At 34.6% G+C, this 72,089-nt stretch overlaps 4 protein-coding genes, 1 long non-coding RNA gene and 3 pseudogenes across 5 annotated transcripts; 4 read left to right on the top strand and 4 right to left on the bottom strand.

The window, feature by feature from the left end:
• Positions 1–997: 997 nt before the first annotated feature.
• LOC115232098 (protein Flattop-like) lies at positions 998–1,472 on the top strand. The gene is made up of 2 exons (XM_029801963.2): positions 998–1,072; positions 1,114–1,472. The coding sequence occupies exons 1-2, from the start codon at positions 998–1,000 to the stop codon at positions 1,381–1,383; spliced, it is 345 nt and encodes a 114-aa protein (XP_029657823.1). The 3' UTR covers positions 1,384–1,472.
• A 2,032-nt stretch (positions 1,473–3,504) lies between these two features.
• On the bottom strand, positions 3,505–4,637 carry LOC115232097 (annotated as a pseudogene).
• A 2,867-nt stretch (positions 4,638–7,504) lies between these two features.
• LOC115232096 lies at positions 7,505–8,697 on the top strand (annotated as a pseudogene).
• A 10,442-nt stretch (positions 8,698–19,139) lies between these two features.
• On the top strand, positions 19,140–20,018 carry LOC115232095 (vacuolar protein sorting-associated protein 53 B-like). Its single transcript, XM_029801962.1, has one exon. It carries the CDS (start codon positions 19,140–19,142, stop codon positions 20,016–20,018), a length of 879 nt encoding a protein of 292 aa, XP_029657822.1.
• Positions 20,019–42,662: 22,644 nt separating this feature from the next.
• LOC115232094 (threonine--tRNA ligase 1, cytoplasmic-like) lies at positions 42,663–43,206 on the bottom strand. The gene is given in 2 exon segments (XM_029801961.1): positions 42,663–43,007; positions 43,045–43,206. Coding segments are annotated over 2 exon segments (507 nt in total).
• A 3,579-nt stretch (positions 43,207–46,785) lies between these two features.
• LOC115232112 lies at positions 46,786–47,365 on the bottom strand. Its single transcript, XR_003883580.2, has 3 exons — positions 47,319–47,365; positions 46,998–47,253; positions 46,786–46,967 (listed from the first exon to the last, which is right to left on the bottom strand). It is a non-coding gene; the product is annotated as an uncharacterized LOC115232112 (long non-coding RNA).
• An 807-nt stretch (positions 47,366–48,172) lies between these two features.
• LOC115232093 (GTP:AMP phosphotransferase AK3, mitochondrial-like) lies at positions 48,173–51,120 on the bottom strand. The gene is made up of 4 exons (XM_029801960.1): positions 51,063–51,120; positions 49,906–50,017; positions 48,783–48,934; positions 48,173–48,750 (listed from the first exon to the last, which is right to left on the bottom strand). The coding sequence occupies exons 1-4, from the start codon at positions 51,118–51,120 to the stop codon at positions 48,173–48,175; spliced, it is 900 nt and encodes a 299-aa protein (XP_029657820.1).
• Positions 51,121–69,794: 18,674 nt separating this feature from the next.
• On the top strand, positions 69,795–71,039 carry LOC115232092 (annotated as a pseudogene).
• Positions 71,040–72,089: the final 1,050 nt, after the last annotated feature.

The following is a 72,089-nucleotide window of genomic DNA, read 5'->3' as shown; positions in this document are numbered from 1 at the left end:
ATTTTGTCATCATTATTTCAAGACTTATTATTTTAGGGATCCAAATAGGGCAGTATTTTTTTTGTTTTTTTTTCAACAGAAACAAGAAAGTTAATAAATTAATTGATGGGCAGTATTTTGTATTATTTTTTTACAAAATCAGAGTTTATCGGTTTTGTTCAAAAATTAATAAATACAAGAACAATAAACATTTTATTGGCCAAAGATATATAATCAAATTGGCGAATTTGATGGGAGTTTTTTTACATTCAGACCAATTATGTTTATTCTTTATATTTTATTTTTCTAGCGATAAAAATTTAATTACAATTATTAAAGCAGCGCCAAAATCTCAATGCGCACCCATGATCCTCGGGAGGCAAACTGGCTAATGCAACGGTTCTCGATTGCCATCATCCGGGGAAACAGTTTGGCAATCCGCCAGGCTACATATCTACCATAAACATAACCCATCTGATTAATTAACTTCTATTTAGAAAAAAAATTATTAAAGAGTATTTCATTTAGATAAAAATGTTAAATTTTCGAATTTCTTGCTTAGTTATAGATTTTGAATCTCAACTCTGTTCTTAATGCTTAAATAATTAACTAATTCGGATTTTTAAGACATTAAAAACTGAATTTTGCAAACATGGCTCTTTTTTTCGTAAATGAATTTTGTTTCTGTTGTATTTTTGATATAAATTAGACTTATTCATTTTAAGACAAATTCGAGTCAATAAAATGTGATTTATTTAAGGAATAATTGACCAATACTCTCCCTAAAGTTCAGTTCGACAGCAAAATACTTTCGTAGACTAGAATTATAATAGAAATTAAACAAGTCCGTAAACCCGTTTTAAAAACCCCGTAATTTTTAAAATAAATTTTTCTAGCAACTGAAATATGCAATTGAATTAATAAATTCATTCACAATCATTTCTCGACTTGATTTGACAATAAAAAAGAAAATATATTGTCAATATATTTATTACTACAATATCCATAGAAACGTTGGATGTCGATTATTTTTAATGCTTCGCAATATGAAGATGCATACCGACCAAAGAGACTTGGAAATTGGGAAATTCCTGTTAATTCAAGAAAAGTCGTTTTCCAAATATGTTTTTTTAGAATCTAAAAACGTTCGACGGATTTACTGAAATCATAGCTGATAATCGAGGACATCTCAAAGACAATAAAAGAGATTCCAAATTTTCGTGGAGTACGTATATTGGCACGTGGGATCTTCCTAAAAGCATTCCTGGAAATCATGTAAGTACAAGAACAAGCAGAAGTGCTAAAGCAGTCGAAAAATTGGAAAGTGGCTTGCATACAGCTAATGAAACTATTGTCCAATGTCTTCAGAGAAGACAGAAAAATCAGGTTGTTTCAAATATATAAAAATAGAAAAATGAGGACAAAGTTGTAGTCGTAAAAACAGAGGAAAGCGTTAAACCGGATGTGTTGACAATCGAAAAAAACGAGGAAACAACTTGACATACTAATGAGATTATCTTATTTACTAATAAATTGATTTATTCTTTAAAACAACAAAAATTGGAAATTATATACGTAATTGAATTATGATTTATTAAAATTGAGAATATACGCTGTCCGATTTTTCTATTCTATCCGCTGAAGCTCCGTGACCTTTTTTTTGTGAATTGATAAAAATAGATTAGATAGAAATAATACAAATATTTTGCCAAACAGTTATAAAATTAGCCTTTTTATTTTTAATATGATCCTGATGATCCATCAATTTTATGCTCGAATGCCAGTTATGACAAAATGAGTTAACCTAAACATATTCGATGTCTTCAATTTGAATTTTTAAATGATTATTGTAAAACGTATTTAAATCTCCGCAAAAGAAAATAATGAATTTTGTTGGTTTATAATCGTTATAATTTTCGTCTTTTTTTTGTTTTTATAAATACAAAATAGGAAATATCTGTTTCTTAATTTCCAATTCTGGCCTAATTTTATAAGGACTATTATTATTAAAAATGTGTGCTGTCCTTAACCCCCCTCTGAATAATCAAGTTACACCTCCCTCCTGTCAGACGTTAGGCAACAGACGGTCAATTTTTTCTTTACCAAATATTAATTATTCCAACAGTTTTGTGAGTAGAATAGTGCATTGTAGACTGAGCTGCAGTTGTTGGTCCACTTTGGTCAGTCCATACATTTGGATAGTCTCCTTTCCAACCAGAAGTAGTTGGTTCTTTCATAGTTTGACCATACTTAACCTCGATCCTAGAAAAGTAAAATTTTGAGACTTTCCATCGATTTTGCAGCCGTGGTGAGTTTCCTGGAGGGCATATCTGGCAAGGAATGCGTAGACCCAAAAGGACCACAGATCTATAAGCAGGCTGAGCTATTTCAACTTGGTTGATAAAATCAAAAAATAACGAAAAATATGTAACAAGATTATTTCTACAAATCTAATTTATGTGTTCAATTCATATTCTCAGCTTAGATTTGATGAGGTATGTCAACAAGAATGAAAATCAAACCCCAGCTTAGGATCATTGCCTTGTGAGGTGGAGAAAACAGCGAAAATCTATCGTAGACTAAAATTTAAAACAAACAAAAAGATTACTAGATGATTAGACATTGGTTTTGTTCTGCCAGTTTGCCTCTTTGCAGTTTTAAGCGTACCCTAATGATTGTACTTAAAGTAAAAAAGCTTCTCTTCTGCTTTTCAATTAAATTATTGAAGCAATTCACCGAATTTTTCACTGACTCAATCAATAGTGTGTCAACACTCCTTCTGAAAGCTAACTTCAATGTATATGGTGTACCAACATTTAATAGTATGACTATCCAAATAGTATGATCTTTGCCCGTCTCTGAACTGATTTAGACTACTAATGAAATCGACATCCACGTGGGTATTCTTCGACTGTCGAGACAAGTTGTTCAAATGTAGTAGAAGAAAAACAACTTTAGACGAACTTAAACAAATAATTTTTAGTAAGATTATTGAACTTTTCCGCATAAAAATTGAACACTTCAAATATTATAACCATTTTCAAGAAATTTTTGGTCAAATTATTTAATAGTATGACTCATACTAGTTATCTGTTAATTATTTAAACTTTTTCGGTTTCATGAGTTATTCTACAGTCAACAGCGATGCTCAGAACAAGATAACCCTACTCCGATTGCTTACTTTTAATAAATTATGAAATGTAAAACGAACTGAGTGTAGTAAATTGTTAAACACAAACATATATCAATGCCAATTTTCTTATTTATCAATTTCAAATAAATGACAGGTTTTATTAGGGTTGAATATTTTTTAAGTCGTAGATAACTTATTCTTTGAATTCTCAGAAAAACCAAAAATTAAATTCGAACATTTTAAGTACAAATACAAAAATAATTAGATATTGGAAGCCCAATCAGGAATAGGAGAGATATACTCATTCCCCAAAAACTACACAAAATTAAGCACAACATTCAAAACAGTGTATTTCCAGGCATGCAAATATATCGAAGGGGACAATTCGTTCATCAATGGACTAGAACATTCCGTACAAACTGACAGAAGACCCCCAGAACCAAAAGTTGCCAGCGATTTTTGCATTCTTTTAAAGTTCTCGACCACCTAGACTGTAAATCACCCTCTACAACAATTTCCTTGTCAAAAACACCAGAAACCCCCAAATTCTCTCCAAAAACAGCAACATTCCCATAAATCCAGTCATTAACAATTGGAAACCCCAAAAATTGTAAATGAACTCGTATTTGGTGGGACCTCCCAGTTTTGGGTGTGCCTAAATGTTCTACAATGACATAATCACATTTCACGATCGAATGCTCTTTGTGGTACCACAAAAACTCAAAAACAGTGCAAGCCGCTTTGCCCAAAGTCCTGTCCACACAGCAAAGTCCAGTGGCAGGACTAAAACAGAAAATATTCTCAGCACACTTAATTAAACCGCTATGAAAAATAAACGGAAAAATAAACTCTGGAAACTTTCCGCGAACCATGCACAAATATTCCTTGCGGATTTGTCTTTTTTGAAATATTTTATTTAATTTTTTGGTCGTTTGTGGATTTTTAGCCAAAACAACAAGCCCAGAAGTAACTCGATCAATCCTGTGGATATCATTGGGAAATTATAAATATTTTTTGTACTTTTTAAGCCCAAAAATCCATTTTCTACTTCCAAAATATGCATAAGTGAATTTGAATGATACAACCCGCATGGATGTATAGGGATTGATCCCGGCTTATTACAGACCACAAAATCTTTATTTTCTTCCACAATCTCAACTTTTTGAGCAACTGTTGGGGGTTCGTGTCTTTGATATTTCCAAAAAATAAAAACCGATGGATTTTGTTTGTTATATAGTCTCCTTTTTTGATTATATAATCTGGATTTACTATTTGGCCATTCACACGTAAAAGTCCTAAAGAAATCATTTTTTCCTGTTCTTTTCAAGCAAATTAAAAATACAATTTGTGAATGAGTGTATTGAAACTCTGTTTTGTAGAGCTCGGTTATATTTTGAGCTATCCACCTGAACTTGGCAATTGTTTTGTGGGTGTAATAGTATGGCCGGACCTTCCTCAGTCCTTTATTTAATTTTATCGGACATACCTTCTTCGTAGTATAGTTCTCCCTCTTCAGTAGTATCATTTTCTTCCTATAAAAAATGATGACAATAAAGAATACCACATGCATTTAAAATGAAAGCAATTATAATATAATTTAATATTTAAATGATTTTAATTAGTAAAATTTTCAAATTAGACATAAATTATAATTATATTCGTTATGGTGTCATCAGTTGGATCGGATGAATATTCACATGATATAGATGTAACAAAAAAAATGCTCAAAAAAGCTTGGAGGTTTTAAAAACATATAAATTAAAAACATAGAAAACACAAAAACAAAATAAAAGCAAACGAGACCCCTCAACAGAAACAAGCCCGTCGTTTAGCAAAAAAAGAATTTAAAGAACGGAAACACCACCTAATCAACAACGTAGGACTATCTATTCTAATTTACAAGTCTAACATTCCCAATAAACTAGGACACCATTTTATATGGCACAAAAAACTCGAAAAAGAAGGAAAACTGCACTTATCTCGCAAACAACTCGAAAAAGAACAATCCGAGAAAATGGCACTAATGGCTGTACTACAAATCCTTCTAGAACATTCTAGAAAGAACTAGAAGAACTAAAAATGGCCCGTGCACTCCGAAACCGACAATACACAGAGCGGACAACCACCTGGGTAAGAATGGTCCATAATAATAAGAAATAGGAGATGATTCAAAGAGAAAAGGATTCCGCCTACCACGCAGAGTGGGAGAACAGTGACGAACAAGTATTTATAGTCATAGCCATGTCCAGTTCCAACTCCAACAGGCAACTCTCAGAATGAAAATAAGACTGGAGAATGGTCGGGCAATGCCCATTGACTTGTTGTGGAATTACATTGTGTGTGCCAGTGGAGTCAAGTCAGCAGTCAAACTGGAACATCCATATAACTATATTTCTGTAGAGAGGTTTATTGAGGGCTAGAATCTCCCTATTGAGAGTCTGGATGATCTGTTATATGACATTGGGGTGGTTAAGACACTCGAAAAGGGCAGTAATGCTGATTTCTGGGAAGATATGATCGTATTAATAAAAGATAGACAAACTGACAATCAGAAACGACTGACTGATGGTTGTAGTGAGAGGGTAACCCTTAGAGGAGAGTCGGTATAGAATGGAGGGGGCAGTGGGAGAGGACATAATACAGAGAGTGAGGACAGTAATCGACGGAAAGGGGGCAGATGAGCTTAGAAATATTGACAGACTTGTAAATGACAAGTTGAAGGGAGGAGAGGGTGTCGATATTGGTTTTTGGGAGATTTTGTCCAAGAGACTGAAGGTTGCCATTGCCGCGGCATCGTTGGACGAGAAGCACAAGGAAATGACAGAGAATGACCCCGAATATGATATTGAGGATAAAGTCGTCGAGTCAGAGGAGAGTGAGGCAGAGTCTGATCATTTGGCCACTGCAAGACAGGAGTATGAAAATGGGTCGTATTCCCCAATTCTGATTGGATTCGACCAAGAGAACCCTCTGAACATGGTGGACGAGGACGAGGATGCCATTAAACTGTCAGGAGCCCGTCTTCAAGTTCAGAAAATAGCACAAATGACGGTTTTGAAATGAGAGGCATTTCCTAGCTGGACAGAGAGCAGGAATTCGATTTGATAGCCCGAGAGGGAATGAACAGCGAGGAATGTGTGTTGGATACTCAGGTGGACTTGGGGAAGCAGGATGTGGTGTGGATGGACAAATACAGACCGAGGAAACCACGTTTTTTCAACAGAATGCTGATGGGGTTTGAATGGAATCGGTACAACCAGACACACTACGACCCTGAGAACCCCCCGCCCAAGACAGTTCAGGGATATAAATTTAATGTATTTGTGTTGTTTTAGTGTGTAGATATACTATCCTGATTTGATTGACAAGAACAGGACTCCCTCATTCTCATTGGTGGGTTGTTTGGTGTAGTTTAGAAAACGTGTGATGACGGTGACTTTTATATTCTCAGGTTTTCCGGGGGGCCTCCCTATGAGGTGGCGTGTGGGCTTATTTGTAGGACATTGCCTTTAAGATTGTGGATAAGGACTGGGAATTGTCGTGGAAATATGGATATCGTTGTCAGTTTCAGAATGATATATTTCAGCTCTGGTTTAATCTGCGAAAGGACCGATATCGTAGATAATTTTTGTCCATTTAATAATTGTTTTTAATTTCTGTTGAGGGAATAGGACTCGGTCGTGATTAGTAGTGTCCTCTAAAATTTAGATTTAATTACTGATTCTCTTTATTATTTTTATAAAGTCATACAAAAAGTGTTTTTGGGAATTTGAAAATTAAAAAATCATGTTTTTTGTTTGTTTTTTGAATTTTTTTAAAATCTTTTTTGGCGGATGAGAGACATTATTTTATCATGCAAACTAAATCCGGGTAGATTTTCCAAGCATTCTGCCAGAATAATTCAGCAAACTTTCGTTCTATTCTAAAGCCTATGAGTCTTGATGGTGCGAAACACTCGATCTTTTTTTAACACTTTTTTATTGACCAAAGGACCAGGGTAAGCCAGTTAATTATAATCCCCCGTGATCCCCCGATTCATGCGAGGGAGATCCTTCTGAAAGGCTCGATCCTGCCCACAATGAACGGACTGAGACGACGATGTCCCAGGGTCAGAGTTCTAGAAGTTCTTTTTGGGTAGGCATTAAGTGCCTCCTGAGCGCTGAGAAGTCAATAATTTTTCTCTTTTCCATTAACTTTCTTTTTGACATTAATTTTCTTTAAATCAAAAAATAGAATTAATTTCCTCGTAGGCTTTCAATTTGGCTTATAAAATTTTGTGAGACAGTATTTGTTGTAATGGATATTATAAAAATGTAAGGTTAGAATGTTTGAATTAATCAGTTTTATTCAGGCGATCTTGGTTTGAGAATTTTATTCCATTTTTCGACAATTATGGATTCACTTAAAACACTGGAACAAATCAGGCGAAAGTCATTTGTACAGAGTATATCCGCAAGCTGACATTGTTATCATGTCTAACCTCAATCCTTGTCAAATCATTGTGCAATTTTAATGAAATATACCCATTTCTACGGAATTCGACTGAGGACTCCAATTCTCCATTGCTTATGGTCACATCTCCTGCTTCCTGAGGCTCATTGATGCACTGGGATTAAATTGTTGCTTACTTGGGAAATTAACTCTTCGTGCTCTTTGTGGTAGAATGGAAGATATAAATTGGCGAATAAACATATATGGCCTGTTAAGGTGATAAATTTCTCATCTTCGGTATTGAGATATGTTGGCCCGATGAGTTCTAAATTTACAGGAAAAATACGCTGCGATTCCATTTTCTCGTTTTTAAAGATATTTCAGAACGATATAATAACTTGCAGAAAATAACATGTTTTATTGATTAATTAACAAATTTGTAATTTTCGATCATGAATCAAAATTTTATTAAAAAATTCAAAAACATGTTGCCAAAGTCGAATTCAGAGACCTAAAAAAATACCGTCGACTATCTCACCATTTCTCAGCAGTAGAAGGCCTCTACACAGGCCAGCACATTTACTGCGGAGTGAAGGGTTGACTAGTTGGGCTGACCCCACTTAGCCTCTCTGTCAATCGGGAATGTCCTCCCAGTAAGATCCATGTCTGAGGGGACTATTATTAGTTCATTGGAGGAAAAGTGTGGAGATCGAGGAAAATTGTCTCGTGCATCGGGAGGGTACAGCACAGTCATTTCCCACAACGTCGAGGCCCGGACTACTCGAATAAAATTACCGTCAGGCATAAAAAGACATTTCCGTCAACAAACCGAGCTGTGGTGGGAGTTGTGACCGGCGGGGGACGTTTGGAAAAGCCTTTGTTGAAGGCAGGGAGGGCTTGCTGGAAGTACAAGAAAAAACGCAAGTGTTGGCCCCGTGTGAGAGGAGTGGCTATGAATGTGAGAAAATGGTGGTTATTTGTAGCCTACGGAACATCCGTTTGGTGGTGGGAATCATCAGCATATTGGGAAGGCCTCCACGACTAGTCGTAATGCTCCTCCTGGACGGAAAGTTGGACTTATTGCTGCGAGGAGGACTGGACGTCTCCGAGGTGCCAGCAAGTCAAAATTGCTTGCGGCAGTCAAGTCTAAATAATTATGTGTTTTCGTTTTTCAGTTGTTATTTTATTAAAATTCATTTTTTAAATATAAATTCAGGTGATAAGATTTTATAATAATTTAAATAAATTGCCATGTTTAAATCATTTGGTTCGTTGTGTGTCTAATGGATATCCACAATGTTCTGAAACAACTAGAAGTAAATTTTATTTATAATAAAAATATTAGAATTTTATTACAAATTGTTCAATAGAACAACTATCCTCACAATTCGTGCTCTCATCATACATTCCCCACCAATCGTATTTTCAAATCACTAATTTTAAGAGTAAAGGACACAAAAGTAGTACTGGACACAGCATTTATAAACATTCTCGGAACTCTCATGGTAAAAAAACAATAAACTACTCAGAATAGTCAGAGAATTCCGTCCAAGACTCAAAACTGACCGAAATTCTGGACAAAAGTCTAGTTGTGGCAGAACGAGGTCTCAGCTCGACGGCTCTGCCTTTAAAACTCTCCGGAGATGTCCTCGAATGCCACACAATCGACCGATGTGAAGTTATTTTCACATTTCTTGAGAAAAATATCCAAATTTGGAAATCGGTGAGTCATTTTTATTCCAAATATATTAGCCAATGTTTTTAAGCACACAAAAATCCCTCCAGCCTATTTGTAACGGTATTTCCGTGTTTTTACCACCAGATTTTCTCCGTCGACTTTCACGTGTTTGCCATGCTGAACTTTGTGCTCGAATTCAAATTTTTTTGGCCAGACTTTTGCCACTTTGTGACAGATCTGGTTGTTCTCTGTCCTTAACCTGTCAGGAGTGAATTTGATGGGTCATTTCTACAACATTCCACAGACTTCTATCTCTACAGTGGTCAATGATGTCAATCTTCTACAGGTTTGTTAGTTTTGGGGTGAAAAATGGTAGAATGATGGATTGTATGATGAGGTGGGGTCAATGGAGGATGGGGAAATGTTGGATTATGCCAAAATGTGTTTTCTTCCTTGTTTTTTTACTCTAAAGGGGACTCCAATTTATAAATTCTCAGTTTTGTCAGAATTTTTGGACGCTTCAAAAATATTTTTCCTCATCCTGTCTGATTAATGATTTGAATGTGGAAGAATGGAATAGATTCCGCAGAGTTGGGACTATTGGATCACCGTAGATTGCCGACGATGTTTTGGACGCCTTCGAGGCCGTGAAGGACACCAACGAATTATTTGAGGAGTCAGTCCACTACACCCTCACGTCGGAAGTGGTCAAATACCTCACTTCCGAAAACGTAAAAGTCCTTTTCTATGTCAGCTAATGTCCCTACAAATATCGGATGTGATTTTCCGAAGACATATTTTAGTCCAATTTATAATATTCTTCCAATATTTGCGTCTGTGTCGCAAGAAGAGTCCTGGAACGTATTTTTATGTTTATTTTTGAAGGAAGAATTTTGCCCCACAGCCACATTCTGAGTGGATTGAAAGTTCTTGTGATCGATGTTACTCCTTGATCAGACAAACTGGTCAGGACGGCCAGGATTTTGCGAATGCTGTGAATGTATGATTTGTTTGTTAGTTTATAAGGTCATAATGTCACATGAAAGGTCGTGGAATACGTGGAAGAATAACAAATGTCCTGATTTTACTGTAAATGAGGATCCCCCGGAGTCAAAAAGGTTTGATTGTGAGTTGAATGTGGCAGAAAATGTGATTGGATGTCGCAAGTTGAGAGTTTTGGAAGTGTTTTGGAGAAATTGGAGAAAAATGGTGAGAATATTGAGTCGGGAAATACTCTCCGTTTTCCGTTGGATATGTTCACTTCCGTAAAACTGGAAAAGTGTGATTTGAGTAGTAAAGTCAAAGAAAGGTAATAGTCGACGCCAAAAAGTACTGCCAAGACAACATTGAGTTGATTCGAGCTGAATTGGAGAGTCTGAACGACGGGTAGGCCGGAATATCAGTTCTGGCAGGAATCCGACGGAGACTCCCACATTGTGGTGTCTGTTCAGATTGATGGCGGACCAGCAGACGCATGCATGTGAGACAATGCCCAAAGCAAAGTCCAACGTCGACATTCTTAGAAATTTTTTTTCATTAGCGGGAAGCCAGCGAGGATCTCCTGAGGAGGTATTGTCACGTATTTTATGATAGAATGTGTTTAAGACGGAGATATTGCCGATAGTGAGGAACATGAAGGAGATGAGCACCAACGATGAGCCTTCGGCAGTGAAGGCTGTGGAACTCCCAGTGATCAGTGAGGAGTGTGAGGTGCCTCAGCAGAGTTGGTGGAGTAGTGGAATGTGTAGAACAGTCGATGGAGTACGACGCCTATATTCGGAGTTCGACGGTGGAGAAGGCGGCAGTCATGTTGGCACCCAAGGCAGCCAAACTGATCGAAATACTCAAATTCGTGGAGGATGTGGCCAAATATTTGTCGGATATGTTAAAGAAGGGGGGCATGTCTAAAGTGAAGGTGACTGAGTTAGTTCTCTACAAGTGGATTGTATGGTCTGTTTATTACTCCAAGGAGACCAACGAGGGGGATGCCTGTGTAGGGAAAATTCGGGATATTCTTATTGCTAATAATTTCGTGGAGGAAGCAAACAAGTTATTCCCAACCAAGTGATTTAAATTATTTGTTCTTGTTATTTTCTAGTGGTATAAGAGTATTGTAAATAAATAGGCAGTTCAATCTTATCATGTAAATATATTTGCCTTTGTCCATGTGACTGTCTACATATGTGTTTCAATATTTTTGCACATTCCATAATGGGAATAATGAATCAGTTAGATTTAATTATTTGACTTAGTTATCAAAATCAGTCTTCTTTAGCCTTCCTTTTCCACGTGATGTATAATTCAAATTTGTAGAACTGTGCTTGTTTATTGTAATACAGCTCTGTAGTTACATTTGCAACCGTGCGTGGTGCATAATAACTGAATAGTTGTTGTTTTTCAAAAAAGGCCTTTCGGAGTACAACTTTCGACTATACTTTCAATCCATCGAGCCCATAATAACTGAATAGTTGTTGTTTTTCAATTGTAGTATGTTACTTTTTTTTTTTCTTAGTCAGTTGACGGATCAGCCAATCTTTATTGTGACCAAAATGTGATGAGGGATCACAGCACATGTATATACATCATAAATCATTAAAAAATATCCCTTGCGATAGTACGCTCTAATTCTTTCTCGATCGCGTCGGCTTCCCGCACTTGAAGCTTTTAATTAATTAACTTGTAATTATTGGTTGGTTTTCATTAAAAAATTAGTTTAATAGATAGAAAAATTTTTCATCAAGAGCTGGAATATCAAGTGCCAATTAGTCTTTGAACAGTTGGTTATTTATTTTTTGATAAAATAATTGGATTCATTTTCATATCGATCATTAAATTATACTAATTTCGAATCACTAGTATATTTAAACGATTCTTGACATCATTTGCGATCAATATTTTGCACATGCGAAAGGAACATTCAGAAGACATAAATACTTATTGAATATAATGAAGGAAAATCAATCCGAAAAGTTTCAGAAAATGTTTTCTCATAAATGTTTATATTCCGAAAAGTACAGTATGGAACATTTTTAATAAATGGAAATTATTAAAAAATACCAAAAATACGCCAAGATTAAAACAACTGAAAAAAAATCATCTCGATTAATTTCCATAGATAGACGAAAAGTACTTAATAATCAGAAATTGTCTCGTTAACAACTCTCTACTTACTTGGGCAAAGTAGGATCGTTTGTATGCTTACAGACTGGTACAAATGCTTTAAGAATAAAAGAGTTCCATAAATGTCGTCCACGTAAAGTTCTGCTGCTTACTAGAAAACACGTCCACGGTTAAAATATGCTAAAAAAATTTACCTCAAAATGACAACTTTTCAAATACAGTTTACTCTCTATTGCTCGCCATTTCTCTATAAGTCGCCACATTTTTGGGAAAAATGCCTTTTTACTAAGGAAATTCCATTGTTCGCTAAATTCTCTTATTCGCCACATTTTAGTATTAAAAAAATTACAATTTATTATTTAAAAAATAACTTTTCATATATTTTACGATCTTAAATTAAACAAACAGAAGATTCTTGGAATTAATCCAATTTACGGAAAAAGTTCTCGTTTTTCGAAACTCAGAAATTTGTCAATTAATTCTGAGATCATTACCTGGATAGATTACATGGAATCTGTTGGAGTTTGTCTCAATGATGAGATAATTTATCTAAAGCAGCTAAATTTAATGCGTTAAACGGTCTCGCCAAATTTAAATCCAGTAAAGAATAACTCGAAAAGTTCAAAAAAGGCACAATATAAAACTAAGAATTTTTCCTTGTGAATTAGGAAATACTGAAATAAGTTCAAAGACAAAATCGAAGACTAAAAAAATTATCTCTTCGAAAATAAATGAATATGGTTCCGAAAATGTTTATAATGCCGACGAAACAGGCGTATTTTACCGGACCAATCCATCAAAAAGTGTCTGCAAGAAACACCGACCAAGACAAAAATTACTTAAAGATAGGTATAACATTTCTTAGCCAATTTTCAGATTTTCATTAATGCCTTGCGCAAATATGACTGGATCTGATAAAATAACCCATTGATGATCGGAAAGTTTAAGAGAACAAAGTGTTTCAAAAACTTGAACGTTGATGAGTATTTAAAATACCACAAATTCTTCAAAGATTTGGATGAACGTGGAAATATTTAGTGATTGTATAATTGGAATAAAACTTTCAAACGAAAACAAAGAAAGATACTTTTGGTAGTAGACCATTGTCCTTTTCATAAAATAAAATTTGAATTAGGTATGATAGGAGTTTTATATTTGCCAAAAAACACAACTACTGTGATTCAACCGATGGATCAAGGAATCATTAGAATCTAATGATTAGATCATTCCACTCGCATTTCAACAAATTTAAATTTAAACATATAATCGAAAAAATAAATAACGGTAAGCAAATATTGAATGGTATAAAAAAATAACGCTGAAAGATAGAGTCTTATTTCCTTATTTTGCCTGAAAAAATGTGTCGGTGGATACAATATCAAAATGTTTTTAGCACGTCAAATGGGAAAAAAGCATTGAAGAGCCTATTAAAGGAGAGCATAAAATAAAAAATTTCGAACAAATTATAGATAAATTAATGATCTCAGATCCCATAAAAGAAGAGGAGTTTATAGACTTTACGCACTCTGAAAATGACGAACTTCATGAATTTCTACAAAACAATAACGATGAAAATGACAATTTAGACAGTTCAATTATTGAAGATTGTGAAAGAAACAAATGTATTACACATCTAGACGCGATAAAAAGTGTTTCGGACCTTAAAAAATATTTTTCACATGATGATCATTTAAATGTGAATATGCTTGAAAGTTTAATGAAAATGCAATAAATTTTGGTTTTTTAATAAATCTTTTAGACATTTATTTATAAGTTTAGAATCATTCAAATAGGTAGTTAAAAATTATAGACAATTTTTTTGATAGAAGATCAGATATTGATTATTTTTTACTATCCAATTTTGGCTTGGTCTCAAAAATGGCGAGCAATAGAGGGAAAACTGTAATATTATTTGGTCAGATGCGACAAAGATAGAAATTTTTGGGGAGAAATTTTTTTGGGAGGGGTAATTTTTTTAAACAATAGTCAGTATTTTTCTAATTAGCAGTCATTAATTCTTTAATTGAGAGGACGTCGTTAATTTTTGGGAAAAATTATACAAGCTACGTGTGAGGTAAATCAAAAGATGAATATCACCCAAAAATACGAGACAACAGTTAAACATGGCGGTGGCAGTATTATGCTGTGGGGTGTTTTTCTTCTCGGGGTCCCGGGAAACTTCATGTAATAAACGGAATATTGAATGGCTCTATATACTGTGATATTAAAAAAATATTTTTTCGTCAGTTAAGAAATGTGGTATTGTGGGGAATTAGAAATTTCAACCGGACAATAATCCGAAACATAGTGCAAAAAAATTCAAGAAATGGCTAGAAGAACATTTAGTTATTACCCTTGAATGGCCAAGTCAGTCCACAGATCTAAATCCGATTGAAAATCTTTGGAAATAATCAAAAGTCAAAGTATGGTCACATAATCCAAAAAATATCACGGAATTACAATTAACTTAAATATATACAGTTGTTATAAAAAACACAATTTTATAGCAAATAAACAAGACTAAGACTAATTTGACCCACTGCACTCGCGTTAAATGGCGCATCAAAATAAATAAATCAATAACTAATTAAAAGATGAAAGTAAATAAATAGAATCAATTGAGCGGAAATTCACATATTTCACAACGAGATGATCCCCCTGCATTAATAAACGTACATCTCGAACAAGCAATCTCCTCACCAGAATGCACTGAAATGACTCCTCAACACCAACCAGAGTCAATAGCAACTCCCACAAGCTCTATCAACGACCTCATTTCTATTCCGTGACGGATCCTCGACAACAAATCACGATTCCCGTCCCTCACAGCCACCAACAAATCCCCAATACAAGTCTAAATATCAAAACGGCATAATTCCACATCAAGTGAGGAAAACTCAGAACTAGTGAGAAAAACAAGCACGTGAAAGTCTCCTATGCACTCCAAAAACGAATCGTCCCCAAACTGCTGCCAATACTTCGCAAAACTCAACAAATTCTAAAAAATAGCTAAAAAGAATAAAACTTGTGCTTCAAAATGGTCAGCTCTGTTTTCAATCGCATAAAATGTTTTAGAAACATCAAGAGGGAGTGAATAGACATTGGTCTTGGGAGTTCCCACTCCCAACTCAGTAATGAGGAACTCGTTGGGTACTGGTCTGGCCAGTTGTTTTACATTATTGCCATAACAGTCAGTTTTCTAGACATTACCACCCCAAGTAACCGACCACATAAAATACGTCAGGGACATACTGATTGTCGGTTGATTCCTTCACATATGACATCCCAGAACACCCGATAGTGGGCACAAGCAGTCCTTCCTTCACCAAGGCCATACACTGCACAGAAGCCTGGTATGCCTCGAGATGGATTTGCATGTCTTGACCACCTGCAAGTATTTCTATTAGAACAACCAGTGGCCACGACTGTCACAAATTTTGACCCATAATAACCCCCGTCGGCCAATTTACATGGATTCGGATACTTGTTCTGATGATAGGCCGCAGTTATACATTCCTGTGAGCTCAAATAATACGATTTCTAGCAATATAAACACACCAAACAACATCAGTCCCCCGAAAGTGCTTTACAGTCCCAGCACTCGAATCTGCTGACACCAAATCCGTAAAAATCCACCCAACAACGACCAATCCCAACTGGGCGGATATCCACCGAATATTCTCTTCCCGAGAATCCTCCAACAACTCAATTCCATCACGACTGGACACCTAAACCCTCCAAAAATACAACAATCACTTGAGGAGGCTCATAAATGGCCACTACGACTGCTTTAATCCCCAAAGGAACTTGTTCCATCACTTCATACCTCCCAAACAGAATTCCAGCCCTCTGATTTCCAGTTTTCCTCCAAAAATGGAGAAACCTCTGAACCATTGTATCATTTTCGAAAGAAACAAACTCCACATGTCTATACTCCTTCAAAACACACATTTCAAATAAAAACAAACCTGCTCGATTCAACGTGATGGCCCCAGGCTGACACCGAGAACAGATCCCGGCCGGATATGGCTTGTGGAGGGGACAGGACTGGTCAATCTTACATTTCGTGACAGGCAGACACACCGAGCCCTTATTCGCCCTGTTTAATGACACTTTAGACATACTGGCAAGTCAATTTCCGCAAAAAGGCGTGGAATGAGAGGAATTTGACTGGCGGGGACAGATTTGACAGATATTCCGTGTCAAATGGCTCCACGTAGTTACAATTTATACAACGACCAGTCGAATGGAGACAATATTTTGAGTTTTTGTAAATTCGAGCGTCGGTTTTGGAGAGAATGACATCCACGGGGTCTTCTGAGTTCTCTGGTTCGGGAATTGGGGTCAAACGAACCCCGGAAAGTGGCAGAAGGAAAAGAAGTTGGCCATTCCTAACAGTTAGGAGGACAGTTACGTTAGAGAAGACACGTTTTCTTGTGATGAAACAGGCAGAAATGATGTTTTTTGTCGGTCTAAATAGAGATGCCAGTTTTCTCCGTTGATTTTTAGTTCTTTTCTTACCTGTTGAGTTAGAAATGGAGATTGAAGCACTTTAGAGTAGAGGTTTGTGTAGGTTTCTTGAGAATTCAGTATTATTCGTTTGGTTCCGTGTTCGGTTTGGATTCTAATAATCTTAGAATAGATATTAGGAAGATCAAATAAAACCATCACGTGAACGTTTGAATTAATAATTTATTATATAAAAATAAAATAAAAATTATTAAATAAATTATAATTAAAAAAATATTATTATTAATAGCACGTACACAGAACCAAAAAAATGTTAAATTAACTAAGGTCCCGTTTGTGCCGCACGTTCAGAAAAATCTTGTCACCAGGGGGGTCTGCTCTGAGAATACCGTAGGTCTTCAAGTCGTCAGCAAATCAAGTTTTCTACCAATTCCGTTGAGATCCTTGTTTAGTGCAACAGGGAGAGTTACCCTGGGCCTTCCTCTGAACGGTGTTTTGTTTGTTATTGTTAAAGTAATCATCCATTATCGTGTTTAAACAAAAAGCCTCTATTGATTGTGTAATAGCGTATAATTTTCTGTTAGGAGTTTTTTTTTCAATTCTCGGCGCGCAGTAGATTGCGTAGTTGTTTTTGCTGTGAAACGTGTCCATTTTATGTAACTACTGCCTCTATGGTACACGATGCAATTCCTGATCATTTTCTGACACAATCTATGTATATATGGAGTATATATTTCCATCGGCCTTCGCACTTTGTTCTGAGATCTCTCATGTGCTGCTTTCAGGTATACTATGAATAGAACCGGAGATAGAGAGTCCCCCCTGAGGTGTTCCAATTGTTGTCCCGAAAGGATTTGATAACTCGTTTCCAACCCGTACAGTTAATTTGGACGGCCCTAGTGCTACCTTCATCAAGAAAACTCCCAATAACGTTCAACAATGATTCCTATTGACAGTGTCAAACGCAACTGGACATGTCCACTCCCAGAATTTTAAAGTCATTTTTGTATCGTTGACACATATCCATCTATGAGACCAGACAGCGTCTGCATTCGAGCGACTCCTTCTGAATCCACTCTCTCCTGGCGACAGAAAATCGTAAACATCAGAAGATATTAAGAGTTATCAGAGATAGAATTTTTCTCAGTGTCGTTAGTAGTAGTATCACTGGTTTAGATTTTTAGCGGAGACCCTTGCTCTTTCCTGGTTTATGTAAAGGAATTAACATTCCATCCCCAAGTTTCAAAGGTGAATGTGCCCCAATATTGAAAATGTTCGTAATGATGGCTGTCAATTCGCTTGGTGCATACTTGATCATTTCTCCATGTATTTTGTCAGGTCCAGGTGCCCTGTTGTTGTTTAATTTTTTAATTGCCAAGTCAGTTTCCTTTGTATATTTCAGACTTCTTGGTGATTTGTCAAACAATTCAAAGGTCGAGGTATCATTCTTGTTTAAAAGGCTTGAAAAGTATTCAACAATAATCCCAGTTTTTATTTATTAAAAATACATCCTTCCTTGACTGTTGTGAATACAAATATTCTTAGGTTACACTCCTCTCTGCAAAAGGCGGACAGCACGGAACATTTTCGTTCCGTATCCCATCCTCTCAATTTCACTGACACTTTCATGTATTTCTGACATAAATTCCTTTTTTCATTTTTGATCTCTGTGACTACAAAACTCCTTTCTCTTCTTAGTTGCCATACAATAATTTTTGCGATTTTTGTTGACTCAGTCAAGTCTCCCAGTTTTATTAAAAATTATAAACTAAATTTGTTTGTTTAATACTTAGAATTAAAAAAATATTACATAGCAATTTTTTAAATAAAATTATTTATTCCTACTTAAAATTATTATCGTTGTGGTAAAATGAATCCATTTTTATGTGAGGAAACGGACCCCTAGAAGCACAAGATTTTGATGTCATATCGTATATAAATGAATTATTCCCCACCGAGGAGTCCCTAAGCAACTTGGAGACGGTCCTCTCCTCTGTCCATAGCAGAATTGAAGCCATCGACAAAGAAATATTTTCAGTAATATCCACAGAAACCACACGTGGGTGGGCAGGATTGACTCACAACGTGCAAGAACTTTTAACCAAAATAGACGAAATCAAAGATAAAGCAACTCAATCAGAAGAAACAGTAAGCAGAATAACAGGAGACATGAGACAACTCGACATAGCCAAGACAAATCTATCAGAAACGATCGGAACCCTCAACAAAGTCCACATGCTAATGAAAGGGATACAATCACTCCAGTAATCCTTCTTAATAAACAACAGACAGTTCTCTGAGACAGCCGAATACTCCCATGCTACTGATATGCTGACAGCTCTCAATGTAGTAGTCCACAAACTGAGGATTTTATCAGAGGTCCCCGAAATTGCACATTTAATTGGTCAATTGGAGAAAACACAGGATGGAATGACTGAGGGAATTATTCGGCTGTTTTTTAAGACTGTTGAAGGCACTGAAAGTCTTCCACTTTTGGCAGAGGCTTCCAATACTTTGATTGCGATGGGAGAAGAGCGTATTGGACGTTTATTGGACTCGATTTGTGAATATTTTGGGGATTTATACGAGGGACAAATGTCAGAGGACATTAAAACTAACATTACTCTCATAAAACGGACTTTGGCATATTTTGAGAGAGATTTTGAGGGGGTTTTCCCCCTTCACTGGCATGTCTCGTTCAAAATCGCTCTCAGACTGTGCCAAATCACCAGAAAGTCCTTAGAACAGTCATTGGCTGAAGGAAAAACGGATTTCGCTGAATTTGGAAAGTTTTATAAATTGGAAGATCTTTTGGAAAAGAGACTGAACGGAGGACGAGGGGATGTCTTCAAAGGGATCATAACTTTGTCCATCACCCCCCATATGGATGCATACGTGGCCAGTCTTGATAAGACCATGGAAGAGATGATGGAGACATTTATTGAAGACAAATCTCTTGTGGGGGAAACACAGGTCTTGGCCAGTGCTCCTCAACTTTTTGTCACTTTGGGGAATATTCCTGAACATTCTATTTACAAAAAGTACATCAACCGATATGCAAGTCATCTCCAACAAGCTTTTCCTTCCGTAGAACATCCTCTAACAGCTGGGGATATATCCACAGTCTGTATAGTTATATCTACTGCTGGATTTTGTGTGGATTCCGCGAATAGATTGCAAGTTGAAGCGTCTTTTGATAGGAATTAACTTTTTGGGTTATTTTTAGCATTTTGAAGAGGGGGATTGCACTCTTGGTGGACGATTTGACTTTTTTGTGTCGTGGTCCCCTCAAAATGATGGGTCCTCACTCGATTGAATATGTCACACAAATTGAACAGACAATTTCCAGTTGGATTCCTCACGTTCGTTCTAATTTGGCCCATACTATGAGATATTTCATTCATTTTTGCCATAATTTTGTCACGTGGGTTATATTTGGTCACTTTAAGGTCGTTTGCTAAGGAATTCACTCAAACTTTATTCAAGTTGAGACAAGTGGACCCTCTAGCTGCAGAACAGGTATTTATTCTACATATTGAGTAGTTTTTGTTGGATACATACAACATAAAAGTGTCGCTCCTTCATATGCCAGTTGTGGGGGCCTTACACATGCGTTCTCCTCCCAGTAGGTTGGTCGGTTTGTTATAGTCAGTTATATGAATTATGTGACCGAGAAAATGAGTCGTTCTGAACTCATTCTTAAAATCATTATTAGCGCAGGGGAGGCTGATCCGCCAGAATTTGTAAACTCGTATCGTCAGCATATCGATGATCCCTCCGTTGCCGAGTTGGAGCGAATTCTCGAAATGAAGGTCTAATTGAGTTTTTGAGGTTAGGGAGTCAAAAAGAGTGAAATGCAGGCTTACATTGATTATCTGTAATATCTGATTTGTTATACAAGAATTTATTTATTTCTGTAATCATGACGTGGCTTTCTTAAATTGTGTTAAATAAGTGGCACTTGTCCTCACAGGTCATCAAAGTTTTTTAAATTGGTCAAAATAATATGTGTTTAGGAATTTGTTTTTCAATATTCCAGGGACATAAAGTCCAGGAAATTTGAATTAATTAGTTATTCAACACCTGATTAAATCGAATTGCCATATGGACGTAATTAGCAAAATATGAGAGGCAGACTACATTAGAAGACAATTTCAGGTCGGTTTTTTTCTAATTTGGATATGTTCAGACTTTGATGAGTCTTAAAACCAGTTAAATTTTTAAGAATGGAGGTTATTTAGTGAAGTGAATAAACATCTGTAGTTTTGTAAATATATAAAAGAGTTAAATAAATCGTCAAAAAATGATTATTTTTTTGATAAGTGTTTTAATCAGGGCTACCTCACAATGTACTACTAAAAATGGTATAAACTAGTCATTGGTGAAATAAATTTGGTCGGAAATGTAAACTGGGAAAATAACGTTCTCTCAACAGTGGAATGCCCTCCCGATACAGTCGTAGCTGTTTGTCAGTACAGCGGCTACTCCGATGGAACATTTGTGCAAGGAAATATGTGTCATTCGAGAGGTGCCCGAGACGGAAGTCACTTTCGGGTTCCCGTATTTTGTCAGCCCGTCAATAGACTAAAGGAACCTGTGTCCCTATGACCATATATAGAGCAATTGTTTACACTCGGATCATATTTGAGAAAGGGGAAATAACATGTCCTACAAACACCGTGTTGAGTGACTGTCGAATGCATCATCCGTTAGTAGTCAATCTAGTTTTCAATCTCCAGATTTGTCGCTTATGAAGAGTATCGAAAATTCGTAAAAGACAACTCGTGTACATTTGAAGCCATAAACCCACACAACGACATTCCTCTCACTGCGGAAATAACCTGTCTGGGTTTGATTGCATTTTTCTATTATAGAAATAATCGACAAAATAGTGAATGGAGTCACAGTCACTTCCCAAGACGGCTCAGTGACCTCCATTGGTGCATGTCCATGTGGGTATACCATAAAATCATGCGAATGTATTATTTTTGCAAAATGTGCATCGACTGATATTATTGACGGGCAGTGCATCGTGGGGTACAAAAACAATGACAAAGACGTGAAGGTAAGCTGATTTGGAATGCACATTCAGGCTGAAATTCGCTGTGTAAAAAACAAGGAACTTAAAACTGTGATTGAAACGCAGAAAATGGGGAACTTGTATTCCAAATACGTTACTGCCTGTCTGATAAAACCAGGGCAATATTTAAAGTGAGTATTTAGTTCCGGCCTGGATTTCTCTACCATTGTTCATAACATGGACCAGTACTGTAAATTAAGGATTCTGTGTGAAGGATGTGTTATCAAAACAGTTTCAATAGGTTGTGTTTTCTTATATTCTCAGTCCCAAAATCTGAGCGAATATTTTCCGATTCGTCGATCCCCTCAGCCTGCTACAAAGGAACCAAACTCACCCATTGCTATTCCCAAGACGAGTCAGCTCACTACATAAATAATGGATGTCTTTCCAATCATCCCAATAGAAAAGTTTATTTTAGTTTTAAATCCCAGTCCGTTGTATTCTGTCTGCCTGATCCACACTCCCTTATAACATATCGTCCAATACAGTTCAAAGGACTCAAATTGCATTCCACTTCTTGCAATAAAGACGAAATTCTAATTAATTGCATGCTACAAAATAAGTACTCTTAAAATTTATTTTTAGAGCCCGTTTTGAAAACTTTGAGATAAAAAACAATTTTTGTTATATTTTTACAGACTCTCCCTTAATTGTTGCAGTCTGTAAAAGTTTGTTATTTTTATTCATTTTTAGAGAATTTGGTAAAACAAGTCCACAGTAAAATTTTATTATCTGAAAGTTCTGATAAGAAAATTAGCGTTTGTGCGGAATGTCCACAAAAATATGACATTTCCGGATGTTCTGCCATAAAATCTAAGCATTCTGTGGCATCGGTTAAAAATAATGAATGTTGTGTACATCCAACCGCTAAAAATATCATAATTCAAGTTTAAATTTGAGTATTTTATGTCTCAAGGCAAGTGCTTTGTGCATAAAATCTGGAAATGCTCTTGAAAATAGCGAAAAAACTTTTTCACTTTTTCCAAATAACTACTTTGAAACCTCATCTGAAAAGTTTTCAAATTTACATTATTTTGACAGTGAACCAAAAATGGGAAAATTAGCAATACAGAAAAAATCTATAATTTCAAAATATTTCAAAAACATTGTCGGAATCACAGGAAATTTCGGGAAGTTCTCAAAAGCAGTTTGTCCAGAAAACTATACAGTCATTGGATGTGGGTGTGATAGTGTTTATGGCTGCTATGGGTCTATTATAACTAGCTCGCAGTGCGCTGTTTATTCAGAAAAAGACAATTCGGTGACTTTTCATATCTAAATACATTCCAGGCCAGAGTTGTGTGCGGACTTTTATTAAAAAAGTCATACAAAATTGTCATTGCTCAAAAAACCATGGCTGGAGATGATCCTTGCTACCCACTTTGTCGCAAGAAAGGCACCGTTTTGGTGAGTTGTCTCTTTCATTCTTGGTGCAATAATAAAATGAAATGGAACTATGCATATTTTAACAAGGACCGATGTAGTATATTCCAAAAACCCTCCAAAAAAAGCACTCTCACAAAGATTTACATTAAAATTTAGTTTTTCGAAGGATATCGTAATGTTTTTTTGATGACTAATAAATAATTACTTTACTTTATTCTTATAAATAGACCAACCGTAAATGGCATTTATTTTGTAAAAACGGCATGATGACATTTATTTTTTAAATGGTACTTATTTCTTAAGATATGTGATACCCTGGTTAGATGTCTTACGTTATTTAAAAAATCAAAATTCTTTATATTTAGCTTAGTTTAAAAACTGAAACATCTTACATCTAATGTAAGTATCCTTAACAAATTTAGTGATAGAAATCACAAATCCAAGATATTAAAAAAAATTATTCAGAGCAAAACAAGTCTTTTAATCAGCTCATAAACTAGCCAAGTCTCGGCTATCTTCTTGAATTACAGAGCCATTATAAACATACCAGTGAGAATCCTTTTACATAATATATCGTGATACCTGTATGTTAATTTAAAGAACGCTTCAGATTTCTTTTATAGGTGACGGTTCTAACTCTTTGGAAAACCCTATTCTAATTACAAAAATTTTTAGATTGAAGAAGATACTTACCCTTTACCATCGGAAAAAAATGTTTGACTTTTAGTTTTGGACTCGATATATGACATTTGATTGTCTATTTTATTAATTGTAGCTGGGAATTCGTTAAGAATGTTTTATCAGAATCTTGAAGTCAATACAGTTCAACTTTGTTTATGTAAGAATCAATCACGTTCTTTGAAGTTTTTTTTATAGTGAGTGATTGCATGTATGAATGCTTCCTCTCATTGATGTTAAGAGATCGTGCATATTGTGAAAATTTACATACCTATTCTAGTACAATGGGTACTATTTTTACTTTTTCATAATGAATTGATTTTAGCCCTTTGATAAAAAACCGTTTTTCTCATTTTTCCAAATTCCATTACTTTCAATTTTGAAATGTTATCCCAACTTCAAATAAAAAAATTTTATTTTTTATTTTTTAAACAGAAACAAATCGGCTTTATTTTGTTACAAAACTATGTTTGTTTTTATAATTGTGTCGACTCTGATTTCAACTTTCTAATTCAAATTGACCGAGTGTTTTTAAGTTTCTTTGTGTTTGTGAGTTCAAATTCCCAACACACATAAAAATAAATGCATCTTACTACTTCGATATGCTTTTTGACATAATCCCTATGTTACATCTTATTACATTAATAGCACAGCTGTTGACAAAGTTATTAAATTTGGTATTCGATAAACAAAAGACTAATCAAGCATAAACAAAAAATATAAAACAACTATTTACTGTGGTTTAAAAGTAAATTTCTAAATAACCATAAAAAACCAATCAATTAAATGGTTTTTTAAAAATTAAAAGCTTTCTGTAAAACAAGGAATATATTTTTAGATAATTAAGCTAGTATATATGAATTAAATCCAGTCACAAGGATTTTTGAGCAAATTAAGCATTTCTTCTTCGGGGGAACCTTCTTCGATTGGGTGATTGTACTCCCACATCTAAAAATAACAATTGAACCTACCGCAACACGAGGGAGTGACAGAAAGATACTATCAATTCGAACAATGGGAGAAAATATTCCAAACTTGGTTCCTCGGTCATACAAGAGATTGAATTCAACATATCTTCCTCGTCTAAGCAGCTGCCAATCCCGTTCTTTTTGGGAAAAGGCGGTCTTGGTCTTGTCTTTCATGTAAGCAACATAAGTATCAGACGTGACCCTTGCACACCTATTAGCAAAGGCATGCAAGTCAAGTGGAGGATAATCATTCAAATCGTCAAAGAAGATGCCCCCGACTCCGCAACACTCGTCCGAGAGTAGTAAAACTTGAACTAACCTCTTTTTTTAAGGTAGAAGTATTTATCGCACTGCATCTTAAACACAGGGAATAAAGCAGGGTCAAGTTGGTCACAGGCTGTTTTGAGGACACTATGAAAAGTGGAGAACTGTTTCCGGTCGACGTAATAAGGAGTAAAGTCAGTCCCTCCTCCAAACCACCAAATCCAGTTCCCATCCTTCCCCATAACCTCAAAGTAACGATAGTTGAAATGGAGAGAGCAGACGTGTGGGTTTTGCTTGATATGAATAACAATAATTAAACAGGATGGACTATCACACTGATTCCTGTCACAAAAAACCGACTGTCGTCCTCGCTAACATTTGAGTGTCTACTATCTTTAATCAACTGCTCTTTACCTTAATTTAATGGAAATCATTGCTTCAGGAGAAAACTTTCCCATTATTGTTGACACACAGACTCCACATCGTTCAATCACTCGCCCGTCCTCTAGTGAGCAAGTTCGTCCTTCTCCTGTATTCCCGTCCCCGCACTGCTGTTTGTTTGATTTCAATTACATTTTTTGTCCAGTTTTCAATGTTAAACTGTTTTTTGTCTTCAATTTCTTCAATCTGTTGGCAAAAATATTTTTGTAACTCCACGACTGTAGTCTGCATTTGTTCCCGCATGTTGAGGACTTGCTACAAAAAAGCACAATATTTAACGTTCTCTTTATTCCCTGCCATCCCAATATCTGGTTCAATGTTTTATTAAAATATTCTGTAATATAATATATCTTTTTATCAATTAAAATATACATTATCTATACTTGTTAGATTCATGTATTTAAGTTTTCTTTATTTCTGAAAATAAGAGATTAATTAAATTAATAGGAGCAGATTAAGATAGGAATAAACAAAAAGGAATCTCAGAGGGGCTAAAGCACGCCCCCTCCTGCAGAAAGTACCGGAGAATGGCTATGGATATCCTCTGCAATAGCCACGAAATCTCGCGTGGCTCTTTTGTCCTATGGGCCAATTTCCTCCCGATGTCGCTGATAAAGGCCGAGGTTAGAGGCCCGGCGACGCCCGATGTCTTCAAAAAAATTATTCAATAATTGGTACTATTTGAACTAAGTCAACAATTAAGTTAATATTATATGGCATGGGCAACAATGTCGATATGAGCAACCTTTCCTTTACGTGTATCCATTGTCTCGTGTATCCATTAATTTATCTCTTCATCTGTGATTCTGATCCCATGCCTGTGCTCCACAATCATACTCTACAATGTTTTCTTTAATACAACTGACTGTATATAAGACTGAGTTGCGTTTTTGATGGCCAACTTTTCAATGCATTTCTTGAAAAACTTGAAAACGAGCCCGTCCCAGGTCAAAACCAGTGGAATTATTTTCACTTGAGCGTCGTAAATAATGGACAATTCCCCTGCCGATGGATCGTAAAAATAGATTATAAAACTGATAAAAAATAATCCAGACATACATAATTGCAAATTTTTACTTTATTAAATACACATATTTCAATATTCGGCTGTGTTTAAAAAAAATCTTAAGAAGACCGACCAACTTTAGTATACGAGAAGACTTGATTGAGGTAGATTTCGATCTATTTTGTGTCTCTAGTATTTAATTAAAAAAATCAAAGCTTGTTCAAAACTTAAATCAAAGTTTTAAATTAGGGGCAAACACTATTGAAATTTCTAATTCGTGTCTTTTTAACTTCTGAACATTTGCTAGAGCAAGGGCAGTGATGATGGGAAGTTTAGTCATTGTACGAACGAAAAATTTTTATTAAAAGTCAAAAGAGGAAGGGAACAGCAAATTAGGACAGAAAGAGGGCAATCGAACTCTTCCGAGAGGCGTCCGTTTTATTCTGTCTGGAGGCAAATTAGACTGCTATTGATTCCGAACAAGCAATATGTCGCTTACTTGAGATTTTCTCTAGAAAGTTCGAATAGATTTTTCGATGGCCTGCCGTATTTGCGGGCCTTGTGGGTCTAGCTTATAGGCTAGCTTCAGCACATAGAGCCGTATTTTTTACATTTCAGCAGGATTTTCTGGTATTGCTTGGCTGGGTGACCGTCTGGGAACAAACAATTTTTTTAATTAAATTCCGTCTATTGATTTTCGAGATACAACCACCATTTCTAGTTATCAGACTACGCAGAAACATATTGCTTTCAGCACATTCTTTTTCTTTGTTACTAAATCGGATCTGGAGTAGCAAGGATGTCTGTTTCAGGAGACTTATCAACCGATTGTGTTCCTAATCTTTTTCTATGGTTGTGAATCGTGAACATTGTCCAAAGCAGAGAGCAGTAGAGTAGATTCATTAGAATGATGGTGCTGGCGTAAAATATTGAAAGTAAATTGGTATGAAAAAGAATCAAATGACAAAGTTCTTGTAAAAATCAAATCATCATTGTCGCTTGTGGCAAAAATATGAAAACAACAATTATCATAATTGGGATATGAACTTCAGGGGGATAAAATAGAAAAGAAAATCTTGCTATCTGCTTTTACTGGAAAGAAAAAACAAGAAAAAAAAATTTGGCATTCTTTCTCCTTTCAATAGCACTGGGACTTACATTTTGGAATATTGGAATTGTCCAATTAGCAATCTTTTTTCGTGGTTTTGACTGAGATTTTAATATTTATGAAGAATTTCGCGAACTGGTACCAGTGCACGATACTACTGAAAGTAAAGATATTTTTGTAAAACTACAAAAATTCTGTTTGACTATGGATTTAATGAATTTTTTCAAGTATAAAAGAACCTGGATTTGTTGTTGAAGGAATTTCAGTAAATATTACACAATTTCTCGTCTTTTGAGCAGGAATTATTCACAACACCATTTGTTTTTAATTCTTCCAATGCAGATAAAAGTTTAAAAATGGGATTGTTGGAAATCCAACCGGATTCAGCACGAAGCAGACAAATAATCATGAATATGTTTAGACAACCATTGCTAGGTTTATATTCCAAGTTAGTATCAAAAACTGTTTTGGTCATTTAAAATTGATTCATTTCAAAAGTTAATATAGCAAAAAAGACGGCCAAAACGATAATTATCGTCAAATAATGAATATTCTAGAAATATTAAATCCAGTTGTTGAAAATCAATTTATCAATCACGAATTTATAGAATTATGAGATTGAAGAATAGTATTCTTGTTTTTGTACCATTCTCAAAAAAACCTTGAAATTTTTCAAGTGTGTATCGTTAAAACAAATTTGGGAGGTTGAGCTAAGAGAGCCTAGAGAATATTTCTAATAATTTTATTTAATCTAATCACTAGTCTAAATTGGACTTGAAAATTTAAAATTAGCAATGTGATGCCTTTTCAAATTGAGTTTTATTTCTTTGAGATTAAGTAGGGTATTTTTATATCGCTGATTAGAATATTTTCTGTTAGTTTGAAAAATCGATAATTAATTTTTCCCAATTGTTATTATTGACAGGCAAGTGTTCAAATTCTCTCGCTGGCTAAATGCCACGAGAGGACTGAGCCGGTTACCATCAAGTATCTTAACTTAATTTTGTATAATTATGCTTTCTGGAATTCTTTAAACACGGCTTGTGATATTTAGTGTACATGTAATTTGTTAAAAAATCATTTTATGCATTCCAATAATCTTTAAAAAAACTAGTAAATATGTCGCGAGTTTAAAATACAAATTTATTTTTTAGTAATTAAGTGTAAAAGCCGTTAAATTTTACTTTATAAGACCAATGATATTTTTAATAAAAAACTTTGGAAAAATCCACTCAAATGATGATAACCCATAAGGTAATAAACATAAAACAAAACTAACGAATTAATCAAACAAAAATAACCAGAAAAGTGTACAAACTTGAAAACAAATCATGATTATACTTAAAACATAACTTTTAATCATTAGCACCGAGTAGAGAGTGCTCAGAAGGGATACGAAATAGACAACAAAAACAGGCGCTCTCTTTGAAGTGACTGATTCAATTAAATAGCCCAGAGGCCTGCCAGTCATTGCCAGAAGACCAGAAACAAAGAGCAGTGATCCAACAGTAAAACTAAGTGCAAAACGACCAGGATTAAGTAGAAAGAAAGGGAAAACCATAAAAGACTAAAATTTTTATTTATTAAATAATACAAATAACAAGAACACAGCCCCAGCAAATATGAGACAGACTGACCAAATAGTTCTATCCATTTTACTCCACTATGTGATAACACAAATGAGGTTACAGTTGACTGAGCTGGATTTCCTTCAATTTTCATTCCATCGGTGATGTCCACATAATTTTTGAAATTGACAGACCCGCATGCATTTTTAATGGATTGCATGGATACACGTCAGTATACTTTTTAATATTTTTTAAATATATGTTTTATTAAATTTCCAAATATAAATTAGCGTCTGAAAACAAAAGTTCCAAAAATAACTATAATTTATTATCACCGTAAGAATAAGTATATTTCTAAAAAATTTACCTATTTTTAGATTTAAAACATTATTAATTATTTTTATTATAAATTAAAGAATATTTGGTTTAAATTATTTGTCGGTAAGTCTGCAAAATTAAACTTAATTGTTATCTCAATTTTATGTTATTCATTTTTGATTAATGGTAGAATTAAATTTATTTCACAATTCAAGAATCCAAAAATTTTACCAAGAAACAATTCAGCTCAATGTGCCAATCTTAGTCGAAAGAATTTGATAAATTGGGTTAATTCGGTTCTCAAGTCTTCATACGAGTGCGTTGAAGATCTTTATACAGGCATTTACAAATATTTATAATTAGGAGCTGCCTACTGCCAGTTGCTGCACCGAATATTCCCAAGTATCATTAATTCCACCTATTAAATACCCATTTACAAAAAAATAGCGCAATTTTGTTTTTAGACGACATAAATCTCAAAAAAGTCAAGTTTAATTCATCAAAAGATTTTGAATATATTGCTAATTACAACATTCTAAAAAACTCATTTCGGGTTTTAAATATTGACAAAGTTCCTCTTAATTAATATCTCTAGCAAATAGATTCTCGTCGTCTATCAGAGGGGTGCTTCCAAGATCACCTCAATTTAGCTCAGTGGTTCAAAAATTTATATGATTTAAATTTGACGAGAGCATCTACAGAGTACGATGCACTTGCACACAGAAATAATCGTCCACTCGAATCATCTGGTGATTTGGCAAATAATTCACATTTCAAGGAAAAAGAAAAGTATTTCGTCGGTCGATGACACAGTTTTCAACTACTAACATCCCGGCAAAACTAGATTTGGGTGCCAGTGCTGCAGAATCTGACAAAGTATCGGAAATCAGTGAAAAAGTAATTTAAGTTTTATATTTGAGTTAAATCAACTAATCAGGATTGGGTCCATGGTTGAAAACGAACGAGATTTTTATTATCAGAAATTAGCTGCGATTGAGCGATATTGCCTAAGTGCACAGAACAGCCTCGAAGAGAAGTCAGTTTTAGACGATATCATCGAATTAATATATACAGGTTGGTTCTGTATTATCTCAGTCCTTAGATACTGATCAACTCCCAGACTTGCAGTCTAACATTGAATAGACACTTTACAATAATATTTTCTTTTCTTTCAACTGACAAAAATCAAGATTTATTAAAAAAATGCTTTTTAAGTACATTTAGTTAAGAAGAAGTAATTATACAAACGGCAGGCCAATCAAAGCTCAGTTGATTAAAAACATTTTGGAGAACTACGGGAATCCATTTTGGTGCAAAGTTTGATATTTTGTTTGTATCCCTTGATCTTTGAAATAGTCGATTGTTAGACAGAAAGCTCAATGTTAGGTGGTCTAGTCAAAAATCAAACTGAGATCTGCCGATCGTGATATACGTTTCACTCATAAATCCAGTTGTCAATTTCTGCTAAATATATAAACTATTTTTTTGATTCTGAGAAATTTTAAGAAAAATCAAATCAAAATGTCAAATTTATTTAATAATTAGATTTATTTGTAACTTTTAAGGAAACTATCTCATCCGAAATATGTTATCTCATCTAGAATATGCGAATAATTAACTTTTTAGTCTTATCTTGAAACCACAAAAATTGAATTTGTTATAGTCGTTTAAACATCTTACACTCTCATGGTTGTGTTCTAGTAATGTTAGCTTGGCGTTCTAATCACAAAAAGAGTAGTTCATGTTGAAATTCTTATTGCGGAAGGAATGACAAATCAGATAATCACTATCGTCAATAAAAAGAAACTAATTAACTATGTAATTTTTCTAACTAAGTGCAGAGCTTTCGAAGTGAGCAGAGGATGACACTCCACGCACCTCCTCCTCTTCTTCTTCCTCTTCTCTAGCACTTTAGACCTTCGAGAAGCTACAGTCCAGCGCCTCTCGCTGACTAAACGTCAGGAAAGGGCTGGATCGGCGAGCATCAAACGAGACACTCTCCGAAGTCCTCTTAAGAACAGTTAACTGTATATAAGCCTGTAGAGACTTATCTACACCCAGCTGTCTTAAGTACCGCTTGTGGTATTAAGTGACCAGTCCATCCCATGTCATCACACGGGATGACATGGACTTTGCACTGGTGCATCAGTCCTAGCTCGTTTGCAAGGAGGTCATACTTCCTCCTCTTCTCCACTTCCACAAAGGGTCTAACATAATCAACCAATCACTATCGTAAGATAGAGCTATGATAATTTTTAACAACACTCTAAACTCGATAAAATCATCACATTTTCAGCAGGAAAAAAACTATAGTCATAAAGAGTAAAAACACATTTAAGAAAAATTAAGAATAGTTATTTCTTAACAAATTATTAACATTTTAGAGATTTAAGACTATTTGCTAAATCCTGAAACTTTCTAATATTGTAAAAAATAATTAAAAGTAAAAAATACTTTATAACTTATAGGTAATACGTAGAATATCAAATCAAAATTTCTTAATTGATGCCATGACTTTTCTACCCCACAGTATAATATGCTTTGTTTATGCTTCCATGCGTATGCACGTGTCTATTTAATAATGAAATGCCTCATCAAAAAGTATATTTTATATTGTGAATAAAATTACATCGTATCACTTAAAAATTTTTTTTTAAACAAAATGGTAATATTTCCACAAAATTCAAAGTGTTTTTTAAATATAGAATTTATTTTCTAATAATTGGTAAATCTTATTTGAAATTTATTTGAACGTTTTGAAAAATTAGTCGATAATTGATAAGAACCTCAATTGTTTTTTACCGAGATAAATAGTCGCCGATGTATCTTGACTTGGCTCAAAATATATATTTGTATTAATTGAGGTCTTCATCTAAATTTTGACTGAATCTTTCAGACTGTAATAATAAAATTTTGTTTCAATTTTTAGAAAATATTTGATGTTATTGAATAAATCTAATTTTTCCATTCAGTTTCCTCAATTATAAGTATGATTTTTCTTAATAAGACATTGAGAACAAAAAAATATTTAGTAATTATTAAACGAATAAAAGACTAATCGAGCATCAATAAGTAAATAAAAATAACTATCCAGCGTGGTTTCAAGGCGAAAGTCAAAAAAATTAGTTCAAGCATGCGTACAGGTTTCATTCCATTAAACCCATTTTCTAAATAACCATAAAAACCAATCAATTAAATGGTTTTTAAACATTAAGAGCTTTCTGTAAAACAAGGAATATATTTTTAGATAATTAAGCTAGTATATATGAATCAAATCCAGTCACGAGGATTTTTGAGCAAATTAAGCATTTCTTCTTCGGGGGAACCTTCTTCAATTGGGTGATTGTACTCCCACATCTAAAAGTAACCATTGAACCTACCGCAACACGAGGGAGTGACAAAAAGATACTATCAATTCGAGCATTTGGAGACAATATTCCAAACTTAGTTCCTCGGTCATACAAGAGATTGAATTCAACATATCTTCCTCGTCTAAGCAGCTGCCAATCCCGTTCTTGTTGGGAAAAGGCGGTCTCAGTCTTGTCTCTCATGTGAGCAGCATAAGTATCAGACGTGGCCCTTGCACACCTATTAGCAAAGGCATGCAAGTCCAGCGGAGGATATTCGTTCAAGTCGTCAAAAAAGATGCCCCCGACTCCCCGACATTCGCCTGAGAGTAGTACAACATGAACTAACCTCGGATTTTTGAATAAAAATACTCGTCGCACTGCATCTTGAACACAGGGAATAAAGCCGGGTCGAGTTGATCACATGCTGTTTTGAGGACACTGTGAAAAGTGGAGAACTGTTTCCGGTCGACGTAGTAAGGAGTAAAGTCAGTCCCTCCTCCAAACCACCAAATCCAGTTCCCATCCTTCCCCATCACCTCAAAGTAACGATAGTTGAAATGGATAGTACAGACATGTGGGTTTTGCTTGATATGAATAACAACAAATTAAACAGGATGGACTATCACACTGATTCCTGTCACAAAAAACCGACTGTCGTCCTCGCTAACATCGGAGTGGCCACTATTCTTAATCGACTATTCTTCTACCGTGATTTCATAGAAGCCACTGATTGGGGAGATAACTTCCCTGCCATTGTTGACACACAGACTCCACATCGTTCAATCACTCGCCCGTCCTCTAGTGAGCAAGTTCTTCCTTCCCCTGTATTCCCATCTCCGCTCTGCTGTTTTTTGATTGCAATTACATTTTTTGTCCAATTTTCAACGTTGAACTGTTTTTTGTCCTCAATTCTTTCAAGCTGTTGACAAAGATATTTCTGTAAGTCCAGCACTGTAGCCTGCATTTTTTCTCGCATGTTCACCATTTGCTACAAAATAGTACAATATTTTACGTTTTCCCCATTTCCTGCCATCCCGACAGCTAATTCCAAACTAAAATAATTTGCACATTTTATATTTTTAGTAAATAACTTAAAGTAATATTTAATATAACATATAAATTTTATTAATTAAAATATAGCATGCGCTCTAAACGTTGTTTAAAAAATGTATTTAATGAACTGATCTCTTTTATAAAAATAAATTATTAAAATTAAAAAAAATGGTTTGTGAATATTAACCACATAATTGTGGCATTTTTATAGCACTAGTCTGAAAGGAAACATATTAGAATACGTGAGAAAAATATGGCGGTCATGTTTTATAGACATTGTTTTAAAGATAATTTCACATTTGTGACAATTAATTTGTTATTATAAATAAGTCTTAATTTGCCCCGTTCTATTCAATAATTGATTTATGTTGATTGTGAGTTATTTTTTGAGACAATATTGTCTACACTAAATGATCAAAATAAAATTCTCCACAAAAGTTATAAATTGCTGATTTATGTAGGCAATATGGAATAAATAGTCGAACAGAAGATCTTTATACCAAAAATTATGATAATTAACAAATTATTGATTTTACTTGCCTTAGTATTTCAAGATTTCGAATGATGCTTGTAAAAAAGGATAAAAATGATTTGGGCTTTTGAGCGAACAACAAAGTAACAGGAGTGGCAAATAATTTATGACATAAGCAAAAAATACGCATGAAAAACCAGTCAAATTTTGCCTAGAAAAAACTTAATTTTAGCTTAATCAAATCTGTCACATGAGTCTTGCAATGCCTATGGGCAGCCTGTTACATTAACCTTGAAGTATGATTAACTTTGATTAATTTCATTTTATTAAAACCACAAAGAATAAAATTTAGGTAACTATTTTTTTAGTCTAGTTCAGAGGTTTCCAGATAGTGAGGCGAATATTCGTGTCTATATAAAAATCGTTAATTAAGAGTTATTAATTCAAAAATTGTATTTTTTCAAAAATTTATTTAATTTATATCAGAGGTTCTCAACCTTTTTAGCTCATGGGCCAAATTGATAATTAAGAATATCTTTGCGGGCCGCACAAAAAATATTTTATGTTATTAATGAAAAAAAGGCTTTATTAAGTAATAAAAATCAATGCGAGACTTGATTCTGTTTGGCATCTATTATTTTGTCGAAACAGGGAGTAAAAGTCGAACACAATGTGCGTAAAAGTTGATTTAGGTGTCCATCAGTAAATCGATTTCGATACTTTGTTTTTATTTGCGTAAGTTTGCTGAAAAGAGCTTCACATGTATACGTTGATCCGAAGACTGATGTAGAGCTTTTTTAAAATCATTAAAACGTGTTTCGAATTCATCGATTAAGTCACTAATAACGCAGATATATTTTTCATGGGATCCATCTTCCCTGTGATTTGAAAGTATTGGGAAATGAATGGTAACTCTACTTTCAATTTGTATATTCCAAAGGTGTAGTTTTTCGATAAATCCAGAAACCATTCCGTACAATTCATGACATAGTTTGCCCTTACCCTGCAGAGAAGTATTCAAACTGTGTTTAACACGTTTATCAGACATCACAAACAATATTATTTAAACATTAATGTACAAAATATTTAATATAAAAACAAAAAATATTTAATATATTTTTATAATTTTAATCGGGCCGCAACAAAATTGTGGCGGGCCGCGGTTAAGAACTGCTGATTTATATAATTTTAACACATGAATAAATTCTTGAGTGGTTCCAAAATAAAATTCACGAATAGTAAAGATATTGACGATGGTTCAAATAGTCAAAATGATTGGAATATAATTAATACCACTCCAAAGACAAGAAAATATTGTCCATTAGAAGAGCCTGATAACCAAACGAAATCGTTAAAAAAACTTGTTTCCGTCTCTTAAAATGCTTTACTAGCATCGTACATCGTACAAAGTTTCTTACAGGATTGCTACCTCATATTTATGCGAAACTGGATTTTCTCTACTAGCTGCAAAGAAATATAAACATCGAACTCGTTTAGTAGTGACTAATGAGCTAAAAGTAGCACTCTCTTCAATGAAACCAAGATTTCAAAAACTTTGCGCAAAGATGGAAAAAAATTATCTCACTAACTTTTTGTTTAAAAAAATTTTTTTTGATAAATTAATAATTGTATTTATATTATGGAATATAAAGGGAGATTGTACATTTTTTCAAAGGGAGGCGTGTAAAAAAAGCTTGGAAACTTCTTTTATCTATTAAATTAACATATTTGAAGCGGTTATTCGATAAAATATTAATTATTTTGGCAGTGGAATAATACGGAGATTCAAACTTATCTATTTCCAATGAAGAAATTGTTCCAAAGTTTTTTAGCCCGAACTTATTTATTAATATTTTTAATTCGTACTTTATCTCCCACGCTAAAAGTATACTTACGATTATGAATTTTTCATTCTCTTGTTCATAGCTTTCTAATAACTCGAATTTGCACTAATTAGGTTGATTTCTAAGCAGGGTTGTTAAAAATCATGATTTTTTTCAAAAAATCAAAAAAATCTGATTTTTTTGATTTAATCACGATTTTTTTGATTTAAATCAGATTTTTTTGAATTAAATGATCTTTATTTCAAAACGACCCTTTCCACCTGGCTTATCAGAGAACCTCTCTCTTTGTACATAAACACTGAAAAACGGCCACGCAGAACGATCTATCGTAGTTCCTTATGTCCACCGGGATCACTTAACTAGTTTGCATTACGCTTTCTTTCTTTGTGGTCTTCGGGTTAATAAATAAAAAAATATTTCAAAGCGAACTAAAATAAAAAACAAAAACAATGGAAATCGTTTTTATTTATTTAAAAGCTTGTAAATGGAAACAAGTTTGGCTGCTTTTTCGATCCCCAGCCTATTGCGTACATTTGAATGTAGAAATCCGAATGTTGAAAAGATTCTTTCTATTCCACCTGTCGAAGCAACTGCTCCAAGAATTTTTTTGCATAGTGAAATTACTTGTGAAGGTAACTGGTATGAATTCGACTCCCACCAAGCTATAGGTGATACTTTACTCAATAAATTCGGAGCAAACATGTATTGTTTAAATGGATCAGCTTTTGCTCTGAAATTAATCAGAGTCGGAAGTGCATATTCATAATTTTGAGCACAATAACTCAATGCAATGTCAATCTCAACATTTGAAAGAGATTTCCCACTACATGTCGGGTCGATCAAATTCGCAAGTAAGTGGAAAGGTGTTAATGCTTGTTTTGCTCGAATTCTCACTTTTCCTAAAATATTCGTACATCCATTGTCAATATATGTCTGTTCAAGTTCTTTCCAAATTTCTACAGCATGACTAATCGTGGTAGAATCATTCTGAATTTTATCTAAAGCGACAGCAATTGGTTTAATAAGCATCAGATATTCTTCAACGCGTCGTTTTAGGGAAATATTTTGGACCTTGGAAAAAATCTCTGTATCAATATCCGTTCTGTGTTCCTCACAAGTTCTCAAAATAATAGACCAATTATCCAGATAAGATTGAAAACAGTCTGATAAAGTGTTCCACCGTACATCAATCGGAAGAACGAGTTTTTTTCCTCCATTAGATTTGTACCATGCAGCTGGAAGATGGACGTTTCGGAAATATTTATTGATTGTTACAATAGTTCCTTTAACGTCCGCTACCTCGACATCCTTCACAAGAAGGTTGAGATAATGTGCCGAGCAACCATAAGTAATTATTTCATTGCCATCTTCCATCATTATCCGTCTCATTTTAGTCATGTTGGCAGCATTATCCGTTACAAGACTGCCGATTTTACATCCAAAACGTTGTTCAGCCAATGTGCGGAGGCTAAAGCAACAGATTGAAGATATTCCGCAGTGTGGCTATATCCAGAAGTGTCCACAGTGTCAATGAGATAATTTTCCCCATCTGATGTCACAACCGAGACACAAATAACGGGTTCATTATGAATGTTGCTCCACCCGTCCAACATCATAGACACTGTTTTGTCCTGGAGTCTTTGTCGACAGTCTTCATGTATTTGGTCGTACACATGATCAAGTAATGTACCACCAATTTGATGACGAGAGGGTAAACGATACCCAGGAAGAAGCATTTGGACGAATTTGACAAATTCGGGATGTTCTACAGCAGCAAACGGAGTGTTTGTAGAAAATATGTATCTAGCGAGTTGCAGATCCATCAAATCTTTCTTAGATGAAGTCGTCGTAGTTACGAAATTGATTAATGAATGGTCCTTCATCCTTGGAGGAAATTCGCTTTCAGGTCTTCCAGGACTGTAGAAGGAATTTATGTCTTTTACAATCTGTGCAAAACATTCCTTATAGTTCTGTATTTGTTTTCGCCACATAAATTCTGAAAAAATAACTAACTAAAAAAACCTGCGAAATAAGATCCCAGATGATGTCTTACAGCTCCTCTTTGAGCTTTATTCTTGCATTTTGCACTTCCCCACATTCGTTCTACTGTCTGGGTGTGCACTCCGTGATTTTGAAAGGATATCCACATTTTGCAGAAAATGCACTGCATCCTCCTTACTTATTGGGAGCTGTCGGAATTTGATGTTGCATAAGTCCACAACAGAATTTTCCATGTGACCTATAGTGCCAGTTTATATCAATATTAGGTACATGCTCGCCATAATATTAAAAAAATTAGAAAATAAATTAGTAAAAAATTTAATAATATTTTAAATTATTGATAGAGCGACTTAAATAAAATATAATATATTCCACCTCAAAAATTATTAGATTTTTTAAAAGCCTAAAAAAACTGCGACCACTTCGACAAAAGTACCGGCATATTTTCAGGGATATCAATATTACTTCGACATAATAAATGATGCTGCCTCATCCGAGATACAAGACCTTGTATGTCCTTCCCACAATTACGACATCTGGCACGGCTTCCGGTCTTTCCAGGAATAATACGTTTATCAAAATAAGCCCACAAAGAATCACGCTTTCTTCCAGACATTTAAAAAAATTTAAATGATTTTTTTGATTTTTTTGATTTTTTTTAATGATTTAAATCATTGATTTTTATTGTTGATTAAAATCAAATGATTTAAATCTAACAACCCTGTTTCTAAGTCGAATCTCCTATCATTTGGAAACAAATTATTTAGCCAAAAATTACAGTGGATTTTTTAACGAAAACTATTTTAAATTTTGAATTTATTTATTTTTACACGTAAAATCAGTTATTAAAAGTTTTTTTTCTTTTTTTATATCTTGCATTACATTTTGTAATTTACTCATAATTGGTATATTTGAAGGTGAATTTTGTAGAATAAAATTTTTCATAGTCTCAATTCCAAACATTTCATCACAGAAGCCAATTTTCTAGATATCCTTAGCATTTTTATTATTTGATCCTTATTTTTACAGGACTCAATTTTTTCCGAAAATTCTTCATCATTGTTGTTGCAAATTTTATATCTACAATTTTCATTATCATCTGAAACCGGAGAGTCTTCCTTAATAGTAGAGCCATCCGGAGTGTCCTGCTTTTCCCAATTGTTAAATGCTTTTTCAAAGAAATTCGTTACTGTTGTTCTTGTAATTTTATCCCACGCTTCAATTATCAATAGTATTCCATCAACTAGTTTGAAATTTCTGATTTTTTCATGAAAGTTAGTTGTATTCTCTTTCAGTTAACGTAATATTCCTCATAAGGAGGTTTTTTAAGATGTGCTGATTCCTTGGTCAAGGGGTTGTATTTTCGAGGTGGTATTTGCTGGAATGAAAACCTTTCCCGATTTACTTCGGATTGTAGTGTCAACATCTTACGCGGCGTGCATTTAAAAAACAATGCGGTTTCGTCACAATTAAACACATCTTTGAGATCATAAGATGACATTTTAGATAAAAAGTCAGCATGGCTTTCATATAAAAATACAGAATTGACTAATTGCTGATCTCCCAATATAGTACGAGATTTTATTCCAAATTTATTTTTAAAAGAATTGATTCATGTACTTAAAGCTTTAAAATTTGGAAATGAAATTTTTTGCAATTTTTATTGCCATTTGTTGTAGCATTTCATTTGTAATAGTATCCCCGAATGATCTTTTACTCTGAATCCATTCATAATGCAGCATATAAATCAAGGAAAGCTTCGAGGAAATTTTGTTAGAATTCTTATTTTCAAAATAGGATTCATTGCTTATGTTTTTGTTTATAGTCCCTATTGACATTTTTAATATTTTACTCAATTGAGATTGTGTAATGTTTTTACATTTTTTATAGATAAAAACTTCGAGCTTTCTTTGAAAACTATGTTTTTCGATTGTTTTTTACGTTATTTCTACGTGCATTTGGTCATTTCAAAAAAATCGTTTTCGTTAATAAAATTTTCGTCAAGACGACGTTCTTTGAATGAAGAAAAAAGAAAATTTAATATCAACTTAGGACATAGGACACGTTATTTTCACTTGCCATTGATGAGTCGAATGATATATGTGATTCTGCTCAGCTGATCATATTTATTCGTACTCTATCCTTCGATTTTGAAATACATGAGGATTTTCTATCCATGAAGTCACTACCTGGAAATGTACGGGGTCAAAATATATTTGAAATAGTAAAACAATGTTGTTTGGAATTCAAATTGGACATGACATGTCTAAGAGGAATATTCACATAGAAAAAAATGAATTATTTCATTTTCAAAAAGTCAAAAATCTCATTGATTACAAAATAATTAATTATGACGATCTTACACCAAATACATTTAATACTATATTCGATTATATTTTGAAACAATTTGAAGAGCGATTTAACGAATTTAAAAAAATTGAACTCAAACTTCAATTAACTGCAGCACCACATACTGTTTCGATTGAGAATGCGCCATTGGAATTTCAAATTGAATTATTGAAATTAAAAAATGATTTAATTTTGATAAATAAATTTAATGAAAGCGAAGATTTGTTGAATGTATGGAAATCAGCGACAGATTATCCAAATTTACGTGAAATGGCAAGAAATATTCTCGTTTTATTCGGAAGCACATATTTATGTGAGTCTACATTTTCCAAAATGAAATATTTAAAAAGTCAATATAGATCTCGGATAACGGATGCAAACTTAGAGTCATGTTTGCACATAATGATATCTACCCTACCAGTGGATTTCAATAAGCTCGCAAAAAATACCAAAGATCCTGGCCGTCATTAGAATAACTTGTATAATACATTTCTTTTAATTAATTTTCCTTCTTTCTTATCTTTTGTCCGTGAAATAATTATTTAATTTAATAATATGATGTCCCTGATGAACAAGAGCATTTCCTGTCCAGGAACTCATTTGGTCTCGATGACAATGGGCAACTTATGCGGTCACTTTTAATAATTAAAAAAAATTACTATATTAATATCGAAAAAATAATGCAGAAAATGTGCGGCCGTGGAAGAGAAGGAAAAAAATGCTATGCGGCCGCAAACCCCAAAAGCTTGCGCACCCCTGATCTAAGACATAATGTGATATATGTGTAACTATAAATTGTTGAATTTATTCCCTTTATTACTCGGTATCTTTTGAAAGGACTTTTGTTTAAAAATGAAAGCATTTTCTAACTTATTAACTTACTTTCACTGTTGTCCATCATTTTTGACAACTTTATGATTATCATTTGATTAAATCTTTCGACAGTTCCTTAAGCCCGAAAATTATTGGGCCTTCAGTAATTTGTTTGATGTTAAATCAATGCATAGTTGTGTTATTTTTTGATTTTTGAATTTAAACCCATTGTCTGATTGAAAAAAATTTACATGGCTCATTTAAGCGAAACAAAGATCTTAAGTTTTGACACACTTCTTTACCCGACTTATTATAGAGTAGTCGTGCATATCAAAATTTATAAAAATTAAAAAAACCAGCCATTATAAATGTCAATGACCGTTAAAATCCATTTGAAATTCCCGTTTAATGTTGAAATCTTTTCAGATCTATTATGTCTATTTGAAAACATTCATTTGTACAAAAAGCGAACAAATGATGATTTATATATTCAATATACAAGAGAATTTTTTAGTCATTTTCAGCATTTCCGTTTTTTGGAGGTATTATATTAAAATGAATTGCTGACGATTTTTCTTAAATCTAAAGACCCTCCCAGGACATAAGAATTGACAAAAAATACATATCAAGCCATTTAATTGATTCAAAAAAAACAAATTAGTCTATTTATACAAGTTTTTTAGATTCGAGAAATTTGACAGCAACCCTTCGACGGATAGTTTGATTCTTTTTAGCGACTCAGCTTCAAAGTCGCGAATTCTGAGATCAACCGTTTCATCCAACTTTTCTGAATCACCGACAACTGGAATAGACCAAATAATTCCAACTTGCCAAAAAGTTATATTTTTGTCTAGATACGGCGATTTTTTTATTAAGAGTCGTTTCTGGATTAACATCAATATCACATGCATATCCCTCGCTCCGTAGACGTTTGAATATCTCACGTGCATACTCCATAGAGGACTCCTTCACGGAAATCACCATGCATTGAAACGGAGATAACCAAAATGGCCTAATCTGACATAACAACACAATCAACCATTTCCCGCCATAGGTTTCACATAGAATTGCAATAATCCGCTCAAATGAACCCAAAATAGCTCGATGGATCATTACAGGCGTCTCCTTTTCCTGATTGCTACTACGCGAATATCAAAAATTGACCGACTTGACATAGAAGAGATCAAACCTTTGAGGCAAATGAAAGTCCAACTGTATTGTCCCACATTGGTGAGGTCTCTCAAGCACATCACAAATTATCATGTCGATTTTTGGCCCGTAAAATGCCCCCTCGCCAGGACTTGTGGAGAATGAACATCCAAAATCCACCAAGGCATCGCTTAATTGCTAGAAAATAAAAATAAACACAACTTTCTCGGCGATAGTCCACGTTTCTTGACAGCCCATAAAATTAGTCGGTCGAGTCGAAAGAACATATTTCACAGAAAAACCCAATTTGGAATAAACCGATTCTGCGAATTTGAGACTGTCTCGAATCTCAGTGCCAATCTTATTTATAGAGAATTATCCTCACCTGATCTACCCGACAAAATATATGAGCATCGTCTTGCTGGAATCTTCGAACTCGAGTGAGTCCTGTGAGTGCCCCCGAGTACTCATTTCTATGGACAACTCCAAACTCGGCCAATCTGATCGGCAACTCTCGATAAGACCGTGGCTGGGTTTTATAAATCATACTCCAATAAGTGCAAACACAATTACCAGTGCCCGGGACAATTCATGGGCTTCAATACATATGTTTGGTGATCCATTAGAATCTTAAACATATTCTCCTGAAATATTCGTGAAAAGTGACCTGGTAGTGCTCCCAATGTCCAGAAGTGACCCAAATATCATTTTTGAATATAGTTGGGGTCTGTACCAACTCATATCCGTGATCCCACCACAAATTCTAAGTATAGTTTATAAATATTACTTTTATGAACTCTTCGAGTCTTGAGTAGACGATTGAGCCTTTCGGGGAGAAAAAACAACTTCCAGGACTTGTATTGTGGAAGAAAAATAATCCTTGTTCCTGCAAATTGATTAGAAGAGAAAACTGATCCAATCGTTCGGTGATCCCTGGAAAGATCCTGATTAATCCGTTTTTGTTGTTTAATCATTTCGACGGTGGGAAATGCAATAGCATAAACACGTTGAAGGTCTTTGTGTCCTTTCCAGTCGACGGATAAAGTCTGAGAATATCACCACCTCCCTTACCTGCAGAACTGAGATGTGTTTAATCATGGAAGTAAAAGGCACGTGTGGTATCTCACTCATCCCAATAACCCCACCACAACTGAAAGTCCGCTTTTAATATAAAACCGATAAACGGAGATAATTTCTTCGTCTTTTTTGGCTAAAAGTTGCCCGAGTAAGAATTTGTTGTCCTAAAATATAAAAAAAATTAATTTACTTTAAAAATGCTTTTCGCTTCCTCAACAGAGCAGACAAGTCTGTTAATTGGGAGTCCCTTCTGAATAATGTCCTCAGAAATAGACAACAACGAAGAGGCTTTTTTATGAGTAAATTTATCTCTAAATATTAATATTTGTATTTTATACTTGTGAAGATATATATCTACGTGTAATTTTTGGCTTCCTAAACCTACTCCGCAAAAGACTGCATCTTGAAAAGTCTTGTCGATGGCACAGCCGAGGATCATTCCTGCGGAGTTCCAGTAGACATTAAGGCCTTCGGGTTCGGAACATGAGACAAAATCTAAGGAACACGACTTTTCGAGAGGTCGGGTCAGATCCCAAAGATTTCCGTCGACTCGAGCAGCCACAAATTCGTTATTTGATCTGGGAATATTGGATGTGAGCATCACTTGGAAAAGCAGATTAAATCTTCAGGAGTCGACTTCCAGGACTGCGCCTTGTGCTTAGACCCGTCAGGAAAAAGGACAGAAATTTCCTCAACAGAGCGGGATGACATTTCTTTGTTGTTTTTCTTATATAAATAATCAAATCTCATCATCGGTAATGTCCTTTTCGCGAATTCGTTTGAACATGACCTCTAGAGGTTTAAATTTTCTTGAAAGTTTACTGATTTATATTCTCCCAACATAGTTAATAATTCACCTAAGCCGAAATGTTTTAATTTATGCATAAAGTGGTGTGATGATTGAATAAAATTTATTTAAAATAATTTCAATAATTAATTTAACTTTCATTACAATAAATTAGTTTTAGGTGTTTTTGGAAAGATGGAATCAAAAAAATTTTGCGGCAATTTTTTCTGTCTATTTATGGTATGAAATCTTGATAGAATGCAACCCAAATACATTTTATTAATATTCCGGCCAAATCACATTTCAAAAAAATACCTATACTCTCATCAAACCCCTAATTCCAAAAATAATAAGAAAATAATTAAATATTTTGCTTTTAATTGAGTCTAAAGTACAAAATGTCACTGAAAAGTATTATAAATCGTCACGCTCCGGCAGCCAGTATCGCGTGCGTGTTGCCACGAAGAACTGCAATTCCGATACGTTGGCGAAGCCAATATCCCTCGCGACTGTCCCTCCTTCGTTTAGCCAGCATCGCCCCAATTTCCTTGAGAAATTCCGCGGTTTTGGATCCCACTACACCAGACGTCTCTATCGAGATTGGGACAAAACGGAAAAGTTTTCCGATCTCCAAATACTTAGATATCTTCGCCTTTTCTGCTGCATTAGCAGCCAACGGGCGAATGAATATTCCGAAGAATCGTGGACTGGGAGAACGTGTCTACGCACGTCGCATCCCATGCGAGTGATTTTCCCTGGGAGTACGGGAAAAGAGTTATCCCATCGGGCCTTCTGCCATCTCCCCGGTCCAGCCCGACGGGTTCCAGGTGTGCTGGAAATCCTGCGCTCTCGAGGGCCCGTCGTATTATGTCGTTGAGTGCGGCATGGCGGGGAGCGCGACCTGCACTCCTCTTGCAAGACAAAGGTGTAGTCCTTTGGAATCGACTATTCCTCCACACCGGCATCTGTGTTCCTGACAGACGTCAAGACCCAAGCGTTGTGCAACACCGATTCTCACACAATCGTCGTCCATAAGCGTACCGAATGAACTGCTTTTGTACTCGTTATTTAAAAAAAAAAAAATTGAGTCTATAAATTACAAAAAAATGACAAAAAATCAAATTTGTAATTTTACCATTTTAGAATGAATTTGAAGATAAAATCTTCCCAGTTCAACGAAAACGACAGCCAAAAAAGAAACAATATTTAGATAGATTCATTTTTAAAAAGTAACATAACACCCCAATTCTTCACGTCGCCTCTGAAACTATCTGGAACTGAAATAATCATAATAACCGTCTCTACATTCATTGATAACCTACAAAATAATATTAATAATGGTTTTATTTATTAAAATTTGACTGAATTCATGAACAACTTTGTACAGCGGACCCTCGAAACTGCCGGATTCCCAACACAGTTGGAACCGGTCGGCCTGTTTCGGAAGGATGGTAAACGTCCTGACGGCCTAACGACTTTCCCCTTCGAAAATGGCAAGTCGCTCATCTGGGACGCAACTTGCACGGATACCTTCTTTGCCGGAAACATCTTTACGTCAGCCGCAGAGCCGGGCTCCGCAGCTAACCTGGACAAAACGCTAAAAATCAGTCAACGGGAGTCCTCGGTCCCAGAACTAAAAAATTCCTTATTAAACTGGGGGATTTGGCAAAGAGAAGGAGAAATGATCATCGGGAACGGACATGGCTTTTCCAACGCATATCAAAAGCCATCTTGCGTGGGAATTGCCATTCCATCTTATCCTCTGCTACTAATTAAATACTAAATAACAGATTCTTTGATTATCAAGTTTTTTGTTTCAAAAAAAGCTTAAAAATAAAAAAGGAAATAGTGATCTACCGAGTCAAACGTTTTTTAATCAACTGGTTAGAAAATAAACAATCGAAATTTGGAAAAAAACAACGACTTTCATTAGCTTAAAATTTTTTTTTATTCTAAATACAAAATAAATATTCTTTTAGAAAATCTAAAGAATCTTAAAGTATGAATTTATTTGTTTTTTAATGAATAAAAGCAGGAAAAATTGAATAGCCCATTTCCTACGTGTTAGTGAAGCCGGGGTAACATAACTAACTAACTAATAGCCCAATTCGATTTTTAATGTCTGAAACTTAATTTTATGACTTCGAAAATAGTAAAAAAACATTAAAAATTCAATAAAATTCATTAAATTTCATGTTGCGAATAAATATATTCCTCCCTGTGACCATCTCCACCCCAACAACTTTTACCACAACTGTAAACAGCCACCGTCAAAAACTCGGGAATATAAAAATCCGATCAATAAATCACAAAAATTACCAACAAGTGAAATCACAGTCGAAAATAGTTGCAATTCAAAAACTCGTTCTTCCCCACAATACTCACATTTCTTAACCAAACTCCGGTCCCCCGTAGCCCAAATCGGCTTTCCCTGCCACTCATATCTTAAAAAATAAATAAAATCGTTTTAGTACCGAATGCAGACTCCCGGTCTATTTCGGAGATATTTTTCGAAGCGATAAAAATATGGGTTTCCGTGATTCGGTGCTGTGGGTTCATACTGTTCGTCCAAAGTGGTGTTTTCGGTGTAGGGCCTTGATCTCGGGTTCATAAAAAACGGTTTTGTTGGAAAGTCGTGTTTTTTGTCAGAACGGATGTCCAGAAAATAAGATTTTGAACAATTTGTAGAAACTTGTTTAATTTGAAAATCATGTTTTACATTTTTAACTTCTAAATAATTTATTATTAAAAATAAATTAGATTAACTTAAAAAAATATTTTTAAATTAAAATAACCTTCATTCACGTTAAGTGTACATTTCTCAAGTTTATCAACAACCCAATCATCTTCTGTCTGATCGAACCAAGAAATCTGCTCTTTTTGAGAGTTTTCCATTTTTTGAAGACCCGGTTGTTTATTAGGAGTACAGTGAGTACGAACAACCCTGAATTTTTGGTTGTCACTGGCAGTACACTGTCGATTTGAACAGCAAAATATATATATTGTCCGATCGTCGGCAGAGATTGAAAGAGGACAGTACAGTTGTGATATCAAAGAGAGAGGATGCACACAAGTCTTGCAATTTATGAGGCTCAGTGATGAGGAATTCACTGGTTTTCCACCTAATTTAGAAATTGTGCTATCGAGGCAATCCTTCTCAGTTATTGGGCGTGAAATGTATCCCAAGAGTGCACACATGAACAGAAATAAGTAACGTTTTTAAATATTTTTATTATTATAAAAAATTTTTTTATTAAATAATTTATTTATGAGTATCTTTAAAATAAATATAAATTTTATTTCTAATTTAATCACTACCACGGTACTCAACAAAACTTTTGTATCTTAAATATTTTAAATGTTTAAATTCTTGATACTATTTTAATGATTAACTTTATTGTTAAAAATTTAATATTATTTGTAATAAAAAATATCTAATAAAATAAAAGTTTAAACTATATCACGTGTCTATCTTTGTGTACGCCTATCGAAGGCATGTCTATTTTTATAGCGTGTTCAAAACTGGCGTAATATTATCACTCTAAGTAAAGCCATTCACTTTACTTAGTACATTACATAATATCTAATTAACTATGGACTTATTTGGATTTCTCTATTTTATTATTTTTATTGAAAAAGAAACACAAAATTAGTTATAAGTAGTGAATGAGAGTGGTGACGTGTTCTGGGCAATATATGCATGCACGTGCGGCCAAATCTCATTCGAATATTTCCCTCTAAACTCCACCAGCAGATTTTTCCCTCTAAAAATTAAATATAAATAAATAAACTTGAAATATTCAAGCAGTGGTTTAGTCATAGTGTTATAATAGTCCAGTCTGGCACGCACAGTCGCCTCCTTGTCGTCCTCCCGCTGAATCAGTTCGTCTCCACTCTCGTCGTCCTTTCCGGGGACTTTGGGAGGGTTGAATTCAGTGTGGTAAACCCTCCCACTGGCTACGTGAGTCCACCGGCCTCGAATTCTGTCCACAATGACTTGGAAGGGAATATCCAAGTTTAAAACTGCATTAATTTCCTCGTTTTCTAAAATGGCATTTGCCTGCTGAATAGTTCGGGGAAATCCTGTTTTTATGTACAAAAACTGACCGTCTAAAAGCCAATTTTCATTTTTCATTCCCGCCAATTTGTTGAGTACGACTCCTGTGATTATTTGGTCAGGCACGAGTTTTCCAAAGTCGATGTATTTTTTTGCCTCCAGGCCGAGATCTTGGGTTTGGATCATTTTTGTGGGAATTTACCTGTTTTTTGTGACATTTCATTTCTGAGCATATTTCCGGTGGCTAGATAGTTCATTTTAAAGTCTTTAAGGATTCTTTCTGAGATTGTCCCCTTCCCAGATCCCGGCGGTCCCATTATAATGAATTTTGTTGTTTTGGATCGCAACATAAAACTGTGGTTATCAATTATAATTTATTAATAAAATTTAAAATATATTCACTTCAACAAAAACATTATTAATTAATTCAATTTTTTACATCAAAGAGCAATACATGGACATTACAAAAGTAAAAGAAACACAAAATGAATGCTCCACCTCCATTTTATTCAAACTAGGTGAACTTATCTTGATTTTTTTATTAGATTCGAAAATTTTATAAAACTAATCTATATAAAGGACTATCTGCTACCAAATTCTCTTTTCCTTGCAAATATTTTTTACTTTTTTTTGATTAAAAATTCAGAAACATGAGAAATGACTTCAGGGACATTGCCAGAACAGCTAAATAGAAGACGGACCTTAATGTTAGACCTGAAAAATTCTTTTTAAACAAGATAGGAAATTCTTTAACTGTTTATAAAAATTAATGAAGATAATCATCCATAAAAGTAAACTATAAATTTATATTTTTCTATCGGATCTACAATTTTAAGTTCCATGATTATTTTATCGTAATTCTCAATCCTTATATCTGTTTTTGCGTTTGATTTTTACATTTAATTAATGCGGCATGCTTACAACAATTCGCAAATGTTCGTTGAAGAACATTTTTCCATCCAAAATACGTAAACAGAAGGCCCTCATTTTAAATTTAGCTTCTTATGTGAATCGACAAGATCAATTCCAACAATGTCATGACCTATGTATGTATAGATGAATATGTTAGATTGAATAGACGTTTATTGCATGAAAAAAGAATCAGTATCAATTATATTTGTTTTTTAATCCTGAGATCATTGGTTGATCTCAGTGAAATTTTTTACTTGGAATTGAAAAAAGCGGCCACACGTTCCATTTCTACATGTTTTTTATCATTGATGTAAACTATTAAGCGTCTTTTTTTATTAAATGTCAGTCTAGTACAGTTGCACAGGTTGTAACGGAAAAAATTTTTTAAATAATGAAAAATACTGTCGAGATACTGCAGAAGCTGCAGAATTAATTGCCATCCATTCAAGAAATTGTTTAAATCAGAAAGTATTACAATTGCAGCATTTACTGGCCAACCCAGAAAATTGGAGTTGGAAATAACTCCTGAAAAAATTCAAAGAGCATATGCTATGCTCAAAAACAATAAAAGTCAAACACCAAATGGGCTAGAACCAGAATTACTTAAATATGGAAGTGAAAACCTACATGTACTCATCGCTGATCGTGTCAACGAAATGTTCAAAAAACGACCATTTGCCCCTGAGACCAGAGATATTGATCCCTGTCCAAAAACCTTACAAAGCTAAAGGAAAACTAAAGAAGCGAACAGCATATGAAATGTACTGGAAATTATTACTCTACAAAGAATAAAGCGGAACTATTTATATCCGCTTTTACATGCAAATTTTCGTGCAGGAAGATCGACTTCTGAAATTGTTTGGAGTCATAGATGGCGATGTTCGACAATTCAAAGGTTCAAAAATGTAACAACATTCTCGGAATCGATGAGCTTTTGATCGATCAATCGTCAGAATGTCTTTACAGAATTCCTTGACTAATCCTCTACTCTGATGATAAAGGCACTCTTATTAGAAACCTATCTATCGGTTAGAGTACGAGAAAAGTACTCTCAACCATTTGAAACAACATCAGGGGATCCTTTATCTCCTATGCTGTTTTTCATATATCTGGAAGCTGCATTGAGAAAACCAAAACCATACTATAAAGGAAAAAATCAATGTGGTGGCATACGCTGATGATGTGGATGTTATTTCCACTGACTGGAAGGCTCTAAAATGCCTATTGAAGGTGACGCCAAATAAACTTGGTGAGTGGTTCCTCAATGTGGAGAAAACAGAATTTACTGAATTTGTCAGACAAAAGTCTAAGCTAGATAAACACTAAAGAATAGTTAAAATACTTGGATCTCTAATGGAAGACGAATAAGACGTGATAATCCGTAAAACACATGCAAACAGCGCACTACGCAGCCTAAAGGAAAATTGGCTAAAGGGCAGAGGTCTCAGTACACAAACAGGGATACGCTTATTCAATTCACTTGTGAAATCTATCCTCCTTTATAATGCCGGAACATAAGGGCTTTCTGATACGGACAATTTGAATCTAAATTCTTTCCATAGAGACCAACTTCGGCGCACTCTAGCCTCCAAATGGTATTCAAGAATCTTTTTCATAATCCACGACATCGCGAAAATGCGTAAAAATATTCGAGATTTAGAATTTGGCGATTAATATAAATATCCTAAAAAATTTCAATTTTTTAAAAAACTGTGGCAAGCAAAAGAGGTTTGACTGTATTATTTATACAAGTAAAGATAGGAAATAGCCATAAATAAGGAAAACGAACGAATTATGAATTTACTGTGGAGAGACTACCCTTGGCCTGAGGTTTAGTGCCCTCTCTGAATCCATTCCTTCAATAAAAACCGCACAAACAACAAACCGAAATCTCCTCTGAACATTTCGGAGATGTTTCATTCTCCCTGTCCCTGGAGCACGTCGTTTCTTGGCCTTGAGGCACCAATTATCTGAGATAACATAGAAATAGTACATCCTCGTAGTTTAGGGCTGGGATAGGCACAGCTGGCACAACGCTTCTTCTGGTTGTGGAATGCTCGATTGCCACATCTTCGACACAAGGAATGTGACTTTACGTGTCTTTTACCGAAACTGTGTGTCCCTTTGGTCTACAAATATTTAATTATGCTAATATTTAAGATAATTAACTATATGTAACAGCAAACCATTTATGCTATAAGCACGTGAATATTATATTTATTAATTTTTAATAACTAATATTAAGTAAATTAAAATATTTTCAATTCAAAAATTAAATTTCATTAAATAATTATGAAAGATAAAATTTTATGTATATTAATGTTAGAGTAGATATATTGAGGCCATGTGGGATGGAATAACATTCAGATTCTATAAACACTACCAGAACTCCTCACAAAAGTGGCTTGTCCTGTAAAATGGCTAACAGTTACCCCGGAGTATTAATAACGCAAAGTGTGACGATTCAATTACTCCACGATGCAACAAAGCAAGCGGCGCTGAACGACAGATTCACAGGAAGATTTTCTCATAGTATATTTTAATAAATAAAATCTTAGTCTACACAATATCTCTATATGGGATTAGTTTAATGGAGTTATTCCCACTATACTAATTTCTGTAATTAGTTTAGTGAAACAGTTTGGCAATCCGCCAGGCTACATATATATCATAAACATATTACTATCTTGACAAAAATTCTCCGTTTAGTGAAGATTGATAAAAAGTCAAACTCATTATTTTGTGTGGGTCAAATTAAACAAAATTTTGAATTCCTCAAGCCAGACTGTTAATTTTTAATTTTTTGATTTAACAAGATATTTGTTTCATACTATGATTTTTATAATATTTTGAATTTTTTATTATTTGAATACATTTAACAACACATTTATTAATATTTATAATTAAAATGTTCCAGAAACTTGACATCTTTTTTTTATCATAACAGCATCAATATCTGGCGTGAAATTCTAAGTTACCGACAATCTTATAATTTTACTTTATGAGTGTGGGTGAGCCTTGATCGAAATATTGTTTTGTTTATTTTCATTAAAAAGAAAGTTGTACATAGATATGTACTTCCAAAAATTGATAAAATCTATGCAGCTAAAGTTGTTAACTTTAGATATTCCGGCAAAACTATTTGTATAATATCAATGCTTTCGTCAATAGCAATAGAGAAGGTAAAGAATAAAGTGACTTTCGATTTAAGTTGATAATGAAAATCAGTGGATAGATCCGAAATACTATTTCCCACAGTATTTTTGTAAAGCTAATGCTTGCGAATTCAGGTTTATTATTAGGTTTCATATAAATATTAAAAATACAATTTTTATTTTAAAAAAAAACTTATTTTTTTATTTTTTAGATCACCCTTGTCAATTTTTCATTTTAGGTCAACTTTGTCCATTTTTGTGTCATTTTTAATTCTTGGCTAAAAATTAAAAAAATATAAATATCAAATTTTAAGCAACGCTAACTATTTTTACATTGTTGTGATGTTAAGTCGAAAAAATCAGTCGCCAAGAATTTCCCACTGAATTTTCAATTGTCCGAGTGGACCATTATACTGTAATTTATGCGATATTTGTGTTAAATGCCATAAATAATGATTTGTTCAAAAACACAGATTTACGCAATTTTTTTGCCTTCGGAAAAGTTTCAACTACTCCGGTGTCAGGCCACTGCATGTTCAGTGGAGCGCTCGTTTTCAGTTCTTCATAAAATTTTGGCCAAAGACCGAAATTTTTAAACTGAAAGAGTCAAATATTATATGATTCTGTGTAATTTATGTTTTTATAAAAATTTATTGCTTAAAATTTATCCGAAAAACTTCTTTTTAAATCTATATTTTGTTCCTCTGATAGAAGCTCCGATAAAATTTTCATCCTTATGACGTGTTCCCACTTTTGCATTCCAGTCACCTCTAAAGAAAATGAGAGGAGAAGCACGTATATCCCCTATAACCATAGCGAGTTGGAGAAAATAGGTCACTATAAAATCTAGCAGTTCGTCAAATGGGTTGTTAGATAATGTTGAATTAAATAAAGTGATCTTTTTATGCCCAATTATTGACAAACATACTCTGATGTCATCTTCAATATTCACAAAGCAATGTTCGCATAAATAGGTTGTCGGAAAAATAAGCAACAAATTTAATGCATTTGTGCTTACGGAAGGATAAAAATAACACATTTCGCACCAAAATCTTGACAAAGGAAGATTATCATACAAATCTTTATTAATCGAATTATTGATCATATCAATAAAACCACCTACTAAACGTGGATCAACATCAAAAGGTGTACGATAAACTTTTTTTCTTGATGAATTTGCAATGGTACTAGAAAATATAATGAATGAGTTTAAACACCGATTTAGCGATTTCAAGAAAATTACAATATTATGCAGTTTCTTAGTTTTCCCGCTCATGGAGAAAGACATCAAGAATTTAAAAAGATTTTTGACGTTGAACCAAGACATATTAAAATAGAAATTATAAATCTAAAAAAATGATCTCACCTTAAAATCATATTTTAATGTCGACATGTGGAGATTTATTTCTCCAGAAAAATATCCAATATTGATTGATTCGTATCAGAGAATTCTTTCATGCTTTTAAAGCACATATTTATGAGAAACATCATTTTCATGCATGAAAATGATCAAATCTCAATACAGGACCCGTTTAACCGATAACCATCTTGCGGATTGCATAAGAATAGCACTAAGCTCATATGAGCCAGAATTCGGAATAATCGCAAGAGAATTACAATGCCAAAAATCCCATTAACTTTTAATTATAAAAATAAAAATTTTGTTATTAAAATATATAAGTCGATCGCTAAAAAATCGCAATATGAAAAGTGGCTCGCCGGTCAAAAAGGTTGGTCACCCCTGCCTTATGTGATAGTTTTTATTGTAAAGGTATGGATGTTCAAAAATTTTTAAATAAAGAAAAGAATAGACCAATATATTTTCTGAATATGAATCTTCTATCTAATCGAAAATAAAAATCGAGAGAATTATATATAAAATAGTTAGCCCTCACGAGACGTTCGGCCAGCCTTGCGAATAGTAAAGTCATTCCCCGGATCACAGCGATCGACAGACGTTCCAAGATGACTCTCTTGAATCGTGTTTTGTCCTTGATATCCGTCGACCGAATACTTGATTTTTTTAAATATGACAAATAATTAATGAATAGACTAAGGTAGTTTAGGTTTAAAACTGCTAATGATCAGAAGATCTTTCTTTTTTAAATATAAGATTCAAAACACAGACTTACAGTTAAAATAAATCAAAATATCAAATTATAAAATAAATTGGGTGGTCTTCTATGTATTTGAGGAATACAAAACTCTTCACAAACTTTTATCACATGAGAATTCTTTAATTTGTTTTCATTCTCTATTCTACTTTTATTTTATAGATTTCTTATAAACGTATATTTTAAACAGACGTCTATTACATGCACTAACCACTCAAAAATGGCGTTTTCATTCTTAAACCTATAAAATAACACCATTTTATTTTTCGAGATCAATAAAATTCAGTAAATAAAGTCAGCGAATGCAAAATCTCCTTCATGACCTGAATTGTCATACTGTTTAGTGGTACAAAAAATTTCTTTCTAAAATGTGGATCCAGTGTTAACAATGCTTGGTTTTTGTAGATTTATTGAGCAATTTTATTCCGTGCTTGTTAAGAAAATGTAAAATTGATTAGTATTTCGCAGATAGTTTTCCGTCAATTAAAATGAAATTTTCAGCTGTCTTTTTTAGTTGGAACTTTCTAACTTTCGGAACGTCTTGGTCTACAAGGATGGATTTCAGTAAGTTGCACCCTCAACTTTTTGATGACAGGTGTCATAGTTCATGACATCTGTCAGAATTTCACCCTTGATTCAGGACATATGATATCATTCTATAATTGTATACTTATGCATATTGAGCGGCTAATGAATAGATATTCTGTAAATATATTATTTAAGTTTATGACAATTATTATTGAAATACTTAATGAAAAATGATAATATATTTTCCTTTATTCGATGTGAGGTCCTGTTTTGTTATTATCTTTCTTTTTTTAAATATAAGATTTAAAAATAAATCAAAATATATATCACATTAAGTGAAAAGGTAGTACTCGAACGGCATATAATTTAAACATCTTTATTTAAATGATGGATAAATATCTCCTTGACCCAACGGCGAAATATTGGTTGAGTCCATGCAAATGCGCGAATCATCATTTAAATAATTAATAAAAGAATTATTAAAGAATGCGGCTTATTCAGTCTGTGGCCTTAAAATAGCACTAACTGTGCCCCTTAATAATGTGAATGATGGGAAAGACTCTCTTTTTGTCCTTATTTTACCTAATCGGCCATATGGGATTTTAGAGAGTTGAACCGCTTCAGTGTAGAAGCAGTGATTGTCACAAATAAATAGTCAAAAAATATATTCAAATTAGGAAATACGCAGCAAACGCCGCTTATTTTGACTATAAAAGTTCGTGTGCACTTATCGCCATATCGGTCTAATTAACACACTAGTATGGATTTGTCTGACCAAATGCCCACTAAATGTACCCTCAAACCAACAACAACCTACGTCCACAAGAAACCCCTACTCGGAACAACTCCTGAGGATAACAGGACTGCCTTCAAAGTACTTCCTCGAGTCTCGTGTGCAAAACACCTCAGCAAGTGCATTCTGGTTGACTACGACTCAAAAGTCCCTCACAAGTCCTACCTTAATAATCGAGTGCTACAGCATACAAGTAATTAACATATGTAATGAATGACATTTAATACTAATCAATGTCAATATATACAATCGAACAGTACTTAAATCATTAGGTCTCCCCTCCAATGGAACACGTCATTTTGATCAACAAAGTGAGAAAAAGGTGAATGAAAGTCAGAAAACAAAGTGAAATTGGCATTAACGGTGTAGGAGTCTGAGAAAGTATGAAAACGTTAGGAAAATAGTCAACAATCTGTTTTGTTTTAAATCTCCGTCTTTTTGTATTTTTTTATTTTGACTAAAATAGTCGAACCAATTTCAAAAATATTTAAAAATACAAAAACAGTCAAAACTAACGAGTTTATATTCGACAAAAATGATTTTATGGAGACCCCAAAACAGCCAGTAAGCCCCATTAATTCACTCTAAGCACATTCCCTTCATTCTCTACCTCCTCACCTCCTATGTGGACAAATACGCAATCCATGTGGAGGGGATCTATAGACTATCCACATGTCATCAGAATGTCCTCAAAATGACAGCCATGTTCAACAAAGTTGTCCTTCTCTCCACATTTTAGGATCCCTTAGAGTGGAGTTTTGACCCTTTACTGTGGAATGACCCCGTCTTGGTGGCATGTCTCTTCAAATTTATTCTTCGCAGTTTCTCCACCCACATGGGACTGAGTGGTATTGGCCTATTTGATGGATATCTTAGGGATATCTGGGGAGGTTCTCAAGGTCTACAGGACTATGAGGAGTACAGACACAATTGTGCTCCACATTACAACAAAGGTGGCTAAATTTGAAATATTTTCCCGTTCTTTGCTATTATTTGTACTTGGACATTTATGGCATGTGTCTGGTTATTCGAAAGTATAATTTATATATATAAATAGACGAATAAAATGACAGGGAAAGCACTGGGAGTTGTATTTGCGCCATTACTCTTTGATCTACATTCCTGTCAGAGCCTGGATCTGCAGGACATTCAAAATACGAAGGATCTCTGTGAAATCACGACTTTGATGATACAAAACTTCAAAAAAGTAATTTTCTGTTGATGATTTCGAGATTTATCGAATTCTTGTGAGCGTGAAATACAGGATTTTTGAAGAAAAATGCGACATTGACAAAACTGTCTTTCTTAGGAGTCTTTTACGCGGTGCTTTGAAGAATAGGATGGCAAAATTAATTATGGAGTGAAAATATATTGATATATTGTTAATATAAAATATTTATTCGCCAATATTTTTACTCAACCAGAACCATATATGACAACATTAAATGGCTAAATGCAGCAAAAACGAAGTGTTATGAATTTAATTATTAGGTTTGCCATCAAGAAATATTTTTTAATCTTAATTTATTTATTATTAAATTAATATTGCAAAAAAGAGCAACAAGGAGTTTAATTTATTTGGCATATGTGTTATCGTCAAATAAACAAAGTGTAAGGAGCGTTAGTTTTTAAAGAAAATAAATATTTTGGTTATTTAAATTTAGTTAATTAATAATTGTTGAAATATAAATTAAAATATTGTTTTATCAAAAATGTTAAATTTATTCTCTTGTATGTCCTAGAATGAGAATTCAAGTTCAATTCCCGCGTTTACCAAGTAGGGTCATATTCTCTATTGCCTATCTCCAGAGTGGGGGATACACCGTTTCAACGAGGAATGGTTCTGCTAGCCATCCTATACCTTCACTAGGCTCTTCACAGGCCTGGGACTCCCTCTCCTAAAGGGATACATCGAACTTGAACATTTCCACAAAGCTCATATAAAACCAGTAACTAAATCACATCAAATAAAATAGTTAGACACGTGGGTCTACTTCCTGTGTTCTCACACCAAAATAAGTCCTCTCAGTGCTGATATATTTCCCGCCTCCAGCCATCCCTTTCCCCTCTCCGCCCAGGAGCCAGAACTGAGAAAGCTGATTTTATACCTCTACCTAAACAGCAGACTCTCCCATAAATTTGCCCCAAGCATCGTAAGAATGTCTTTTTATACAAAGGACGTCCTTTCCTTAGAAAAAGTGTTCTTAAAGTCCCCACTTTATAATCGGATGGTCGACAATGTGAGAGTTGATCCCAGAAAGAGTTCTCCCCTGTGTCCGTGTGGGCAGAATTCGCTGGTATTTGTGTTAGTAATCAGATGGTGGGACAAATTGGGTGTTGTATGCCTGATATTGTCGATATATCTACCATCATTGCTTCGGAGGTTGGGAATGACCTTGTTTTGATAGAATGTGGTGCTTGTGGGGTGTCTGACCACCTCTGCTGAAGGGAAGGTCAATATGACTGACCAGACTGGCTCGGTGGAGTGTCAAATAGGGCAGATTGGCACTGATTTGCACTCCTGTACTCCTAAATGCTTGTTTTGTATGTTTGGAGTGTCAGTTTAGCTGTTCTTGGTTGCTATCGAACGTGTCCTCGATTCCAGTCGTGTGATGTGGGGTCATTGGTGGCTGTAGTTGACTTTGGTGTACTTTCTATGAAGGCAGACTACAAAAATGTACAAAAAATTGCTTTTTCTTTGACTTGTGCGCTTATTTTGTCCAAGTTGACATTTTTGGACAAATTCGTGGGACGATATGAGTGTCGAGTCAGACTGTCCTTTGTAGTAAGACAACTCAGTCCCCTCACCAGGCAAGGAGGGGGATATTCTTTACTGCAAAAACGAAACTTATTTCTCGCCAATATGACCTTTGTCAAAATTGTCGTTTACGTGATTTTTGTGATTTCAGAAATCGTCTTGGCTTGATTTTTTCTGGTTCTGCCTGTCGATGTTTTCCGTTTCTCTATGTGGGTGGAATATATGAGTTGGTTTGGCATTGTCCCTGTGTTTGTGGACCTCAAAATCCAAGGTTTTTTTTACTTTTTGACTGTCAGATTGATAGCATTCAACGACACTTTGATGGAAATTTCCAGAATATTTTATTCACGGAATAACGGAGAAAACATGACGGTGGACATTAAAGACGTTGATTTTTGCAAATCTCCACGGTTTTGATTGGTGTAAAGTGAGGATTGTAGTCGACTCGAATGCTTCGTTGCTGTGATAAGTCGTGTCCGTCAATTGGTTGTATTTATCGAGGCATTTAGCCAAATTCGCTGCAAGTTATTTTATGTTCTTTGGATAACTCTTTTTTTGAAAAAATTGTGGACGTCTTAACCCCTGATGTTGACTTGCCGGAGGGGTCAGTCGGCATTTTTAGAAATCTGTCAGTTGATTTGGGTGGAGTTCACTTTGACCAAATGTCATATTTTGAGTTAGTGTCGCTTCCTGTGTTAAATCACGAAAAACGATTTGTCACTTGTCGAACAAAGCTCAAAAACATATCCAAAGAGAGTGATTGTCAGTGGGATGTGAAAGTGAGATTGTCTGTGCTTAATTTACTCACCATGTCCGTCAAATGTTTGTGCTGTGGAAGGGGGGCAAGTAAATTTTACGGAGAAAAGGGGTGTCCTTTCCCTACTCAGTTTATTGTTGAGTTGTGGTTTGTGGTGTGTCTCTAGCTTAGTATGACTGTGGAGGATGAGAGTGGCAGTTTGGAGGTGGTCGTGGTTGATGAGGAGGTTCGAGGGTTACTGGGACTTGGTTTTCTTGAGTGGAAGCAGATGATGGAGAATGTGAGGGACCAAGGACCAGTGTGTCTGAGTGGGCCTTTGATGGAGGTTTCGATCGTCTCAGACAAGGTCTATTCATGTTGGAGGTGGGTTCAGAAATGTTGGGTGTTGATGCAACTAAAAAATGTCATGTTTCCCCTCAGAAGGAAACGATGTGGACTGGGGTGGGGACGAGGGAAGAGGATCCCCGTTCTCCTGGGAAGTTGTATTGCAGTCGCCCAACATTAATACTCTGTTTTTTGTTTATATTGCTAGTTTTTTATCACTAATAGCTTTGTTTGAATCAACAAATAATTAATTGGCATGGAAATGTTGTCTACTGACCAAGCTAATGAAACGAATGAACAAAATAATTCCATTTCAGAAAAAGAATTATTTTACGTGGAAAAAAGTTTTTGCAAAAATAAAAATGTGATTTCTACGAGCACTCAAACGGAGGAGGAAGAAATCAAAATAAACAATTCTGATAAAAATACCGATTTAAAATCCCCAGAAAGTGCCAAAAAAGTCCCCAAAGACGTTTTCATTGGCTTATGCTAATCCACAGGCGATTTTTATCGAAGGAGAAATCTTTGGATATCACAAGCACCTGCCCATCCCCACTGGATTCCGACTAGACGACACATATGGGGTGTCTATCTACAAAGAAGATAGCTTTGTATGTAAATATTTGTGTATTTTAGATATCTGACGAAGATGGTTACTACACTCGATTGGAGGACAATTTAAAAATTCAGTTGGCCAGGGAGAATGAGGGTTGGATTATCGTAGCTCAAATTTAGCCAAAAAATTGAACTTCCTTCAAAAAAATAACGTAAGAGTGTCTTTTACCTAATTTAGATCAATGTCAAAATTGAAGAACTTAAAAAAATGTTTGAAACGTTCAGGAACGGTATTGCCTCATAAATTTTCCCAGACGCAATATTTTGCAGTTACTGCAACCAAAAACTGCCAGTGACCCCTTCGTTGATGGAAATAATGACAAGGTCTCAAGAAGAGATTTTTTGTTGCTTGAATTATCAGAAAAACTTTATAAATTTCATCACCAAGTCCAAGAACCGACAAAAATTCCAGTCCAAAATATCGAAAAAAAGTCTCTGTCTTCCATCACTATCGAACCAGGTAATTTCCAAAAAATTGAGGCAGTGGAAAAAATTAGTTTCAATCTGAGTAAAGTTGGCCAAAACGTGAGAGATGTTGGTCTCAAGTCAGAGAGAGTAAAAATATTTTTTATTTAAGAAAACCATTAAATACGACGTCGAATATTATAAAACTGGGCAGAAAATGATCGAATCGTTTTCAGTCCAGGATTTCTCAATATTGTATTTTGTACTAAAAATAAAAAGCTATAAATCTGGACGGAAAGCTGTAATTTCGTTTGAATGTGGCAAAACTGTGATTGTTCAAATCTTTCAAGACGACCTCGAAAACAGCTTAGTTTCCGTGTACAATTCTACGGCTGGGTTAGTGGTCAATGACCCAGACTTGGCCATAAAGTCAGTTTAGTCATGTTCCTTCAGACTGTTGATTAATGAATCTGGAGGTTATCAGGCATTTCACCACGAGAAAAAAAAGTTGAAATGGTTTTGGGATGACTCTGAACATGTCCATGCGCCACCAATTCGGAAAATTAATATTTTTATAAATTCCTTGATGAATTTGAACGTGATCGATCAAACTCAAATTTATTTAAACATAAAACTTGAAACCAGACATTTAAAATTAAATTTGACTGTACAAAAGCAGGTCAGTTTATAATATATTTTATTTACAGGTCTGTGAGAAATCTAACAATTTTTGGATATTCCCCGACGACCAGGTGTTCTTTTCTAAAATTCAGACAAAAATCAAGTATTTATTGTCAATTTATTTAGAAAAATATTTAAAATGCTTGATTGACTCGCTTGCTCATTAATAAAAATGACATGCTAATTTATTAATGTTTATGTCCTTTAGCCCAAATCAATTTTAAAATATTTTTTATTAAAACAAAATTTGTGTAACATTTTGTGCGATTATTGAGTTTTACGAGTCTTATTGCGACGTCACTAAACATATTTGTGGTCAGATTTTATTTGTATATTCAACTGGCTTGAAAAAAAACGGATAGACGAAAAATTGATAATTTTGAACTTTGGAGAATTTGTCATAATTTTCCAAATAGGACTTAAGCGAGTTGGTAGGTCTTCGGCTATTCATTTCGGTTTGAAAAGTGTCTCAATGTACGAAGAAAATGATAATATGTTAATTATGATAATTAGATCAAAAATGATTAAATTTAATTCATTTTTGAGGTACGTGACCAATTTTTGATGCGGTTTTGACCGATCATAAAAGAGCCGAAATATTAATAACGAACGAATGTGGGTTCGACTGGTCGAAGCACCCCGCGCTGATAAAAACTGGTTGTTTCATAAATAATTAATTATAGGAATTATGACAGGAAAACACAGTTTTTTGAATTTCAACATTCGACAAATTTTATCATAAAAAGGAAATACCGGATCGTATTGGCCCTCGAGAGTTCCCCTAAAGTGTATGGTATAATGTTATAATGTACTTCAAGTCATTGCGATCGGCTCCTTCGAACAAATGCGGAAAAAATGGAGTTTTTTGGAAACCACAGTCATCCCAACGTTAACATTCAGTCTTTCTATTGGTTTCACATTATTTAGGCAACGGAGACTCGGAACCGACTGACGAATCAACTCTCAGCACTTTGAATAGCTTCCTTAATTTATTCATGGAGTCTGATCTGAAAATACAATTACAACCAACGTGTAATATTGCCCAAGATGACAAAATCATGTCTTATTTACCTTCATCCGTTTGCCGCCCTTCTCCAGTGAGAGAATTTGGTGGCATGTGCTGGTCTGGATCTTTCTTGTTGACTGGGATCACTGATTTGTCTCCCAGTCAACTCCATTTTCAGACCACAATCGGAGCTAGACGACAAGTGACCATAAAGTGGCATCATGTAAAAGTATTTGTATCTTTAATAACCCGACAGCAAATAAAAACTGTAAATTATCCCGTACTGTCTTCAGGACTAGTTTTGCGGACGTTTCAGGACCGTGAGGTACTGAGGGAGGTTAATTTTTAGTACACATTTTTCTCATATAAGTCAATGGCAAATTTCGAGGAAGCTGTGGAACAGTTGTGTTGTCGTGTTATAAACCAGTTTGTTTTTGTTATTATTATTAGAATGAACTTGCCTGGAGATTTTAGTGTGCTGGAAGATACGGAATTCCTAAAGTTTGGGTCCTCTAAACTCACATTAGTCTCCATTCTTGTCTTTATTCGGGCAGTGATGGAATTGCTTGCAAAGTAAAGGATTCTTTCAGGTTGTATTGTCGAGTTTTATGAACAAGACGACGATTCATGTTTCCATTCTCAGAAATGCCGATCAGTTGGACGACCTGTTTAATGTTTGTCCCGTTCTTGGAGGATTACATTGACGGACTTATCTACGTCGGTCAGAAATATATCGCCTTTGATAGCAAAGTGAAAATAAATTAGTTTATATAAAAAGGAAAGTGGTTTGGTGTCAATAGTCATACCTATGAGTCTGATCACATATTTTCTGAACTATCAAGGAAATCTGACTTTGAATATCGACATTGATGTAGAGAGCTGTGATTCACTCCTAGAAACATTTTGATTTTACTGCAATAGGAGAGAACACTTTTTGTTGGGCAAAAATTGGTGAATTGTTAGAAAATTCTAAAAATTTAATTCAAAATTTGGACACAAATTGCCAATTGAGTACATTTTTAAATTTACAGAAGAAACGGAACCTTCGTTGGGGTCTCAAGACAATGCCATTTTGGATTCTTACCTTGAATGGAATTGGAAGATCCATCTTCTTGGAATCAGAAGGTTATCATAAAAACAACATCTTTCAGTGATCCCTGCATGTACCGAACTAATAGAACCCTCAAACTTCTGGATGACGGGATTCCCGGATCTGTCCGTGAATTGCTCTGGGGAGTATATTCCGGTGCCCGTTATTTGGTAGTCCCTGCTACTTATTGACAGTGCGATATAAACCCTGGATACTACCATCATGCTGTAGACCAGTCTGAGACCATTTCTGTGTCCATAAAAGACGATATAGCCAAAGACCTTCACCGATCACTCCCAGAACACCCAGTCTTCCGGACCCCACGAGGACAAGAGGCTCTAAGAAGGGTTCTGATGGCCTATGCGTGGCGAAATAAAGAAATTGGATACTGCCAAGCTATGAATATGATTTCATGCATTTTGTTGTTGCATTGTAACGAAGAACTGGCTTTTTGGGTGCTCACTCAGATCGCCGAACAGTATCTGGCCAATTACTACTCCAACAATGTCATGGGAGTTCGAACTGACTGTGGTTGGTGAAAATATATATTTAGACGTTTTAAAACTGCTGTTGGAAAAATACATTCCAAATTTGTCCCCTTTCCTTAATTCCGTTGAGGAAACTTTGTCGGGAATCACCGTTTCTTGGTTTTTGACTTTGTTCTCTCACGCCATGCACTTTGAGTGTGCAGCTCAGGTGATTGACCGTGTATTAGTCGAAGGCTCAATTGTATAGTCGTATTCACACGTGTTTAGGTACTTTTCAGACTCTCCTTGGCCATTTTTAAACATTGTTCGGCAGATTTAGTAAAAGTGACCACTTTTCCAGAAGCTTTGTGCATTTTGAATAATTATATAAGATCGATTTCCCTCAAAAATAATGTCAGTTTTTTAACTAATTGTGCATAGTCATTCAAAAGTCTAATTTCAATGGCGAGAAATTCGTTTTCTGAACTGACTGATAAAGAGGTCAACAAACTAAGAGTCAAGTGTCGGCTAAAGCTTCTCCTCGTATTCACTATATTTGAGATTATAATCAGAAACAACATGAAAATGTTATCGAGAGGATCTGCCAGGCTGTCGAGAAAATCACAATATTCAGTTCTGCAAAAATTGTGAGTCTTTTTCATGTTTTTAAGGTTTATTTGTGGCATTTTAATGACAGTTTTATTTCATTCAAGTACAACCTGGAATGGTTAGACAAGAATTGATTTCGGAATTAAAAGAACCTGAAAATTATTATCGTATTGGCCATAAACAATTTGTCGAGTTGTTCAGAGGATTGTCCCCCTTCTCAAACCTCGGAAGACTGCCAGATCACCTTTTTATTGTATTTGTGATATATTTTTACTCGTATACTTAATTTTAGTTGATGAGCAATGAAAATTACATTTCATTTAAAGATTTTGCTTTAATTATGAACGTTTTTTATTCCGGAAATGGAAAACAGCTTTTTCTTGTCTTGTTTCTATGCCAGACAATAGATTCGAACCGTAAAACTCGTTTAATTTATATACACAGTCATATGCCCAATAAACGAGGAAGAAAACTCGAATGTTCTTTTTACACCATACAACTGGTTTCATTCATTTCTACAGGGTGCCCAATCCGTCGACATTTCTCAACTTCCCTCTTTAAATCAAGTTTTAAGAATAAGTCATTTTAGACAGGGTTTGCAAATTTGGTGCAGACTGTTCTTGATTTTATTACTGGTGCACATAACGAGGACTCTTTGTTGTCGATAATTCAGAGAATAGTATCGAGAATCATGAGTAAATTGTCTTCTGGAAATGATTCGTTTAAATTCAATTTCCATCTGTTTCTTGAAGCTTTTATTCAAGAGGGCGACGGAAGCTCCAATGAACTTTGTAGTTTTTTTTCTGAAGCATGTGGGGTAAACATTCTTGAAAAAATTGATAAATTGGAGCAATATTTAAATTTATAGAAATTTTTAAATTCATTATTTTTGATATTTGATTGCATAAAATAAATTATTCTTTGTCTTAAAGAGGCACTTAGTTAACAAATTATACCATACTAAACAAATTATACCAGACTAAATGCTAGTGAAAAAGCCTTTGACTATATCTATTAGTTTGATCAGTTCTTTCAAAAGATTCTCAGACACTAGATATATTCAACAGACTAGTGAGGCCATTTAAGTTAGATTGATTAAAAAAAGACAATTGTGAGTTTTATGAGTCAAGAAATATATATACTTGTTTTCTTCGAGCTGTTTTCAATCCAGATTAATTTCTCTTCAAACTATAAAATAACAAATTAAATCGACCCTTTGTTCTTTTTTCTGAACAATCCTTCGTTTATAGAATGCCTTAATTCGTCAAATATTAAATAATACCCTTATATAAATAACAAGAACAAAGTATATATGGTAGAATATATATACCATCAAAAGACCGACGATTACGTAATGTTCTTTTGTAAATCCAGCGGAGACCACGAGAGACGGGACTATACTGTGCCACGTGCATATAATTCCCAAAAGAGATAATGAAAAAAGTATATATTTGTCCTACAGTCCATAAATGTGATCGAACGGCATATGTCAGGTAGGATATTTTTGGCAGACTTTGATTGACCACAAATTTAAAGGCTACAGTCGTTAAAATGAGAGTGAAGGTCAGCTGGAGTCGTTTGTGGGTGCTGAGATTGTTCACAGCAAACGTGGTAAACGACAAAGTGGCAATCCCCCACTGGTTTCGTTACTTTAGAATGGCAACCATTATTAAAAATACGTTCCAATAAAAAAACCCGGATCTCCTCTCTACTTGGCACATGTAGGAAATGGAAGGGTGTTTTGACTTTGATAAAATGTTTGTGTCATCGTTTCTTATTTCGACCTCAAAATGCTTATAAAGTTTCCATTTCTGAGTTGTTTTGAGTGCGCTCAAACTTGCTTATCCACAAAGGAATTGATGTTTACTCCATTCTCCATTTCTTTGGTTCGAAATTCAAGTTGGTTCGCGTCGTGGTGGCTGATCAACTTGACTGTCAGGTCCTAATACTTTTCAGACCCTCAATGTTACTTGGACGTCGAATGGAAAGTTTTCTAATTCCAGTTTCTCCATAAATATGCCCCGAACTCTTCGTTTCTTGATTATATACACTATATTGTCGACAACACAAGTGGCTGCTATCCACCCCGAGTCCTTTTGCTCCACCAAGATGTTCTCGATGTGGATGGCAGGATCCCACTGTTTGCTCAAATCAAATTCACTCTACGACATTTCTGCGACCAATACATTAATGTCGTCGACAGAAAGTTTAGGCTCACTCCAACTGGTTTCGATGAGCACATCTGCAGTGAACTGTTCCCTGATGGTATTAATTTCCCCGATTTTGAGAAACAACATTTTCACGTTGACAATGTGCTACAAAATTAGTATTTTCAGTTATATTTTACCTTTTGATCTGTTTCCATGGAATTCCAATAAATAATGCTATCTCTTCTTATATATATTTGGTTTTGTCTACCCTGGTTTATTTTTTAGACATTAAAAAATGTAAATAGATATACATAAATGAATACTAATTTGTAAATATAATCAGACCTAAAAACTTATTGATGATAATCTTTTTATATGACAAAATGTCATATTTTATCGATTGAGACTCAAAAAGGTCACTAAAACTGTTTTAGTTTTACTTTGTTCAGGATTTTTCCATGTTTTAAGCTGGTTGATACAAAAATCTTCTTGATATAAGAAATTAATTTTTTCATAGTATTTTATTAATCACAGAGGCTAATTTATCTCAAATAGTCAACGAATAATCAACCAGTCTATGAATTGCCAAAAACGAATTAAAACACAAATTATGAACTGGTTTGGTTTTATATCTAAAGAATATCCGACAATAAATGGACTATTGTATTCCATTTCAGACAAATAAGCCCAAATGGATCATTTCTATAGTTGTCTTAGCAAACACTTAGGCACTAATAAATTCAAGTGATTGCAATTGTTTTTTATAAACTAAAAGTCATACAAGTGAAGCTTGAAGTGGGCGTAATAATTGATATTGTCTTGAATTATTCAAAACAATCTATTAATTGATCGCCGTATTTAAACTTTATAAATTAGCCACTAATTCATATATGTAATGTCCATTGTGATTGTTGGCTTGCTTACAATTTTTTATGGGACCTGTTTGAAAAAAGAAAATTTTTGTGAGATATCTTTATTTGAACAATCAGAATTGTCTTTCCAATGTTCCGTATTTTTCTTCAAATCTTTATTTCACGAATCAAAAAAAATTTTATATTTTGACAAATTAATTAAATGTCCGTACTCTATTTCAACTGAAAAAAATAAGTTGATAATTTTTCGAAACAAATGTTTTAAAGATTCAAAAATGAATGTTGTTTTTTGCAAATGCATTTTGGAAATCAAACTTTCTATTTCAGTGATAACCAACCAAAACAACAATTCCTGTCAGTTTGAAACCAAAAAAAATTATTTGGTTAACTTTCAAGGAGTTTTTTTCGACAAAAAATACACAAATGAGTTAAACTTTCAACAGAATTGCAAACACTCATGCAAACAAAACAAAAATGGACTCAAACAGATTTTAATACAAGTCAACGAAACTTTAAACTTTATCGGAAGACTTTACTCATATAAAAAACAAACACAAAAAAGTATTTTGACCCCGTTCTCAACTTGTAGTGCCGGAGACCTGCCAAAAGCAATGCGAGATGAACAAAATAATCAAAATGAAAGAACTTTGTGATAGCGTGTTCGGTAGACTATTAGTAAGACTAGAGTAGTGTTCAAAGGGACAGTCAAAGTGAGGACAATCCAAGTTAACATGTCCTGGGTAAAACTAACAACTGAGGTCACACATCTCTTCCGGCCAAATCGGGGCGAAAGTAAATACAACGCTGACATTTGGACTACAAAAAAGTCTAATCAGTGTCCGTGTATTGAACTAAAGTACGTTTTTCTAAAATAACTCAGAGTTGGGCAGAGTTACTTGATTTTTACAAGCCCGATATTTCAAAACTCAAATCTAATGGTCTCCCGACACTACCACTCAATAGAATGGGGGAATGTCCTCCACAAACGAATGGACTTCCTCTCAGAATACATGTCCTCAGCCTGTCCAAACATATAACTTATTATAATAAACATTGCCCACTAATCATCTCCATTTAGTTAGAAACAAGTGATATTTAAAAATATGTCAAATCATTTTTTTCTTTGAAGTCTTGTGAATACTTGCTGGACTTGAGTCTCTTTGGGGACGTGGAGGGAGCAAGCGGCGAGGAACTCTCCGACCAATTCCTTAGTGTCCAAATGCTCAGTTAGGATATTATATTTATGATAATTATCTATAATTCTAATTTATATTTATTTAAATTAAATAATAAAATATTCTTACTAAATTCGATGTGGGTCACCGGAGGGGCTCTCGTATTGACCACAAAGACACGCTGAGTGCACGTGGGATTCGTCATAAGTACTCGGCGGGAAGACAGCTGAAAGATAAAGTCACTAACCAATAAATGGGCATAAAATACCGTAAAGATGAATTTCCTAGGCTGAATGGGTCGTAGGTATAATTGATAGATTTGACGCCTCTGAGATTAAGTTTTCGACACATTTCGGCCAATTCAACATTGTAGATTTTCTCCACAGACCTGAGGTCCACAATGAAGTTGCTTACTTTCTGAATTGGTCCATAACGTGACATTTTAATCTAGTCAGTCTTAATCACCACATCACACCTGTTTCAATAATCTATTATTTTTAATATTATTAAACAATTTATTTTTTAATTAATCCACATTTAAACTTATTTTTTTATTCAAAAAATAATCTAATAACCTCAATCCCAGGTACTAATGTAGTCCAGAAGTAGCCAGTAACATTACAATTTTCAATTGAACTATATTTGTAAATTTTTTTTTCATAAAATAAATTCATCTAACAAGAAAACAAAATTAAATGTTAACTAGGTAAGTAACTAAAAGCATAGTCAAAATCCGAAGGGTCAGCAAGAAAAGGTAGTTGAGACGCTTTCCGTCACTCCGGCAGAGACCGACCGGCTCTAAAATGGAGGAAAAACGTGCCGGAAATGAAAATTAAATGTCAACTTATGACGTCAATCATTAGTGTATTTGGATAGGTCAATCATATTTGAATGGAGAACAAATAAGCGATGAATCATCCCACGTAGTACACCTGTTACAATTATTCGAATATAATATGTAAAAATATCAAAAAATGTAATTTCTAATCACCTCAACATAAATATTGGATAACAGAACGCTGTCCAATCGGGTTGTCCTTAAACGAATGCAATCGATTCATTATTGATCGCATCTATAAATAATTCTGCTTACGTTAAATAATAAACCTTCCTACTATTCGGTGTGTTTGCAGTCCCACAGCTCACACTGCTGTATACTATTGGCATTGCCTCATAAATATTTCCTGATAAACCTATTTTTGCACTAATAAAAGAATTTAGCAGTTTTTATCAAGTACACTTTGAGAGTACTTGTCCACTGTGTCAAAACTGAAACTAAAACTAGAAGAATTCAAATTGATAAGGACAATCGGAATCGGGTCCTTTGGGCGAGTTTATTTAGTCCAAAAAAAAAATTCCGGACATCACTACGCTCTCAAAATCCTCGACAAAAATAAGGAATCAGTATTTTGGCCAAAGTATTAGGTTGTTTCGATGAAACAAATTGAGCACACTCTGAACGAAAAGAATATTCTTAGAATTGTCAAATTCCCCTTCATAGTCGCACTCCGATCTACTTTTAAAGTTTGTTATTTTTATTTTTCAGGACAATTCCCGTCTTTTTATATTGCAGGAATATGTTCCCGGCGGAGAACTGTTTTCCCTGCTTAGAAAGTCTAAAAAATTAAGGTTTTTGACTTTTTTGAGGACAGTGAGGACCATTCACGATTCTATGCGGCTCAGATTGTGCTCGCCTTCGAGTACCTGCACTCCCTCAGCATCATCTATCGAGATTTGAAGCCCGAAAACATCCTCATTGGACAGGACGGCTACATAAAATTAGCTGATTTTGGATTTGCTAAACGAGTCGAGAACTGCACATATACTCTTTGTGGTACACCTGAGTATTTGGCTCCGGAAATAATTCTTAGCAAAGTATGAGGGTCATTTATTGGTAGGGGTACACATTTGCTGTCGATTGGTGGGCTTTGGGGGTCCTCATATTTGAAATGACTGCTGGGGTCCCTCCTTTCTATGGACAGAATTCACTCGAAACCTACGAAAAAATAGTCGAGGGAAAAGTATTGAGTTTTTTGGCTACAAAATAGTTTTCAGTTCCCAAGTCGTATAGTCCTGAACTGACCAACCTGACGGAATGTTTGCTGTGTCCGGAAAGTAACTTTCGGTATGGCAATCTGACCCCTGATTTGAGGGAAGTGAGGTACCACCACTGGTTTGTGGATGTGAATTGGAATAAAATATTTAATAAAAAAGTGGACTATGTGGCTTATTTGTAGGTGTTTCCGTGTCATATTCCCAAATTGTCAAATGCAAGTGACTCGGAGCATTTTGACCATTACGATGAAATAGATCAGCAGACCTCCGATGTGGAGCTCTACATTAAGGAATTTATACATTTTTAAATATTCTGGAATGAATTTTTACTAACAGTTTATGAATTTTAAAATATACTTTTTAACATAATTTAATCATTATGCGCAATTAACTTAATTTCCCAATCAATTCATTAAAGTGCAGTACTTGTTCTTGTTGTCACATCTCTATGACCAATTTAATGACCCCGATTAGTTCACCTACTATTCAACAAAAAATATAAATTGTTAATGAATGAGAATAATGTTAGTGTGAGTAAATTCACTCAGGAGGAGTCCTAGACTTGAGGTTAGCAAATGACTCGGGGACAATTTCCACATTGTTTTGATAGCAATTAGTAAAGATCTCACTAATATCAGCCCTTCCACTATCCTTCAACGCCCTCTCTAACATGAGCAACTTATCTCCATTCTTTGCATTCTCTTTAGCTCTCTTCCAGTACAGAATAAGGCGAGCAGTGAGATCCCCATCTGACCCTCCACGGAGATCATTGTCGATCTTCATATTGACTATGGTCGTGGTAGGGATATTGAGGTACATCCCCAAGGTCAGACCAGCCCCTTCTATCTTCTTGGCCAAGTAGTTTAAACTCGTATCCGACAACACAGAAGGAACACTTTTCATACACTGCTAGGCAATAATATTTAAATCAGTCATAATAATAATCAGTAAACACACACAACTCCTCCAGAGATATCCCCGCCATTTGAGCCAACTGGGTGGAAGAGGCACTGAGGACTGACTTGAGTGATTTGTTGTCCCGG

The sequence above is a fragment of the Octopus sinensis genome, unplaced genomic scaffold, assembly GCF_006345805.1.
Source record: "Octopus sinensis unplaced genomic scaffold, ASM634580v1 Contig19321, whole genome shotgun sequence".
Taxonomy (NCBI): Eukaryota; Metazoa; Mollusca; class Cephalopoda; order Octopoda; family Octopodidae; genus Octopus; species Octopus sinensis.
Note: the sequence above shows the minus strand (reverse complement) of the source record. Positions and strands in the feature narration are given on the sequence as shown.

Coding starts and splice junctions, on each gene's coding strand:
- LOC115232098 (XM_029801963.2), top strand. CDS start 998: ATGTCGATTATTTTTAATGCTTCGCAATATGAAGATGCATACCGACCA. Junction 1,073..1,113: donor TTGGAAATTGGGAAATTCCT/GTTAATTCAAGA, acceptor ATGTTTTTTTAG/AATCTAAAAACGTTCGACGG.
- LOC115232095 (XM_029801962.1), top strand. CDS start 19,140: ATGCTGACAGCTCTCAATGTAGTAGTCCACAAACTGAGGATTTTATCA.
- LOC115232093 (XM_029801960.1), bottom strand. CDS start 51,120: ATGTCGTGGATTATGAAAAAGATTCTTGAATACCATTTGGAGGCTAGA. Junction 48,935..49,905: donor TTAATTCTGCAGCTTCTGCA/GTATCTCGACAG, acceptor TGATAACCACAG/TTTTATGTTGCGATCCAAAA. Junction 48,751..48,782: donor TGAAATGTCACAAAAAACAG/GTAAATTCCCAC, acceptor TCCAAACCCAAG/ATCTCGGCCTGGAGGCAAAA.